The sequence below is a fragment of the Triticum dicoccoides genome, chromosome 2A, assembly GCF_002162155.2.
Source record: "Triticum dicoccoides isolate Atlit2015 ecotype Zavitan chromosome 2A, WEW_v2.0, whole genome shotgun sequence".
Lineage (NCBI taxonomy): Eukaryota > Viridiplantae > Streptophyta > Magnoliopsida > Poales > Poaceae > Triticum > Triticum dicoccoides.
This window is the reverse complement of record NC_041382.1, coordinates 164,693,884-164,765,972: the sequence shown is the minus strand read 5'-3', so window position 1 is coordinate 164,765,972 and position 72,089 is coordinate 164,693,884. Positions and strand designations below refer to the sequence as shown.

General features: G+C 46.3%; 1 protein-coding gene across 4 annotated transcripts; it reads left to right on the top strand.

Annotated features, from left to right (window-relative positions):
- The first annotated feature begins 35,510 nt into the window (after positions 1-35,510).
- Positions 35,511-40,394, top strand: LOC119354002 (heterogeneous nuclear ribonucleoprotein 1-like). Of its 4 annotated transcripts, XR_005170605.1 has the most exons (4): positions 36,369-36,626; positions 36,760-37,939; positions 38,668-38,738; positions 39,863-40,394. XR_005170605.1 is itself a non-coding variant. In XM_037620710.1 (3 exons), exons 2-3 carry the CDS (start codon positions 36,405-36,407, stop codon positions 37,978-37,980), a joined length of 1,443 nt encoding a protein of 480 aa, XP_037476607.1. In that variant the 5' UTR covers positions 35,511-36,071; positions 36,380-36,404; the 3' UTR covers positions 37,981-38,620. The 4 variants fall into 4 exon arrangements, 3 of the variants coding, with proteins under 3 accessions (XP_037476607.1, XP_037476608.1, XP_037476606.1); XM_037620710.1 differs by lacking the exons at positions 38,668-38,738; positions 39,863-40,394 and adding an exon at positions 35,511-36,071 and having other exon boundaries at positions 36,380-36,626; positions 36,760-38,620; XM_037620711.1 differs by lacking the exons at positions 38,668-38,738; positions 39,863-40,394 and adding an exon at positions 36,085-36,138 and having other exon boundaries at positions 36,380-36,626; positions 36,760-38,620.
- Positions 40,395-72,089: the final 31,695 nt, after the last annotated feature.

Genomic DNA, 72,089 nt, shown 5'->3' with positions numbered 1-72,089 from the left:
AACTATCAAGTAGTCATCATACGGAGCTTGCCAAACATTCATAATGTCTGCATCTGCTCCTGCAATAGGTCCGTCACCTAGCGATGCATCAAGGACATAATTCTTCTGTGCAGCAATGAGGATAATCCTCAGATCACGGAGCTAGTCCGCATCATTGCTACTAACATCTTTCAACATAGTTTTCTCTAGGAACATATCATAAATAAAACGGGGAATCTATACGCGAGCAATTGTCTACAACATAGATTTGCAAATACTATCGGGACTAAGTTCATGATAAATTTAAGTTCAATTAATCATATTAATTACTTAAGAACTCCCACTTAGATAGACATCTCTCTAATCATCTAAGTGATCATGTGATCCATATCAACTAAACTATGTCCGATCATCACGTGAGATGGAGTAGTTTTCAATGGTGAACATCACTATGTTGATCGTATATACTATATGATTCACGCTCAACCTTTCGGTCTTAGTGTTCCGAGGCCATATCTGCATATGCTAGGCTCGTCAAGTTTAACCCAAGTATTCTGCGTGTGCAAAACTGGCTTGCACCCTTTGTATGTGAACATAGAGCTTATCACACCCAATCATCACGTGGTGTCTCGGCACGACGAATTGTAGCAACGGTGCATACTCAGGGAGAACACTTATACCTTGAAATTTAGTGAGAGATCATCTTATAATGCTACCGCCGTACTAAGCAAAATAATATGCATAAAGAATAAACATCACATGCAATCAATATAAGTGATATGATATGGCCATCATTATCTTGTGCCTTTGATCTCCATCTCCAAAGCATCGTCATGATCACCATCGTCACCGGCTTGACACCTTGATCTCCATCATAGCATCGTTGTCGTCTCGCCAACTATTGCTTCTACGACTATCGCTACCGCTTAGTGATAAAGTAAAGCAATTACATGGCGATTGCATTTCATACAATAAAGCGGCAACCATATGGCTCCTGCCAGTTGCTGATAACTGTGTTACAAAACATGATCATCTCATACAACAATTTATATAATCGTGTCTTGACCATATCACATCACAACATGCCCTGCAAAAACAAGTTAGACGTCCTCTACTTTGTTGTTGCAAGTTTTACGTGGCTGCTACTGGCTTAGCAAGAACCATTCTTACCTACGCATCAAAAACCACAACGCGGTATAGTGATTGCTTTTTAATCTTCAGAAAGAACCCTGTTCATTGAATCCGATTCAACTAAAGTTGGAGGAACATACACCCACTAGCCACTTATGTGCGAAGCACGTCGGTAGAACCAGTCTCCCGTAAGCATACGCGTATTGTCGGTCTGAGCCACTTCATCCAACAATACCGCTGAATCAAGAATCAACTAGTGACGGCAAGCAATATGTATATACCCACACCCACAACTCCTTTGTGTTCTATTCATGCATATAACATCTACGCATAAACCTGACTCTGATAGCACTGTTGGGGAACGCAGTATTACAAAAAAATCCTACGATCATGCAAGATCTATCTAGGAGATGCATAGCAACAAGGGGGGAGAGTGTGTCCACGTACCCTCGTAGACCGAAAGCGGAAGTGTTAAGTAACGCGATTGATGTAGTCGAATGTCTTCGCGATCCAACCGATCAAGTACCGAACGCACGGCACCTCCGCGATCTGCATATGTTCAGCTCGGTGACGTCCCTCGTACTCTTGATCCAGTTGAGGCCGAGGGAGAGTTTCGTCAGCATGACGGCGTGATGACGGTGATGATGAAGTTACCGACGCAGGGCTTCGCCTAAGCACTACAATGATATGACCGAGGTGGAAATCTATGGAGGGGAGCACCGCACACGGCTAAGACAACTGTCAACTTGTGTGTCTATGGGGTGCCCCCTCCCCGTATATAAAGGAGTGGAGGAGGGGAGGGCCGACCCTCTCATGGCGCGCCCAAGGGGGGGAGTCCTACTCCTAGTAGGAGTAGGTTTCCCCCCTTCCCTAGTTGGAGTAGGAGAAGAAGGTAGGGGAGAGGGAGAGAAGGAAAGGGGAGGCCCCCTCCCAATTCGGATTGGGCTTGGGGGGGCGCCCCCACCTTGGACGCCTCCTTCTCTCTCCTACTAAGGCCCGATAAGGCCCACTGACTCCACGGGGGGTTCCGATAACCCCCCGGTACTCCCGTAAATGCCTGAACTCATCCGAAACCATTCTGATGTCCAAACATAGCCTTCCAGTATATCGATCTTTATGTCTCGACCATTTCGAGACTCCTCGTCATGTCCGTGATCACATCCGGGACTCCGAACTACCTTTGGTACATCAAAACAAAACTAATAATACCGATCATCGTCGAACGTTAAGCGTGCGGACCCCACGGGTTCGAGAACTATATAGACATGACCGAGACTCATCTCCGGTAAATAACCAATAGCGGAACCTGGATGCTCATATTGGTTCCTACATATTCTACAAAGATCTTTATCGGTCAAACCGCATAACAACATACGTTGTTCCCTTTGTCATCTGTATGTTACTTGCCCGAGATTCGATCGTCGGTATCTCAATACCTAGTTCAATCTCATTATCAGCAAGTCTCTTTACTCGTTCCGTAATGCAACATCCTGTAACTAACTCATTAGTCGCATTGCTTGCAAGGCTTATAGTGATGTGCATTACCGAGAGGGCCCAGAGATACCTCTCCGATACACGGAGTGACAAATCCTAATCTCGATCTATGCCAACTCAACAAACACCATCAGAGACACCTGTAGAGCATCTTTATAGTCACCCAGTTATGTTGTGACGTGTGATAGCACACTAAGTGTTCCTCCGGCATTCAGAAGTTGCATAATCTCATAGTCAAAGGAACATGAAGAAAGAAATAGCAATAAACTAAACGATCATAGTGCTAAGCTAACGGATGGGTCTAGTCCATCACATCATTCTCTAATGATGTGATCCCATTCATCAAATGACAACACATGTCCATGGCTAGAAAACTTAACCATCTTTGATTAACGAGCTAGTCAAGTAGAGGCATACTAGGGACACTCTGTTTGTCTATGTATTCACACATGTACTAAGTTTCCGGTTAATACAATTCTAGCATGAATAATAAACATTTATCATGATATAAGGAAATAAATAATAACTTTATTATTGCTTCTAGGGCATATTTCCTTCAGATTGTGCATGCAGCGTGGATGTTTAGCGCCCGATTTATTTCGGGGCATCAATATGACAACATGCGTGATAATGCACAACATGGTCATAGAGGATGGGTGGACCCCCAGGGAGACTTCTGTTGCGAGAATGAGGGTCACTATATGATTCACACTCGACCTTTCGGTCTCCAGTGTTCCGAGGCCATATCTGCATATGCTAGGCTCGTCAAGTTTAACACGAGTATTTTTGCATGTGCAAAACTGGCTTGCACCCGATCATCACGTGGTGTCTGGGCACGACGAACTTTGGCAACGGTGCATACTCAGGGAGAACACTTTTATCTTGAAATTTAGTGAGAGATCATCTTATAATGCTACCGTCATAACTAAGCAAAGTAAGATGTATAAAAGATAAACATCACATGCAATCAAAATATGTGACATGATATGGCCATCGTCATCTTGTGCCTTTGATCTCTATCTCCAAAGCATCGTCATGATCTCCATCGTCACCGGCATGACACCATGATCTCCATCATCTTGATCTATATCAATGTGTCGTCACATGGTCGTCTCGCCAACTATTGCTCTTGCAACAATTGCTATGGCATAGCGATAAAGTAAAGCAATTATTTGGCACTTGCATCTTATGCAATAAAGAGACAACCATAAGGTTTCTGCCAATTGCCGATAACTTCAACAAAACATGATCATCTCATACAACAACTTATATCTCATCACGTCTTGACCATATCACATCACAACATGCCCTGCAAAAACAAGTTAGACGTCCTCTACTTTGTTGTTGCAAGTTTTACGTGGCTGCTACGGGATGAGCAAGAACCGTTCTTACCTACGCATCAAAACCACAACGATAGTTCGTCAAGTTAGTGTTGTTTTAACCTTCTTAAGGACCGGGCATAGCCATACTCGGTTCAACTAAAGTTGGAGAAACTGACACCCGCCAGCCACCTGTGTGCAAAGCACGTCGGTAGAACCAGTCTCGCGTAAGCGTACGCATAATGTCGCTCCGGGCCGCTTCATCCAACAATACCACCGAACCAAAGTATGACATGCTGGTAAGCAGTATGACTTGTATCGCCCACAACTCACTTGTGTTCTACTCGTGCATATAACATCAACGCATAAAACCTGGCTCAGATGCCACTGTTGGGGAACGTAGTAATTTCAAAAAAATTCCTACGCACACGCAAGATCATGGTGATGCATAGCAACGAGAGGGAGAGTGTTGTCCACGTACCCTCGTAGACCAAAAGCAGAAGCGTTATCACAACGCGGTTGATGTAGTCGTACATCTTCATGATCCGACCGATCAAGTACTGAACGCACGGCACCTCCGAGTTCTGCACACGTTCAACTCGATGACGTCCCTCGAACTTCGATCCAGCCGAGTGTTGAGGGAGAGTTTCATCAGCACGACAGCGTGGTGACGATGATGATGTTCTACCGACGCAGGGCTTCACCTAAGCACCGCGACAGTATAATCGAGGTGGACTATGGTGGAGGGGGGCACCGCACATGGCTAAAAGATCAAACGATCAATTGTTGTGTCTATGGGGTGCCCCTAGCCACGTATATAAAGGAGTGGAGGAGGGGAGGGGCCGACCCTCTCTATGGTGCGCCCTAGGGGAGTCCTACTCCCACTGGGAGTAGGATTCCCCCTTTGCTAGTAGAACTAGGAACCCTTCCAAGTACTAGGAGTAGGAGAGAAGGAAAGGGAAAAGAGAAGAGAAGGAAGGAGGGGGCGCATTCCTTCCCCCTAGTCCAATTTGGACTAGGCCTGGGGGGCGCGGCCTGCCTCTCTCTCTTTCCCCTAAAGCCCAATAAGGCCCATACACTCCCCTGCGAATTCCCGTAACTCCCCGGTACTCCGATAAATACCAGAATCACTCGGAACCTTTCCGATGTCCGAATATAGTCGTCCAATATATCGGTCTTTACGTCTCGACCATTTCGAGACTCCTCGTCATGTCTTCGATCTCATCCGGGACTCCGAACTACCTTCGGTACATCAAAACTCATAAACTCATAATATAACCGTCATCGAACTTTAAGCGTGCGGACCCTACGGGTTCGAGAACTATGTAGACATGACCGAGATACGTCTCCGGTCAATAACCAATAGCGGAACCTAGATGCTCATATTGGCTCCTACATATTCTACGAATATCTTTATCGGTCAAACCGCATAACAACATACATTGTTCCTTTTGTCATCGGTATGTTACTTGCCCGAGATTCGACCGTCGGTATCTCAATACCTAATTCAATCTCGTTACCGACAAGTCTCTTTACTCATTCCGTAACACATCATCCCGCAACTAATTCATTAGTTGCAAGGCTTGCAAGGCTTAAGTGATGTGTATTACTGAGTGGTACCAGAGATACCTCTCCGACAATCGGAGTGACAAATCCTAATCTCGAAATACGCCAACCCAACAAGTACCTTCGGAGGCACCTGTAGAGCACCTTTATAATCACCCAGTTACGTTGGTGACGTTTGGTAGCACACAAAGTGTTCCTTCGGTAAACGGAAGTTGCATAATCTCATAGTCATAGGAACATGTATAAATCATGAAGAAAGCAATATCATCAAACTAAATGATCAAGTGCTAAGCTAACGGAATGGGTCAAGCCAATCACATCATTCTCCTAATGATGTGATCCTGTTAATCAAATGACAACTCATGTCTATGGTTAGGAAACATAACCATCTTTGATTAACGAGCTAGTCCAGTAGAGGCATACTAGTGACACTCTGTTTGTCTGTGTATTCACACATGTATTATGTTTCCGGTTAATACAATTCTAGCATGAATAATAAACATTTATCATGATATAAGGAAATAAATAATAACTTTATTATTGACTCTAGGGCATATTTCCTTCAGTCTCCCACTTGCACTAGAGTCAATAATCTAGTTCACATCGCCATGTGATTTAATACCAATAGTTCACATCACCATGTGATTAACACCCATAGTTCACATCGACATGTGACCAACATCCAAAGGGTTTACTAGAGTCAATAATCTAGTTCACATCGCTATGTGATTAACACCCAAAGAGTACTAAGGTGTGATCATGTTTTGCTTGTGAGAGAAGTTTAGTCAACAGGTCTGCCACATTCATATCCGTAAGTATTTTGCAAATTTCTATGTCAACAATGCTCTGCACGGAGCTACTCTAGCTAATTGCTCCCACTTTCAAAATGTATCCAGATTGAGACTTAGAGTCATCTGGATCAGTGTCAAAATTTGCATCGACGTAACCGAGGGAGTCCTGGATTAGGGGGTGTCCGGATGGCCAGACTATACCTTCAGCCAGACTCCTGGACTATGAAGATACAAGATTGAAGACTTCGTCCCATGTCCGGAAGGGACTTTCCTTGGCGTGGAAGGCAAGCTTGGCGATACGGATATGTAGATCTCCTACCATTGTAACCGACTTTGTGTAACCCTAACCCTCTCCGGTGTCTATATAAACCGGAGGGTTTTAGTCCGTAGGACAACATACAGAACAACAATCATACCATAGGCTAGCTTCTAGGGTTTAGCCTCTCCGATCTCATGGTAGATCTACTCTTGTACTACCCATATCATCAATATTAATCAAGCAGGACGTAGGGTTTTACCTCCATCAAGAGGGCCCAAACCTAGGTAAAACTTCGTGTCCCTTGCCTCCTATTACCATCCGGCCTAGACGCACAGTTCGGGACCCCCTACCCGAGATCCGCCGGTTTTGACACTGACATTGGTGCTTTCAATGAGAGTTCCTCTGTGTCATCGCCGTTAGGCTTGATGGCTCCTGCAATCATCCATAGCGATGCAGTCCAGGGAGAGACCTTCCTCCCCGGACAGATCTTCGTCTTCGGCGGCTTCACACTGCGGGCCAATTCACTTGGCCATCTGGAGCAGATCGAAAGCTATGCCCCTGGCCGTCAGGTCAGATTTGGAAGTTTAAACTACACGGCTGACATCAGCGGGGACTTGATCTTCGACGGATTCGAGCCACTGCCAAGTGCGCCGCACTGTCACGACGAGCATGATCTAGCTCTGCCGCCGAACAGTGCCCTGGAGGCCGCACCCGCATCGGCTTCGACCCTTAATTTGGAGCCAACTGCGCTGATCGAGGATGGGTGGTTGGACGCCGCCTCGGGGGCTGCGATCCCAACGGCGATCGAGACGAACACCAGCCCCGCACTCCGCGAGACTCATGACTCCAAGGAGCCGGAATCCTCTCTGGACTCCGAACCCTCCGCGCCCCTGCCGATCGAATATGATTGGGCGCCGATCATGGAGTTTACTGCCGCGGACATCTTTCAGCACTCGCCTTTCGGCGATATTCTGAAGACACTAAAGTCTCTCTCTTTATCAGGAGAGCCCTGGCCGGACTATGGTCAACAAGGTTGGGATACGGACGATGAAGAAATTCAAAGCCCACCCACCACCCACTTTGTAGCCACTGTCGACGATTTAACCGACATGCTCGACTTCGACTCTGAAGACATCGACGGTATGGACGCCGATGAAGGAGACGATGAAGAACCAGCGCCTATTGGGCCCTGGAAAGCCACCTCGTCATATGACGTATACATGGTGGACGCACCAAAAGAAGACGAGAGGAGCGGAAGGACGCACCGAAGGCTTGTTCCCTCGAGAAGTAGTCAAAGCGGCGACGCAAGCGCCGCCCCAAATCCCGCCTCAACAGAAATAACGATCACATAGACCCAGCGCTGGAGCAGGGCGAACCGCTGCCGGACAACGGCAATCCAGATAATCAAACCAAACAAACAAATTCTATCAACGATAATGGTCCGGACGACATAACGCCGGGCAGGCACCCGGAGCAGCAGAATGCCCGTAAAAGGCTTGTTGCCACCGCAAGGAGTCTTAAAAAGCAGAAGGAAAGGCTCAAGGCTGCGCAAGACACACTCCAAATCAGATGGAGTAAAATACTCAACACAGCAGCGAGGTACGGCGACAATCGCCCTCCAAGAGCTACCCAAAGCGGAAGTTGCTACCTGAATTCGATGAGGAGGCCTCAGACCCCCCACAACCAAATATCAAAGCAGCCACCTGGCCGGATAGACGACCCCTCTACCAACACAGAGCGGCATACAACGCCACTCACAATACAACACGCGACCCATGCGAGGGCTCGCACCCAAAGGACGGTGCAACAAGATCCATCTATGGACCACGCAAGCGCGCCCCAGCATACAATGCAACACAACAAACATCCGAACAACATGGTACACCCAGCTACAGGGGTGCCGCACACCCCCTATGTTTCACCGATGAGGTGCTGGACCATGAATTTCCAGAGGGATTCAAACCCGTAAACATAGAGACATATGACGGAACAACAGACCCTGGGGTCTGGATTGAGGACTACATCCTTCATATCCATATGGCTCGAGGAGATGATCTCCACGCCATCAAGTACTTACCCCTCAAGCTCAAAGGGCCAGCTCGTCACTGGCTTAAAGGCCTCCCCGAAAGCTCCATTCGAAGTTGGGAAGAGCTCGAAGACGCCTTTCGGGCAAATTTTCAAGGGACTTATGTCCGACCTCCAGATGCGGACGATTTGAGTCATATAACTCAATAGCCCGGAGAGTCAGCCCGAAAGCTTTGGAACATGCTTCTTACTAAAAAGAACCAGATTGTCGACTGTCCGGACGCTGAAGCCTTGGCAGCTTTTAAGCATAGCGTCCGTGACGAATGGCTCGCCAGACACCTCGGCCAAAATAAGCCAAGAACGATGGCCGCATTAACAAGCCTCATGACCCGCTTTTGCGCGGGTGAGGACAGCTGGCTAGCCAGATGCAGCACCAACGACCCCAGTACATCTGAAGTTAGAGATGGAAACAGGAAATCACGGCGCAACAGCAATAACAAACGCCGGAATAAAGAAGACAACATGAAGGGCACGGCAGTAAACGCCGGATTCAAAAGCTCTCGGCCAGGTCAGCAAAAGCCGCCCTCTAAAGGCACCAGGGATGAACTGTCCATCCTCAACAAAATTCTGAACCAAGTATGTCAGATACATAGTACCCCTGGTAAACCTGCTAATCATACCCACAAAGAATGTTGGGTCTTCAAGCAGTCCGGCAAGCTCAATGCCGTACACAAGGGGGAGGATACACCAAGTGAAGACAAGGACGAGCCTCCCAAGCAAGACACTGGGGAACAAAAGAAATTTCCACCAGAAGTCAAAACAGTAAACGTGTTACACGTGATCAAGGGAAAAAACAACGCGGCACTCCCAGGAAAATATACCCAAGTGCATGTCACCGCGAAGTCCTGCCACTGGTCGTCTCAACCGATCACTTTCGACCAACGCGATTACTCAGCAAGTATCTGACGCGCAGGATGGGCTGCCCTGGTATTAGACCCAGTAATTGGCGGATATCACTTCACACGAGTCTTGATGGACAGTGGCAGCAATCTAAACCTAATATATCAGGATACAATTCGCGGGATGGGGTTAGACCCAACAAAAATTCGCCATAGCAATACTACCTTTAAAGGAGTAACGCCAGGCCCAGGGGCTTGTTGTACGGGCTCCCTCTTACTACAAGTTATATTCGGCTCCCCCGGTAACTTCCGTCGCGAGCATTTAACCTTCCACATCGCTCCGTTCCAAAGTGGCTATCAAGCACTGCTCGGACGCGAAGCTTTCGCTCGCTTTAATGCAATACCACACTACGCCTCCCTCACACTCAAGATGCCCGGTCCACGTGGCATCATTTCAGTGAACGGAAATATCAAGCGATCTCTACGCGCCGAAGAGAGTGCAGCTGCCTTGGCAGCCGCACACTAAAGGCGCCCGGACCAGCGAAAGCATCCAATAGGTCATCAAGACCTCAGACACAACTAATCAAGTCCGGCGCCGCTATTTATACCGAATAAATGGTCACACCCCTATTTGTCAATACAAGGGGCTCAACGCGCGCAGACAAGTGGCAATTTTTTCTCATCTTGAATTATACATGGTTTCTTTAAAAACTATCTTTTTGCACGACAACTTTTTCACCTAAATTCCTCTCTTTTACAGACGATCATCGTGCTACACCCGTCCAGGATACGGCACAACGGAGACACAGGCGTAGACGTGCAGCAGGGACCCGCTCCAAGGATTCTTTTTAGATTAAGACCCTACGTAAACCCTTTTTACTGTCTCTTGTTGATACATATCCACCGTTGAGAAGGATGTTGACGTCTTGGCATGTGGCCATGCCAGAACAATGCACGTACCTGGACACAAGGGGCTTCTTACAAAGGCCATTATTTAGGCCCGTTTTATACCACAAAGACCGAATACCTTAGGGAATGTTCGGCGTCGCGAGTTTGGCCCTATATGCATCAGCTCCGAATTATTGTCTTTGGTCAAATGTTGGGTTTGCCCGGCTCCTGTGTTTTGGTGCCTTGCGTTCCGCTTTACCGGCTAAGGTAGCACCAGGAGAACTACTGCGATTGTGCCTTGGTTCATCCGGATGAGCACCTTAGTAGAGAAAGCCGAAAACTGACTGTCATGATATAGCGTGAGACTGGTCAACCACTCGATGACCTGTTGGAATGTTAGAATTCCTCCGCCTTAACGAAGGGTCCTTTCCCGGCCAGGCATGTACGCACCCCGGGATCGGGAGAGTGCAGAGCCACCAGGGGCTATCTAGTAGCCCCACTGTCAAACTCCTATGGCTAAGTGAAAGTGCTAAAGCATTATAGTCCGGTTGCCTCGCTCGCTCCGCTATCACCTCCTTAATAGGACCAAGATGTTGGGTTAAGTGTGAACGCGTGTTTTTGCGAGCACCTCCGCATTATATGCATGGGGGTTGAAGCCGACGGCTGCAATCTTTCAGGTTATACACATGTATACATAAACGGCCGCCCAGGAGGCATCATATTACTTACAGGAAAAAGTATAGAAATAGCCTTATAAAAATTTATAAAAGCATTTTGCTTACAATGAGATTACATATCACTCAAACATAATATTTTTTGAGCACTGGGTCTCTATCAAATGAGCACCCTTAAGAACTTCTTCAAAGTAGTGCTCAGCAGTCATTCGGCCTATGGCCGAATCCCGCGATGCAACAATGGTAGCATCCATCTCCGCCCAGTATGCTTTAACACGGGCAAAGGCCATCCATGAGCCCTCTATGCACGCCGACCTCTTCATCGCATTAATGCCCGACACCACGTCAAGGAACTGCTGCACCAAGCTGAAATAGTTGTTCGGTTTTGGCCTTTCCGGCCATAGCTGATCCACAACAGACCTCATGGCGAGTCCGGACAACCTATTCAGTTCGGCCCATTCGGCTAATTGGTCAGTCAATGAAAGCGGACGCTCGGGAGAATGGAATTGTCTCCAAAACAGCTGGTCCACTTCACGGTCCGTCTGACCCTGGAAGTACTTGGCCGCATCGGTAGCGCTCGCCGCCAAATCCATATACACATCCTCCGAACTCCACAGCCGATCTAGAGGGGCATACCGTGGATCTCCGAACTTCCTCCGCAACATAAAGGATTTCCCAGCTACAATATCCCCGGCTTCCCGCAGCTCCTCCTTCTTCGCCCTCATAGCAGAGCGGATGTCTTTTCTCGTCGCAGTAGCCTTCTCAAGGTCCGATGCCTTCGCTAGGTTTTCCTTTTCAAGAACCCGGCAACGGTCGGCGGCGGCTTTTAATTCTATGGCCATCTTGGCCATCTTATCTGGGCTCTCGCCATGCGCGGACTTCTCAGCTTTCAACTCTTCGGCCGCCTTCAAAGCAGCCGCATTACCAAACCTTGCTTGTTCCTTGGCTCGGGCAAGTTCTGCCCGCAAGGCTTCAACAGTGGCAGCTCCATCTGCAGTCACAACATATTAAAGATATTGGCATCATGCTGCTCTTACTATGTGGCGTTTACCAGATAATGACACTTACCCTGTGCCTCGTCAAGCCTTTTGTTAACAAGCTTGATGTCGGCGTTTGCCGCATCCAACTGCCATTTTAAATGGGCAAACTCGCTAGTCCGGCTAGCCACCGGAGCTTCCATCACCTGCACATAGAGGCAGTATGGTTATTACCTGGGAATATGATCCTCTGTTCGTCATCGTTTTCGACAACAACCAGAGTCTCAGGGGCTACTATCTACACAGGGCACACCTAGCATGTGCAGGACTATCATACATTATTTTACGTACCTCAAAGCCTATCAGTAGACTAATAAAAGCTTCATGCAATCCGCTTTCGGCGGACGAGATTCTCTCCATCACAGTATTCATCAGCACACGGTGTTCATCTGAGATGGCCGCTCGCCCCACCAACTCCCTCAGAGCATCCAATCGCACACCAGACGGTGCCAGACTCTTTTGTCCGCTCTCTTCGGGAGCCGGACACTGGGAGCTTCGGGGGTCAATGGGATTATCTTCTGGCCTCACCGGACTCGGAGAGGCCCTCCGCGATGACACTTCGGGGTCGCCCGCTTCCGGAGAGGAGGGATCTGGAGGAGGCGTTTCGCTCTCCATCATCTCTGGAAGAAGATCCCCCTAAGACGAGCTCATTTGAGAGGGGCTAAGGCCCGAACTGCAAAGATATATGCGGTGGTTATTTTCTCAGAAGAAAAAGATGGCATACCTGTACTATTAAAGTATTTCAGGTCACTTACGACTCGCTGGAGAATTGATCCCCCCGTGGACTTTGTGCGGCAAAAGCACCCCCCAAGGTAGGACCCTCTATGGGAGACTTCTTCTCCCATTTGGAAGCTTCGGCTTCCGAATCCCCGGGCGCAGTCCTTTTCCTCCTCCGGTCGTCTTCCTTCATGGAGACGCTCGCTCCCTCGGTTAGAATGGGCAGCGTTGGGGGCCCGCGTCTGCCTGTATTATCCTCCCCAATATCTTCCTTCAAGGGCTCCGGGCAAGGTGCGACCTGGAGCATCTTTTCCAATACCGGATTGTCCAAACCCTCAGGGAGGGGGGCCGAACACCGAATCAACTTCGCCTTTGTTAGCCAGTCCTGGTCGAAAAGCGAACTCTCAGAAATAACTTCGTAACAAAGACAGATAGTATGTTCGGCCGGAAGATTCCTTACCTATTCGGTGGTGCGATTACTGCTCAGGCCCACGTCCTCGGTGATTTCCAGACACTCTACCTAAGGTCCGAAGAATGACTTGTACATCTCCTCGTGCGTCAGGCCGAGGAAATTTTGAATGACATGCGGTCCCTCGGGATTGAACTCCCACAAGCGAAGGGGCCGGCGTTTGCAAGGCTGGACTTGACGAACCAGCATAACTTGTATTACCGCAACCAAACTAAAATCTCCATTGAAGAGATCTCGAATGCGGCTTTGCAGTATAGGCACGTCCTTAGCTTGACCCCAGCTCAGACCTCTGCTGATCCATGACATCAGTTGTGGTGGAGGGCCCGAGCGGAAAACAGGGGCGGCCGCCCACTTGGCACTTCTAGGAGCCGTGATGTAGAACAACTCCTGTTGCCACAATTCAGACACCTCTGGAATGGAACCTTTGGGCCATGGAGCTCCCGTCATCTTGCATATTGAGGCACCTCCACACGCTGCATGTTGCCCCTCGATCATCTTCGGCTTTACTTCAAAGGTCTTGAGCCACAGGCCAAAGTGAGGGGTAACCCGGAGGAAGGCCTCACACACGACAATAAAATGTTGTGATATGAAGAAAGGAGTCTGGAGCTAGATCATGGAAATCTAGCCCGTAATAAAACATCAAACCCCTGACGAAAGGATCCAGAGCAAGGCCTAGACCTCGGAGGAAGTGGGAGACGAACACGACGTTCTCGTTGGGTTCGGGGGAGGGGACGGCCTGCCCTCGGGCAGGCAGCCGATGCAAAACCTCGGCGGTCAGATATCTGGCCTCCCTCAACTTTTTGATGTCTTCTTCCGTGACGGAGGAAGGCACCCATCGGCCTTGAAGGCTAGATCCGGACATGATTGAAGGTTCGGAGCACCTGACTTGAACTTTGGGTGTTTGAGCTTGAGGTGGGGGAAGGATTCGATTGAGCATGGGAGGGAAAAAATAAAAGCCTTGTCCCTTTATAAAGAGGGTGAATATCAAGCGTCCTCTCCGTGGCCGTTTGGACTTGCCTATAGTCTAGGAGTCCTAGAAGCGGTTGGGTTACCCACGCCCGTATTGATGAGAATCCCGGAATAAGGGGACACGATCTCTGCTTCGACGAGACGTGCCAAGGAAACCGCCTCGCATGACACGCTGAGGTGGGACAATAAAATAATTCAAATAAAGGCTTGGCCATGGTGCGATGTCACACTACGGAATACGTCAGCAGATTAGATTTGTGTAAATATTATTCTCTCTATGGCAATATGTGGAAACTTATTTTGCAGAGCCGGACACTATCTTTGTGTTCAAAATCTTCTATGAAGTACTTGGAGGAGGAACCCTCCTTGCAATGCCGAAGACAATCTGCGCGCCGGACTCGTCGTCATTGAAGCCTGGTTCAGGGGCTACTGAGGGAGTCCTGGATTAGGGGGTGTCCGGATGGCCGGACTATACCTTCAGCCGGACTCCTGGACTATGAAGATACAAGATTGAAGACTTCGTCCCGTGTCCGAAAGGGACTTTCCTTGGCGTGGAAGGCAAGCTTGGCGATACGGATATGTAGATCTCCTACCATTGTAACCGACTTTGTGTAACCCTAACCCTCTCCGGTGTCTATATAAACCGGAGGGTTTTAGTCCGTAGGACAACATACAGAACAACAATCATACCATAGGCTAGCTTCTAGGGTTTAGCCTCTCCGATCTCGTGGTAGATCTACTCTTGTACTACCCATATCATCAATATTAATCAAGCAGGACGTAGGGTTTTACCTCCATCAAGAGGGCGCGAACCTAGGTAAAACTTTGTGTCCCTTGCCTCCTGTTACCATCCGGCCTAGACGCACAGTTCAGGACCCCCTACCCGAGAACCGCCGGTTTTGACACCGACAATAACCCTTTACGACGAACCTTTTGTAACCTCCATAATCGAAAAACATATCCTTATTCCACTAAGGATAATTTTGATCGCTGTCCAGTGATCTACTCCTATATCACTATTGTACTCCCTTGCCAAAAAAACAGTGTAGGGTATACAATAGATCTGGTACACAGCATGGCATACTTTATAGAACCTATGGCTGAGGCATAGAGAATGACTTTCATTCTCTTTCTATCTTCTGCCGTGGTTGGGCTTTGAGTATTACTCAATTTCACACCTTGTAACACAGGTAAGAACTCTTTCTTTGACTGTTCCATTTTGAACTACTTCAAAATCTTGTCAAGGTATGTACTCATTGAAAAAAAAACTTATCAAGCATCTTGATCTATCTCTATAGATCTTGATGCTCAATATGTAAGTAGCTTCACCGAGGTTTTTATTTGAAAAACTCCTTTCAAAAACTCCTTTATGCTTTCCAGAAAATTCTACATTATTTTCGACCAACAATATGTCATTCACATATATTTATCAGAAATGTTGTAGTGCTCCCACTCACTTTCTTGTAAATACAGGCTTCACCACAAGTCTATATAAAACTATATGCTTTGATCAACTTATCAAAGCGTATATTCCAACTCCGAGATGCTTGCACTAGTCCATAGATGGATCGCTGGAGCTTGCATATTTTGTTAGCACCTTTAGGATTGACAAAACCTTCTGGTTGCATCATATACAACTCTTTCTTTAATAAATCCTTTAAGGAATGCAGTTTTGTTTATCCATTTGCCAGATTTCATAAAATACGGCAATTTGCTAACATGATTCAAACAGACTTATGCATCGCTACGAGTGAGAAAATCTCATCATAGTCAACACCTTGAACTTTGTCAAAAATCTTTTTCGACAAGTCTAGCTTTGTAGATAGTAACACTACTATCAGCGTCCGTCTTCCTCTTGAAGATCCATTTATTTTCTATGGCTTGCCGATCAACGGGCAAGTCAACCAAAGTCCACACTTTGTTCTCATACATGGATCCCATCTTAGATTTCATGGCCTCAAGCCATTTCGCGGAATCTGGGCTCGTCATCGCTTCCTCATAGTTCGTAGGTTCGTCATGGTCAATTAACATGACCTCCAGAACAGGATTACCGTACCACACTGGTGCAGATCTCACTCTGGTTGACCTACGAAGTTCGGTAGTAACTTGATCTGAAGTTACATGATCATCATCATTAGCTTCCTCACTAATTTGTGTAGGAGTCACTGAAACAGATTTCTGTGATGAACTACTTTCCAATAAGGGAGAAGGTACAATTACCTCATCTAGTTCTACATTCCTCCCACTCACTTCTTTCGAGAGAAACTCCTTCTCTAGAAAGGATCCATTCTCAGCAATGAATATCTTGCCTTCGGATCTGTGATAGAAGGTGTACCCAACATTATCTTTCAGGTATCCTATGAAGACACACTTCTCCAATTTGGGTTTGAGCTTATCAGGTTGAAACTTTTTCACATAAGCATTGCAACCTCAAACTTTAAGAAACGACAGCTTAGGTTTCTTGCCAAACCATAGTTCATACAGTGTCGTCTCAACGGATTTAGATGGTGCCCTATTTAACGTGAATGTAGCTGTCTCTAATGCATAACCCCAAAACGATAGTGGTAAATTGGTAAGAGACATCATAGATCGCACCATATCTAATAAAGTACGGTTATGACGTTCGGACACACCATTACACTGTGGTGTTCCAGGTGGCGTGAGTAGTGAAACTATTTCACATTGTTTTAACTCAAGGCCAAACTCGTAACTCAAATATTTTACTTCTGCGATCATATCGTAGAAACTTTATTTTTGTTATGACGATTCTCCACTTCACTCTGAAATTCTTTGAACTTTTCAAATGTTTCAGACTTGTGTTTCATCAAGTAGATATACTTATATCTGCTCAAATCATTTGTGAAGATCAGAAAATAATGATACCTGCCGCGAGCCTCAATATTCATCGGACCGCATACATCAGTATGTATGATTTCCAACAAATCTGTTGCTCGCTCCATTGTTCCGAAGAACAGAGTCTTAGTCATCTTGCCCATGAGGCATGGTTCGCAAGCATCAACTGATTCATAATCAAGTGATTCCAAAAGCCCATCAACATGGATTTTCTTCATGCACTTTACACCAATATGACCTAAACGGCAGTGCCACAAATAAGTTGCACTATCATTATTAACTTTGCATCTTTTGGCTTCAATATTATGAAAATGTGTATCACCACGATCGAGATCCAACAAACCATTTTCATTGGGTGTATGACCATAGAAGGTTTTATTCATGTAAACAAAACAACAATTATTCTCTAACTTACATAAATAACCGTATTGCAATAAGCATGATTCAATCATATTCATGCTCAACGCAAACACTAAATAACATTTATTTTAGGTTTAAAACTAATCCCGAAAGTATAGGGAGTGTGCGATGATGATCATATCAATCTTGGAACCATTTCCAATACACATCGTCACTTCACCCTTAACTAGTCTCTGTTCATTCTGCAACTCCCGTTTCGAGTTACTATTCTTAGCAACTGAACTAGTATCAAATACTGAGGGGTTGCTATAAACACTAGTAAAGTACACATCAATAACATGTATATCAAATATACCTATGTTCACTTTGACATCCTTCTTATCCGCCAATTACTTGGGCTAGTTCCGCTTCCAGTGAGCAGTCCCTTTGCAGTAGAAGCACTCAGTTTTGGGCTTAGGTCCAGACTTGGGTTTTTTCACTTGAGCAGCAACTTGCTTGTCATTCTTCTTGAAGTTCCCCTTTCTTCCCTTTGTCCCTTTACTTGAAACTAGTGGTTTTGTTTACCATCAACACTTGATGCTTTTCTTGATTTCTACCTTCGTCGATTTCAGCATCACGAAGAGCTTGGGAATCGTTTCCGTTATCCCTTGCATATTATAGTTCATCACGAAGTTCTACTAACTTGGTGATGGTGACTAGAGAATTCTGTCAATCACTATTTTATCTAGAATATTAACTCCCACTTGATTCAAGCGATTGTAGTACTCAGACAATCTGAGCACATGCTCACTGCTTGAGCTATTCTCCTCCATCTTTTAGCTATAGAACTTGTTGGAGACTTCATATCTCTCAACTCGGGTATTTGCTTGGAATATTAACTTCAACTCCTGGAACATCTCATATGGTCCATGACGTTCAAAACGTCTTTGAAATCCTGATTCTAAGCTCTTAAGCATGGTGCACTAAACTATCAAGTAGTTATCATATTGAGCTAGCCAAACATTCATAACGTTTGCATCTGCTCCTGCAATAGGTCAGTCACCTAGCGGTGCATCAAGGACATAATTCTTATGTGCAGCAATGAGGACAAACCTCAGATCACGGACCCAGTCCGCATCATTGCTACTATCATGTTTCAACTTAGTTTTCTCTAGGAACACATATAAAACATAGGGAAGCCATAACGCAAGCTATTGATCTACAACATAGATATGCAAATACTATCATGACTAAGTTCATGATAAATTAAAGTTCAATTAATCATATTACTTAAGAACTCCCACTTAGATAGACATCTCTCTAATCATCTAAGTGATCACGTGATCCATATCAACTAAACCATAACCGATCATCACGTGAAATGGAGTAGTTTTCAATGGTGAACATCATTATGTTGATCATATCTACTATATGATTCATGCTCGACCTTTCGCTCTCCAGTGTTCCGAGGCCATATCTGCATATGCTAGGCTCGTCAAGTTTAACCCGAGTATTTCTGCGTGTGCAAAACTGGCTTGCACCCGTTGAAGATGGACATAGAGCTTATCACACCCGATCATCACGTGGTGTCTGGGCACGACGAACTTTGGCAATGGTGCATACTTAGGGAGAACACTTTTATCTTGAAATTTAGTGAGAGATCATCTTATAATGCTACCGTCATAACTAAGCAAAGTAAGATGTATAAAAGATAAATATCACATGCAATCAAAATATGTGACATGTGTTGACGCTCAAAAGTGGCACGATCATAAAGCAGCATGTCAGGGCGAAAACCTTGCCGGGGTAAAATCTTGCCGGTGTGAAAGCTTGCCGGTGTGAAGGCTTGCCGGCATGGAAAGCTTGCCGGCACAGAAAGATCGCCGGTGTGGAAGCTTGCCAGTGTGAAATCTTGCCAGGGGAGAAACCTTGTCAGGGAGGAACCCTTGCCAGAGTACAAACCTTGCCGGAGTGAAACCTTGCCGGTGTGGAAGCTTGCCGGTGTGAAATCTTGCCGGGGGAGAAACCTTGTCAGGGAGGAACCCTTGCCGGAGTACAAACCTTGCCGGAGAGAAACCTTGTCGGTGTGAAAGCTTGCCGGGTAGAAACATTGCCGGTGTGGAAAGCTTACTCGGATGGAAAACTTGCCGGGTTGGAGGCTGTGATAGTCAATCGAACGAGAAGTTGAAGATGGGCTCAAAAGGTTATTCAGATGATCTCGGATGGAAAAATGATCTACACGGGTTGTCTTCGTCTCGTCAAAACGATTGATTTTGATATAAAAATCGTTCAAATACGAGTTCGTATGCAAAATTTATAGCAATCGGAGTGCATCCCTGTCATGAGGCGAGATGTGGTGCGCCCCACCACACACATGTCTGACGGGTAGCGCGAGGAAATAGCCTGTGTTGCGAGACCGATCTAACCCTCAAGATGATCTCTGATCAAAAAACCTTCAACATGAAAGTTGTTCGTCTCGTTGAAACGGTCAAGATTGCTTTTGGGCTTGTTTTCTTCCGAGATTGTTTACCATCGCAAAAAAGACCCGCAAGGTGCAGCCAGTTTAAACCGAACAGTTTTGGAAAGTTGGGATAAACCAGTCCGAATTTGACTAGGGTTTTGGACGTGAATTGATGTAATTTTCTTGTAAGGAAAGCCTAGATAATTTCTTTGCTTGTATGGGAAGTCCAGCCGCCTCTTATATATGTTGGGGGTGACGGCCGATTGAAACAACACACAATCGGACAAACACATCTACTACTTTTCGTGTTCATCTACTTTTTATCTTTCCCTTGTATCTTTCTTCTCGTTCTTCGCTAGTTCTTCATGCTGGAGGGCTGCGGATCCACGAGGCTCTAGGGGCGAGCGAGTCGACCTAGGGCAGCCCATAGCCGCCACGAGCCCTGACGGGGTCCCTCCCGGGCAAACGGGGCTTCGGGTCTACAAAAGCATCTGCCGGCTGTCCTACGTATCGCGCTGCCGGCCAGATCTCCTTCAACGCGAGCTGCGGTGCATCACCCCCGGCGTCGAGGGTACACGGTGACGTGTTCGTGTGCGAACAACATGATAGGGCCATCATCATCTTGTGCCTTTGATCTCTATCTCCAAAGCATCGTCATGATCTCCATCGTCACCGGCATGACACCATGATCTCCATCATCTTGATCTATATCAATGTGTCGTCACATGGTCGTCTCGCCAACTATTGCTCTTGCAACTATTGCTATCGCATAGCGATAAAGTAAAGCAATTGTTTGGCACTTGCATCTTATGCAACAAAGAGACAACCATAAGGTTTCTGCCAATTGCCGATAACCTCAACAAAACATGATCATCTCATACAACAACTTATATCTCATCACGTCTTGACCATATCACATCACAACATGCCCTGCAAAAACAAGTTAGACATCCTCTACTTTGTTGTTGCAAGTTTTACATGGATTCTACGGGCTGAGCAAGAACTGTTCTTACCTACGCATCAAAACCACAATGATAATTCGTCAAGTTAGTACTGTTTAAACCTTCTCAAGGACCGGGCATATCCATACTCGGTTCAACTAAAGTTGGAGAAACTGACACCCGCCAGCCACCTGTGTGCAAAGCACGTCGGTAGAACCAGTCTCGTGTAAGCGTGTCGGTCCGGGCCGCTTCATCCAACAATACCGCCGAACCAAAGTATGACATGCTGGTAAGCAGTATGACTTGTATCGCCCACAACTCACTTGTGTTCTACTCGTGCATATAACATCAACGCATAAAACCTGGCTCGGATGCCACTGCTGGGGAACGTAATAATTTCAAAAAAAATTCCTACGCACACGCAAGATCATGGTTATGCATAGCAATGAGAGGGGAGAGTGTTGTCCATGTACCCTCGTAGACCAAAAGCGGAAGCGTTAGCACAACACGGTTGATGTAGTCGTACGTCTTCACGATCCGACCGATCAAGTACCGAACGCACGTCACCTCCGAGTTCTGCACACATTCAACTCGATGACGTCCCTCGAACTCCGATCCAGCTGAGTGTTGAGGGAGAGTTTTGTCAGCACGATGGCGTGGTGACGATGATGATGTTCTACCGACGCAGGGCTTCGCCTAAGCACCGCTACAGTATTATCAAGGTGGACTATGGTGGAGGGGGGCACCGCACACGGCTAAAAGATCAAACGATCAATTGTTGTGTCTATGGGGTGCCCCCTGGCCACGTATATAAAGGAGTGGAGGAGGGGAGGGGCCGGCCCTCTCTATGGCGCGTCCTAGGGGAGTCCTACTCCCACCGGGAGTAGGATTCCCCCTTTCCTAGTAGAACTAGGAGCCCTTCCAAGTAGTAGGAGTAGGAGAGAAGGAAAGGGAAAAGAGAAGAGAAGGAAGGAGGGGGCGCAACCCTTCCCCCTAGTCCAATTCGGACTAGGCCTTGGGGGGGCGTGGCCTGCCTCTCTCTCTTTCCCCTAAAGCCCAATAAGGCCCATACACTCCCCGGCGAATTCCCATAACTCCTTGGTACTCCGATAAATATCCGAATCACTCGGAACCTTTCCGATGTCCGAATATAGTCGTCCAATATATCGATCTTTACGTCTCGACCATTTCGAGACTCCTCGTCATGCCTCCGATCTCATCCGGGACTCCGAACTACCTTCGGTACATCAAAACTCATAAGCTCATAATATAACCGTCATCGAACTTTAAGCGTGCGGACCCTACGGGTTCGAGAACTATGTAGACATGACCGAGACACATCTCCGGTCAATAACCAATAGCGGAACCTGGATGCTCATATTGGCTCCTACATATTCTACGAAGATCTTTATCGGTCAAAGCGCATAACAACATACGTTGTTCTTTTGTCATCGGTATGTTACTTGCCCAAGATTCGATCGTCGGTATCTCAATACCTAGTTCAATCTCGTCACCGGCAAGTCTCTTTACTCGTTCCGTAACACATCATCCCGCAACTAACTCATTAGTTGCAATGCTTGCAAGGCTTAAGTGATGTGTATTACCGAGTGGGCCTAGAGATACCTCTCCGACAATCGGAGTGACAAATCCTAATCTCGAAATACGCCAACCCAACAAGTACCTTCGGAGGCACCTATAGAGCACCTTTATAATCACCCAGTTACTTGTGACGTTTGGTAGCACACAAAGTGTTCCTCTGGTAAACGGGAGTTGCATAATCTCATAGTCATAGGAACATGTATAAGTCATGAAGAAAGCAATAGCAACAAACTAAACGATCAAGTGCTAAGCTAACGGAATGGGTCAAGTCAATCACATCATTCTCCTAATGATGTGATCCCGCTAATCAAATGACAACTCATGTGTATGGTTAGGAAACATAACCATCTTTGATCAACGAGCTAGTCAAGTAGAGGCATACTAGTGACAGTCTGTTTGTCTATGTATTCACACATGTATTATGTTTCCGGTTAATATAATTCTAGCATGAATAATAAACATTTATCATGATATAAGGAAATAAATAATAACTTTATTATTGCCTCTAGGACATATTTCCTTCATACGATCCATTCGATGTAATCTTTTGAAATGCGTTTGTTGGTATCCGATGAATTGTGGGTTTATGATCAGATTATTCATTGATCTTTTATGATTCCTGAAGCCTACCTAACTGCATAATTTTATAGCTTTGTATTTCTCTTTGATCTATCAGTTTCCATTAGCCAATTTTGATTGATTTATCTTAATCAGGGGTGGTGCTTTGTAGTAGGTTCAATCTTGTGGTGACCTTGCTCTGTGACAAAGTAGGACCAAATATTGTATTGTTGCCACTAAGGATAAAATGATGTGGTTTAAAGAAGTACTTTGTCTACATTATGCATTATGTCATCTTGCTTACCACTTTACTCTGTTTATCATGAGCTTAATACTTTGAGATGCATGCTGAATAGCGGTCTTGGGTTAGAGTAATAATAGTAGACTTCGGTAAGTTTAACGTTCTTATCACAGACGTAATGCCTATGTAATGATTATGCCATAGATGATATTCATAACTATGCGTAATACTATCAATTGCCCAATAGTAATTTGCTTATCATTCACTATTCTGCTTTCGTGAGAGATGCCACTAGTGAAACTATGGTTCCCGGGTCCATTCTTAATTAATTTGCAAGTTCCTACAATTACTACTACTATTTTGCTATTTCTAGCATCATCCTACTTATCTTTACTATCATTACTATTATTTGCTTTTGACCTTGTGGCTAGCAAGAACAAGGGGAGTGACGACCCCCTTTGCCTTTGTTGGGTGCAAGCAATTATTTTATTCGTGTGTAGGTGTTGTTGAAGTTGATAGTTTGATGCCTCCTACTAGTTCGATAAATCTTGGTTCTTAACTGAGGGAAGTACTTCTGCTATCGTGCTGCATCACCCTTCCTCTTCAGGGAAATCCAACAACTCCTACGAGAGTAGCACGGGGCAGGAACAACTTCATGAGGACCTTGCTCAGCATCCGTGGGTGCTCCATGGGCAATAAACTTCTTCATGTTATCTTTACTTAATTGATTTAGACAATTGTCATGTTTACTTTGAACTAGTTGGACTATTTGTTATGTTCAAATCTGAATTTGAATTTCAAATCTAATTTCATAAATTGTGGATTTCAAATGTTGTTCAATTATATGTGTCTGAAATATAATTATTTTAACTATATGTTGGTATAATGGACATACATATGTAGTTTATATGCAAGATTGAAGAGAAATAGAAAAAAACAGATTATTGGGAAGAGCTTATTGGGATCTTGATAAAGCACTACACCTGCAAACCCCTTCTAAATTATTGGGACAACCCAATAACAATTTATTGTGGAACATTTTTTGATAACCTCATGGAAATGCTCTTAGTTTTTTTTGCGGGCATGTTTGTGTTTTCACATTTCTAAAAACTGAAGGAGATAATTTCCTGTTGAGTTACTGCTCCATATCACAATCATATGATACCCGTCTTTCTCGCAAGGCTTTGTATCAAAAGACTTTCAACCACGCCCCCTACCTTGTCCATTTGCGGAGACCATCCACATTTTGATACAATGATAAAGAAAAATCATATTAGATAAAGGACCTTTTGTTTGGGCTTATACTTCAGCTTTTGCGGTTTTTCCACTTTGGCCTTAGCCGCCTCTAAATCATGCATGTGGCATATTTGAATTATGTGAGATATTTTCTAGGCATGAGAGAGCATGTCATTTTCAAGCCATTTAATCCCCTTCAAGCATACATCGCTACATGCGCTACATGCATCCCGTAAATGATACTCCATTTCTCGCCTCCGCTAGTAGAAGAGTAGTACCACCATTTCAAAAGCTCGGAGCTTTCAGCGTACGAGAGGCGAATTTGAAACTCGTTCGGCTCTGGCTAGCATGCTGCAGGGCAGCGTCAGCTTGGTTCGTCTCCCTCCTCGCGGCGCACAAGCCCGACCCCGACTTATATAAGATATCGAGGCCCTAGGTTCACAAAAGTCAGAGTCCTTCACTGATCCGGCTTCTTGTCTTGAACAACAAGGCTTCCCGAATCTTTATTCTATAGGGCCCATGTGCCAGCATGATGGCCCAGGGCGGAAAACCGACCCTCGGGGTCCTCGGTTGACATACTTGGGCCGACAACCAGTAAGGTGAGGTATCCCATGGGCCATAACCATCAAACATCGTGTTGACCAGTAAACTGATGCAGCTGAGCCAACGAAACAGACCATTTTTGCAGCGCGCGAGCCTGGTTGGGCTTATTGGAGGATAAACACGCCCCTAGTTAGTACCTAGTTCTCGCTCGAGTTCCTCACTCACGCATCCTAATCAACAAATTGTTTATTATTTTTTATATTGATAATCTCCTATTCATTTTCTTTGCCTATTAAATTTGGATCTTTCATCCTTATTTATATTTTCCCCCTCCCAACCCAAAATCATTTTTTATACCAAATATTGCACATGTGTGTGTGTGCGTGTGCACATACTTTTTTTGCGGGGGGGTAAAAGGGTTGTATTAGTCAAGAGCATAGAAGTTCCTCCCTACACATGCTAGGGGTGTTAGCCGGGCCAGAGCGGAGCCAGGCCACCGTACGGTCCTCCATTCTACCGAAGTTTGCTAATACATGGCTTACATTATTTTGCTCTCTAGAGATATGAGTAACACTAGACTCCCTACTACCCAAAAGAAGTTTGACCTCTGAAACCACCATTGCATGTTCGGAGCGGTCTTGTCATGTCGCCTTGATCAATGATATTGCATGCAAACAATCGCATTCGAGGGTGATTGGCAGCTCAGTCCACTCTAAGGCCAGAGCGATTCCTTCCTAGCATCCTTCCAGCTCGGCATGTAGTGGGTTAGGGCACGAACGCAGGGCTCGACATGCAGAGAAGATGATGGTGCCATCATGACCACGCAGAACCATGCCGGTGCCCGCCCTACCATCCTCGTGGGCGAAGGACCCGTTGACATTCAGCTTGGCCCACCCATGCGGCGGTGGGTGCCATTTCCGAGTAAGCTTCGGTCCTGTCGACACATGAGAAGATGGTTGCTCCGCCCCTTCCGGCTGCAGAACCATCTTCCCCTTATCCCAGTCTCCTGTTGGGTATTGTTGTATACCTACAGCAGGGAGATATAGCTCTATAGGAAGCGTCGAGAAACCTCCAAAGGCGGTGGTCTCTTGTCATGTTGGATCTCATTACGTATGAACCAACACCTCCACATCACCATGATGACTCTGAGACGCTCTGTAGGAAGCGTCGAGAAACCTGCAAAGGCAGTGCACATATTTGTCTTTAGTACGCATTTATGTTCGTTTTTCACATTCCAGAATCATATTTCCATGTCACAATCATATGATGCAAGATAAGAAAAATTCTAACAGGATAAAGAGTATTTCAACCGGATAGCCCAATAATTGGAAAGTCTTCAATTTTGTATTTTGCTAAAATCCCAACGTTAGATTTTTAAGCATGGCCAATCGAACGTTTTTTTTACAAATTATATTTTGCGGTGGCTAGGGTTTGCCATGCTCGTTGAAGGGAATTTCCATGCAGTGACAACGCAATTTACCATAAAAATATTTGATTTGCCATGTTTAAAAATCCGACGTCAGATTTTTAACATTCTCGTAAAGTTTTGACCGCAGTACCGACAAAACATGAGTATATATGACCTCAAGTTTTTTTAGCCGCATCTGATCATGCATGTGCACATGTTCTAGCATGCGGCATGCTTGAATTACGTGAGATGTTTTTCGGGCATAAAAGAAAGAACGTCGTTTTCCCCGGCAAAGAAAGAAAGAACCTGTCATTTTGAAGCCATTTTATCCCCCGTCGACTGTACTCCATTTCTCATCTCCGCCGGTAAAAAAATTCCAACCACGTCTTCCTATCTTGCCCATTTGTGGAGACGATCCGCATTTCGATACAATGATAAGAAAAAAAATCAGATTGAATGAAGAGTATTTCAATTGGAAAGCCCAATAATTTGAAACAAATGCATCCCGGAGAAAAAGAATGAAATCCTTAAAGTTTCACCGTAGTAGTGTACAAAACATTGAGTATAACGTCATGGTTTTTAGCCGGCCGGAGGATATAATTCGTTTACCCCTTTCATGTTAACTTCTGCTATATGCGTAGTGGTATGAGTTTAATATTGGCCCTGTTTGGATCCATAGGTTAGAGTTAGTTTGGGTTAGATTGGACTCAACTAACTCAAAAATAGCCAAACAGGAGGGTTAGTTTTGGTTAGATGCATCTAACCCATCCAAAAAATCTAACCCATCCAAGAGGTGCTTATTTGAGTTAGTTCTTCTTGGGACCACTAAAAAACATTTTTTTCTCTTACTCTCGCCGCAGCAGATCCCTCCCCACTTCCTCGAAACTTCTCGTACTCTCCCTCCCTCCCTCTCGCACCGTCCGTGAAGGCGCCTCGCCGTATCCGTGCTCCATCTAACTCTGTCATCCAAACACCTCTTTGGTTAGAGTTAGTTCAGAGTTAGTTTAGGGTTAGAATCTAACTCTAACCTCTAACTAAGTTAGAGTATCCAAACATGGCCATTGTCAGTGTCATGTTCATAATTTATTTACGGATTAAATCAATCAAAAAATTGCTAATTTTATTCAACAATAACTTCATGGTTTTTTAGCCGCATGTGATGATGCATGCGGCATATTTGAATTACGTGAGATATTTTCTAGGCATGAGAGAGCATGTCACTTTCAAGCCATTTAATCCCCTTCAAGCATACATCGCTACATGCGCTACATGCATCCCGTAAATGACACTCCATTTCTCGCCTCCGCTAGTAGAAGAGTAGTACCACCATTTCAAAAGCTCGGAGCTTTCAGCGTACGAGAGGCGAATTTGAAACTCGTTCGGCTCTGGCTAGCATGCTGCAGGGCAGCGTCAGCTTGGTTCGTCTCCCTCCTCGCGGCGCACAAGCCCGACCCCGACTTATATAAGATATCGAGGCCCTAGGTTCACAAAAGTCAGAGTCCTTCACTGATCCGGCTTCTTGTCTTGAACAACAAGGCTTCCCGAATCTTTATTCTATAAGGCACATCTGCCAGCATGATGGCCCAGGGCAGAAAACCGACCCTCAGGGTCCTCGGTTGACATACTTGGGCCGACAACCAGTAAGGTGAGGTACCCCATGGGCCATAACCATCAAACATCGTGTTGACCAGTAAACTGATGCAGCTGAGCCAAAGAAACAGACCATTTTTGCAGCGCGCGAGCCTGGTTGGGCTTATTGGAGGATAAACAGCCCCTAGTTAGTACCTAGTTCTCGCTCGAGTTCCTCACTCACGCATCCTAATCAACAAATTGTTTATTGTTTTTTATATTGATAATCTCCTGTTCATTTTCTTTGCCTATTAAATTTGGACCTTTCATCCTTATTTATATTTTCCCCCTCCCAACCCAAAATCATTTTTTATACCAAATATTGCACATGTGTGTGTGCGTGTGTGCACATACTTTTTTTGCAGGGGGTAAAAGGGTTGTATTAGTCAAGAGCATAGAAGTTCCTCCCTACACATGCTAGGGGTGTTAGCCGGGCCAGAGCGGAGCCAGGCCACCGTACGGTCCTCCATTCTACCAAAGTTTGCTAATACATGGCTTACATTATTTTGCTCTCTAGAGATATGAGTAACACTAGACTCCCTACTACCCAAAAGAAGTTTGACCTCTGAAATCACCATTGCATGTTCGGAGCGGTCTTGTCATGTCGCCTTGATCAATGATATTGCATGTAAACAATCACATTCGAGGGTGATTGGCAGCTCAGTCCACTCTAAGGCCAGAGCGATTCCTTCCTAGCATCCTTCCAGCTCGGCGTGTAGTGGGTTAGGGCACGAACGCAAGGCTCGACATGCAGAGAAGATGATGGTGCCATCATGACCACGCAGAACCATGCCGGTGCCCGCCCTACCATCCTCGTGGGCGAAGGACCCGTCGACATTCAGCTTGGCCCACCCATGCGGCGGTGGGTGCCATTTCCGAGTAAGCTTCGGTCCTGTCGACACATGCGAAGATGGTTGCTCCGCCCCTTCCGGCTGCAGAACCATCTTCCCCTTATCCCAGTCTCCTGTTGGGTATTGTTGTATACCTACAGCAGGGAGACATAGCTCTGTAGGAAGCGTCGAGAAACCTCCAAAGGCGGTGGTCTCTTGTCATGTTGGATCTCATTACGTATGAACCAACACCTCCACATCACCATGATGACTCTGAGACGCTCTGTAGGAAGCGTCGAGAAACCTGCAAAGGCGGTGCACATACTTGTCTTTAGTACGCATTTATGTTCGTTTTTCACATTCCAGAATCATATTTCCATGTCACAATCATATGATGCAAGATAAGAAAAATTCTAACAGGATAAAGAGTATTTCAACCGGATAGCCCAATAATTGGAAAGTCTTCAATTTTGTATTTTGCTAAAATCCCAACGTTAGATTTTTAAGCATGGCCAATCGAACGTTTTTTTTACAAATTATATTTTGCGGTGGCTAGGGTTTGCCATGCTCGTTGAAGGGAATTTCCATGCAGTGACAACGCAATTTACCATAAAAATATTTGATTTGCCATGTTTAAAAATCCGACGTCAGATTTTTAACATTCTCGTAAAGTTTTGACCGCAGTACCGACAAAACATGAGTATATATGACCTCAAGTTTTTTTAGCCGCATCTGATCATGCATGTGCACATGTTCTAGCATGCGGCATACTTGAATTACGTGAGATGTTTTTCGGGCATAAAAGAAAGAACGTCGTTTTCCCCGGCAAAGAAAGAAAGAGCCTGTCATTTTGAAGCCATTTTATCCCCCGTCGACTGTACTCCATTTCTCATCTCCGCCGGTAAAAAAATTCCAACCACGTCTTCCTATCTTGCCCATTTGTGGAGACGATCCGCATTTCGATACAATGATAAGAAAAAAAAAATCAGATTGAATGAAGAGTATTTCAATTGGAAAGCCCAATAATTTGAAACAAATGCATCCCGGAGAAAAAGAATGAAATCCTTAAAGTTTCACCGTAGTAGTGTACAAAACATTGAGTATAACGTCATGGTTTTTAGCCGGCCGGAGGATATAATTCGTTTACCCCTTTCATGTTAACTTCTGCTATATGCGTAGTGGTATGAGTTTAATATTGGTCCTGTTTGGATCCATAGGTTAGAGTTAGTTTGGGTTAGATTGGACTCAACTAACTCAAAAATAGCCAAACAGGAGGGTTAGTTTTGGTTAGATGCATCTAACCCATCCAAAAAATCTAACCCATCCAAGAGGTGCTTATTTGAGTTAGTTCTTCTTGGGACCACTAAAAAACATTTTTTTCTCTTACTCTCGCCGCAGCAGATCCCTCCCCACTTCCTCAAAACTTCTCGTACTCTCCCTCCCTCCCTCTCGCACCGTCCGTGAAGGCGCCTCGCCGTATCCGTGCTCCATCTAACTCTGTCATCCAAACACCTCTTTGGTTAGAGTTAGTTCAGAGTTAGTTTAGGGTTAGAATCTAACTCTAACCTCTAACTAAGTTAGAGTATCCAAACATGGCCATTGTCAGTGTCATGTTTGTAAGACAATAAGTTTTGGGGAACCAGCCCAACCCTCTAAGGGTGGCTTATCTCATTATATATAATGGTTGTGTTACAATATGTACAATATACGTACATAGGTATAGAAGCTATACATAGTCTAACACCCTCTCTCAATCTTAGCCACTTTCTAAAGAACTGAGAAGGGTAAGATTGCGCCTACAAGCCTCAAACTGTGGCAGCGGTAAAGGCTTAGTGAAGATGTCTGCAAGTTGATCCTTAGATGAGATAAACTTGATCTGGAGTTGCTTATGTGATACACGTTCCCGTACAAAGTGATAGTCAACTTCAATGTGTTTCATTCGGGCATGAAATACTGGATTTGCAGAAAGGTATGTAGCACCGATGTTATCACACCAAAGAATAGGAGGCTGTGGTTGAGACAAACCCAACTCCTGAAGCAAAGACTGCACCCAAATAATCTCTGCAGTAGCATTAGCCACAGCCTTGTACTCAGCTTCAGTACTGCTACGTGACACAGTAGCCTGTTTCCGAGCACTCCAGGCGATCAAATTAGAGCCAAAGAATACTGCATAACCCCCCGTGGATTGCCTGTCATCTGGGCTACCAGCCCAATCTGCATCAGAGAAGGCCGAAAGGACCCGAGAGGAAGTCGGCCGAATATGCATACCAAATGTTAGGGTGAACTGAACATAACGAAGAATGCGTTTAACAGCAGCCCAATGAGTATCTCTGGGAGCCTGAAGATACTGACAAACCCTGTTAACAGCATAAGAGATATCTGGTCTCGTGATCGTCAAGTACTGAAGTCCACCAACAATGCTCCTGTACTCTGTGGCATCCGCAGGAGACAAAATCTCACCATCAACAACTGTTATCTTGTCGGTAGACGACATGGGTGTGGTGGTCGGTTTGCACTTCAGCATGCCAGCTCTTTGTAACAACTCCAAGGGGTACTTCTTCTGCGTAAGGACAAGACCAGTAGCACGAGAAGTGACCTCAACTCCAAGAAAGTAGTGAAGCTTCCCAAGATCTTTGACCGCAAAATCAGCACCAAGAGAGCAGACAAGAGCATCAGCAGCATACTGAGAAGAGCTGACAAGGATAATATCATCGACATATACCAAAAGATACATAGTGACTTCTGGCTTCTGTAGAAGAAATAATGAAGTGTCAGCAGTAGACGGCACAAACCCATGAGCACGAAGGGCGGAGGCAAGGCGGGCATGCCAGGCACGAGGAGCTTGCTTCAAACCATATAGTGCTTTGGAAAGACGACAGATATAGTCAGGACGATCAGGATCAGAGAAACCAGGCGGCTGTTTCATATAAACCTCTTCCTCCAAAAATCCATGTAGAAAAGCATTCTGCACATCAAGTTGACGAAGTGACCAACCACGAGAAACAACAATGGAGAGAAGAAGCCGAATAGTGGTAGGCTTGACGACAGGACTGAAGGTGTCCTCATAGTCAAGACCATGACGCTGCCGAAAACCGCGAGCAACAAGTCGCGCTTTGTAACGCTCAATAGATCCATCCGAATGCTTCTTCACTTTGAATACCCATTTTGAGTCAATAACATTTACCCGTGATGGTGGAGGAACGAGAGTCCATGTCTTGTTACGAAGAAGAGCATGAAACTCCTGCTCCATAGCCTCTCGCCAATGTGGAATGCGCAGGGCAGCCTGATATGAGCGAGGCTCAGAAGATGGATCCGCAACAGCAGCAGCCAAACAAGCAGCCAACCAAGCAACCGTACCATCCTTACGTTCCTTAGGTTTGAAAATGCCACTACGACTGCGTGTATGTGGTCAGGACACAGGAACCACCGAGGTCGACGGAGCAGCCTGCAACGGGCTGGAGGACGGCGACGTTGACGAGTCAGCCGGTGACGAGGAGCCAGTCACGGTAGCCTCGGACTCGGTTGGCGAAGAAGGCCGACCCACCGGCGAAACCGGCAGAGCAGACGAAGCAGCTGGCGACTCCGGCATCACAGACCGGGCCGAGGGCGAGCTCGGCATAGTGGGCCGTGGCGCGGCCGGTGTCGCGGGCCGATTCGCTGATGAAGGCGACGTGAGGACCCGAGCCGCGGGCGAAGACGGCGTGACGGGCCGAGCCGCAGGCGAAGACGGCGTGACGAGCCGAGCCGCGGGCGACTCGGCGGCCGCTGGCGAAACGGACCGAGCAGTGGAGATGCTCGGCGCGACGGGCTCGTCGGGTGACCATGCATGGGCACGCGAATCGATGCCATGCAACATAGGGCGATCGACGTGCCCACCAGAAGACAACGATGATGATGGTGAATCCTCCAACAGCTCCAAACGAGCTCCACGTCCGGTTCCTGCACCATGGTTAGGTAACAGCAAAGGAGAGTATGCAACATCATCAAATTGGTTAGAAGCAACAGAAGATGAATGCAGGGATGGTGGTTCGACAGTGAACACAGGAACGTTGGCAAAGGGAAAAACATGCTCATCAAACACGACGTCCCGAGATATATAGACACGATTAGTGGGAACATGAAGACATTTGTAACCTTTATGAAGAGAGCTATAGCCAAGAAAAACACACTTCTTAGAACGAAACTCAAGCTTGCGCTTGTTATATGGACGAAGATGCGGCCAGCAAGCACACCCAAATACCTTGAGAAAGGTATAATCAGGTTGTTCATTAAGGAGAACCTCAATGGGAGTCTTCATGTTTAAAACACGAGTAGGAGTACGGTTGATGAGAAAGCATGCAGTGGTGAAAGCATCACTCCAAAACCGAAACGGAACAGATGCATGGGCCAAAAGAGTAAGACCAGCTTCAACAATATGACGATGCTTACGTTCGACTGAACCATTCTGCTGATGTGTACGTGGACATGCTAAACGATGAGCTATCCCAAGCGACTGAAAGAAAGAGTTGAGGTTGCGATACTCGCCCCCCCAGTCTGACTGGACATGAACAATTTTGTGCTTGAGAAGACGTTCAACATGTTTTTGAAACTGAACAAAAATATCAAACACATCAGATTTGCGTTTAATAAGGTAAAGCCAGGTAAAGCGACTATAAGCATCAATGAAACTGATATAGTAATTATGACCACTGACAGAAGTCTGAGCAGGACCCCATACATCTGAAAACACAAGTTCTAAAGGATGTTTCACCTCACGACTGGACTCCGAAAAAAGAAGTTGATGACTCTTCCCCTGCTGACAAGCATCACACACTGCTACATCTTTATTACTAGACAAACTAGGAAGCTCATGACGACGCAAAATATGACGGACAATAGGTGTGGCCGGGTGACCAAGACGAGCATGCCACTGTGACGGAGAGACCCGAACTCCACTGAAAACACGAGCGACACCAGGATGCTCCAGACGGTAGAGGCCCTGGCACAACCGCCCACTAAGAAGAATGTCCCTCGTGCCCCGATCCTTAATAAAAAGATCAAAAGGGTGAAATTCACAAAGCACATTATTATCACGTGTGAGTTTAGGAACTGAAAGAAGATTACGGGTCACAGATGGAACTCGAAGAACATTGCGAAGCTGAAGACTCCTATTGGCATGTCTAGTGAGAAGAGATGCTTGACCAATATGAGAGATGTGCATACCTGCTCCATTGGCGGTGTGGATCTTGTCGGAGCCATGATAGGGTTCACGAGTGTGAAGCTTCCCCATCTCGCTGGTTAGATGCTCTGTCACCCCAGAGTCCATGTACAAGTGTGGATTAGAAGCGAAAGCGGTCGTAACCTAGCGTGATACCATGTAAGACAATAAGTTTTGGGGAACCAGCACAACCCTCTAGGGGTGGCTTATCTCATTATATATAATGGTTGTGTTACAATATGTACAATATACGTACATAGGTACAGAAGCTATACATAGTCTAACAATGTTCATAATTTATTTACGGATTAAATCAATCAAAAAATTGCTAATTTTATTCAACAATAACTTCATGGTTTTTTAGCCGCATGTGATGATGCATGCGGCATATTTGAATTACATGAGATATTTTCTGGGCATGAGAGAGCATGTCATTTTCAAGCCGGAGAGCTTGATGGTGATGAGATGACCGAAGTGAAACGGCGGCGGCGAAGACGATCCCATCGAGGAGGCTGCCTGGGGTGCAAACACCATGGAGGCAGCCGGAGGCACCGAAGCCGATGCGGGAGGAGGCGGGACCGCAGCCAGGGCGGGCGCCGCAAAGCTCGCGGCCGGTGCGGACGCCGCAAGGCCCGCGGCCGGGGCGGACGCCGCCAACCCCGCCAGCGGGGCAGTGTGATCCGCTTGCGGCAGGAGCGGCGGGACGACGCCTGCGGAGTCCGCAGCGGACGGCGGCGCCGCGGTGTGGACCACGAGGTCACGCCCAAGCGAGGGCGCCGGCGGCGTGGAGAAGACGGAGCCGATGCTCCTTGTCCCGATCGGAGCCGGAACAGAGACGGCATCGAGCGGGAGGTTGAGCAGAGCCGCAAGAGAGGCCGGGAGGAAGCCCGCAGCAGTGGAACCGGTGGTGGCGGCGCTCGACATGGCTGCGGCGCGATCGGTGGCGCGGCGGCGGCTGCGGCGGCGGTGCGGGTATTAGGGTTTAGAAGCGAAAGCGGTCGTAACCTAGCGTGATACCATGTAAGACAATAAGTTTTGGGGAACCAGCACAACCCTCTAGGGGTGGCTTATCTCATTATATATAATGGTTGTGTTACAATATGTACAATATACGTACATAGGTACAGAAGCTATACATAGTCTAACAATGTTCATAATTTATTTACGGATTAAATCAATCAAAAAATTGCTAATTTTATTCAACAATAACTTCATGGTTTTTTAGCCGCATGTGATGATGCATGCGGCATATTTGAATTACATGAGATATTTTCTGGGCATGAGAGAGCATGTCATTTTCAAGCCATTTACAATCGGAGTACATCGCTACATGCATTCCGTCAATGATGCTCCATTTCTCGTCTCCGTTAGTAGAAGAGCAGTACCACCATTTTAAAAGCTCGGAGCTTTCTTGGGTGCAAGAGAAAGAAGAGGATTTGAAACCGGGGCGGCTCCGGCTAGCACGCAGCAGGGAGGAGGGCAGCGTGAGCTGGGTTCGTCTTCCTCCTCGCGGCGCACCAGGCAAGCCCAGCTCAGGGTCCAGCGCGGCAGGGCAGGGCCGAGGGAGGGAGCGGGCGGCACGCACCAACCTGCCCCCGGGATAGTTTTATGCGATTATCCGCGTCACCCCACCGGCCCCCGCTGCTGCTTTCCCAATCGAGCCGAGCACCGCGATTCCAGGCCAGCGGAAACCGATTAAAAAAGGCAACCCCCGCTCCGTCCGCGCAAAAGTAAAAAACAACAACCGCATCGCGCAGCGCAGCGCAGCACCGAGCGAGCGAGCGAGCGGGCGGAGAGAGGGGGGAGCGAGCAAAGGTTCGATAAAAAGGAGAGGAGGAGACGAAGCGTCCAAGCCCAAGTAACATCCCCACATCCCCTTCCTCCCCTCCCTTTCCCATCGCCCCGGCCGCATCGAGATCTTGGCTGGCACCGCCGGAGATCGCGAGGAGCGGCCCCGCGGCTCCCCCGATCCCACCTCCTCCTCCGCCGCCGCCGACCGCCGCCGCCGACCGCCGATCGGTGAGTCGCCCGATCCGCCCCGCCCCGCCACGCCCTGCGCCGATCGCCGCCGGATCGGCCGGATCTGGTACGGATCTCGCGTAATTCCGCGGCCCTGTGAGGCGCGCTTGTCGTTTTGCTGCGTGGCCCGCGGGCGCGGCTCGATCGCCGCGTTGCTTTCAGCTCGGATCTAGCTAGCCCTCCCTGCGCGCGCGCGCGCGGGGCGTGTGCGCGTTTCGTTTTGTGGCTGCCCTTGTGGATAAGTCGGGGTTTTGTCCGCATTTGCTATGGCTGGCTGGTATGAATTCGCCCTGACTTGTGGATTGCAGGGGTAGGAGGGTAGGGGAGGACGCGATGGAGGCCGACTCCGGGAAGCTCTTCGTCGGCGGCATCTCCTGGGAGACGGACGAGGACCGCCTCCGCGACTACTTTGGCCGCTTCGGCGAGGTCACCGAGGCTGTCATCATGCGCGACCGCAACACCGGCCGCGCTCGCGGCTTCGGCTTCATAGTCTTTGCCGAGGCCGGCGTTGCTGAGCGAGTCACCATGGACAAGCACATGATCGATGGCCGCATGGTAATTACGTGATGCCATTCTTGCTCCTTCCTCTGCTAGTCTAGTCATGTGCATTTCGTTGGGAATTCTGCTTGTAATCCTGTCTGTGGTTCGACCAAGCTTGAGCTCAATTGTCTGCGCCAATTCAATTCAGGTCGAAGCCAAGAAAGCTGTTCCCAGGGACGACCAGAGCATTGCAAGCAAGAACAATGGCAGCAGCATAGGCTCGCCTGGGCCAGTCCGTACCAGAAAGATCTTTGTTGGGGGGCTGGCCTCCAATGTTACTGAGGTTGAATTCAGAAGGTATTTTGAGCAATTCGGCATGATAACAGATGTGGTTGTCATGTACGACCACAACACACAGAGGCCCAGGGGCTTTGGCTTCATCACCTATGATTCAGAAGATGCAGTGGATAAGGCGCTGCACAAGAACTTCCATGAGCTTAATGGCAAGATGGTTGAAGTCAAGAGAGCTGTCCCAAAGGAGCAGTCGCCTGGACCTGTCGCACGCTCACCTGCTGGAGGGCAGAACCTTGCTATCAGCAGGGTTCACAACTTCTTGAATGGCTTCAACCAGGGATATAGCCCAAACCCGATAGGAGGTTACGGCATGAGGGTGGATGGAAGGTTTGGCCTGCTTTCAGGTGCACGAAATGGGTTTTCTTCATTTGGCCCCAGTTATGGAATGGGCATGAATGTTGAAACTGGGATGAATGCAAATTTTGGTGCAAACTCTAGTTTCCTCAATAACTCAAATGGGCGGCAAATGGGTTCATACTACAATGGTGGTTCAAACAGACTAGGCAGCCCTATTGGGTACGTTGGTCTGAATGATGATTCAGGATCGATATTGAGTTCAATGGGAAGGAATGTTTGGGGTAATGGAAATGTCAACTACCAGAACAGCCCTACAAACATGAGTTCTTTTGTACCATCTGGAAGTGGGAGTCAAGTTGGTATTACTGGCGATGGTATAAATTGGGGAGGTCCTACTTCTGCCCATGGGATGGGAAGCATTTCAAGCCTTGGGTCTAACATTGGCCGTGGGGCTGGAGATAACTTTGGTTTGCCGTCTGGCGGCTATGGAAGGAGCAACCCAACTGGCACCATTGGTGAACCTTTTTCTGCGTCAGCCAATGCATATGAAATGAACAACATAGATACATATGGCAACAACTCTATTTATGGTGACTCAACCTGGAGGTTCACGTCATCTGAGATCGATATTCCTCCTTTTGATAATGATCTTGGAAATATCGATCCAGATATCAAATCGAACATGCCAGCAAGTTACATGGGCAACTATACTGTTAATAATAATCAGACAAGCAGAGGTCAGTACCCGCTTCAGCATTTTGCTATTAGCTACACATGAATTTCCCATCTTTTTTTGAAAATTAAAGGTGCTGCATAACTCAGTTATTCAAAAAATAGAATGAATATTTAAATAGAGCAATTGATCTACCCTTCATAGTTTATTAGAACCATTACATCTGCATGTCTATGTTTTTGGAAAGGAAAAATGTTGCATAATTGCATGCCATATGCTTAATCAGTTGATGCTAGAGCATAATCAATAGACCTTTCTTGGGGCTTACATCAGATTTGACTGGTAGATCAGTGGATTGAACTTGTAGGAATTGTGTTGTAATTATATTGTGGTAGTATACGTATCACATTTAACTGACACAACATTGGGTGCTGTCTGACTGCTTTTGCTGTAATGAAAGCACTATCAAGAGCAACAACTTTTGGACGCATCAGCTTTGACTGATAATGAATAGATCAAATAGGGAGCACTGCCTTCATCCATTCCATTGACCTGGGATATGCTTCCATGTAATGCCTGACAAACATAATGGATTAGGGACCAATGATTTGTTTTGCAATTTTAGTTGTGTCAAGTAAATCGATGCAAATGATTGGTGTAGGATGTATTCACTAACCTGGTTTGTTTAGTTCCTGTATCTACTCTATGATCTTTGACATAATTCTAGGTCAAATTTTGTGACCAGCTCTTTCATAAGTAAAATTGAGATTTGCTACAACCTTGTTATTGTAGTGCCATCCTGAAGTTGAGGGTAAATGATAGCATTGGAGATGTGTAATGCATGTGCCTGAACAACATAAAGGGTAAGAAATGAGAAAACAATATATTTTAAATATAAATAAAATTGAAAAAGAGGGTGAGCCAAGCAATTATGAGAATATTTTGTATGCATGTGGCTGCTGTCATTGGCTGAGCAAATCACTTGTCTAAATACGTTTAGAATCAGTTTGGAACTCGCATTAAGTGAAGTATGTATTGACTCATGTCTGTGGAGGATGGACATGTGTTCTTCCTTTCATCTGACGAATTATTATAGTTCTAAATTACCATTTTCTGTCAGGACTGTTATCGGTGGTTTTATTTCCAAAGCTACTGTCATTTGTTTCCGTGCTTGATTGATAGTTTAGTTACACATGAATGAGTGTGCATTTTTAGAAACTAGCTAAGATAACCCATTGAATGACACTTTATTATTATTATTGCCAATTTGTGATAAATTCTCCCTCTCTGTGTGTGTATGTGTTTAGAATTCTGGCAACAGGTTAATCCTATTTTCTCAAATAATTGAATGCACTACAACGAAGTTTGATAGTGATTCTAACTATTTTGTAATTACAGAATATTTAACCAGTTGCAATTGAAAATGAAAAAAGTATTGTTGTAGTTAATATTTTGCTTTCGTGAAAATGCGCCGAGTCAGAATTGTTACATAAGTTAGTGTTGATCTTTATACTTTGATGCACCAAGGACTGGGTCATTTTTGCTCAACTGGTGTTGTAGAGATGTAAATTTCTTCTTTAATTTGGACAACCGTGCTTGTTGCTTGCCCCATTTCCTGTGTAGATCATAGTTAAATGTGGTGTAAGGGCTCCTTGTCTCGAGGACATGAGCTATACTCTGTCATGGATATTTACTTTTGCTATCTGATCAGGCATGCGTGACAAGAAGTCGCTCACATGTATTTTGTTACAACTTAAACTGTATAATATGTTTGGGAATGAAAATGGTTAAGTTTTTTTTTGGTAACTTGATACTAAGTTTCTAACTAGTCAACACATGATCTGAGGTGCATCGTACATGCAGTAATCAGTAATCGAGTCTGTTTGTTGTCAATGCCCACTTTATTATATTCTTGAAATTTATACTGTGAAGAGAAACTATACTAGAATGTTTGTATCTGATCAAGATTTGTTGCACCGTTTTGCAGGTATCACTTCCTAGGCGAGAATATTATTATAGTCATATATATGACTTGGGATAGGCAAGACACCCATTATATCAGGTATTCACGTGCAGTACTGTGAATTGGTGATATCAGATTAATATACAGGTTAGTTAATTGTTTCTAGCTAACCAGAGGTGTGGTTTACGGACACCAACCAACATGCTAGAGGAGCGGGATACAAACATTTTGTGAAGGTTTCAGATTTTAGTTTAATTTTCTACGTGTATTAGGTCTTTTGGTTTTCCAATGAGATGTGCAGTGGTGATTGCGGCACACACTTAGAAGGTGTTCCAACATAAGCTGGAATTCTGTCATACGGACGACAAACTTGTATACCAGGGATGCTGTATTATCTTGCCCATTTATGGCAACATTAGCTTGCGTGTTTTTCCTCTTCTCCTTTTTTAACCATTTCATTTGTTACTAGAGGATTTGGTCGGCTTTACTAGTAAAAACTATTTGGGGGTGCCAATGCCATACTGGTCCCCATTAATAAAGTCACCCAAAGTACATACAATGTTGCTTCTTCTTCTTCTGTGTCTATTTGTATGCCGTTGCATGTTTATTCTTTGGGAAAAATACAAGTTTCGATCTGGTCATGCATATTTGCACACTGTGTTTGATTGTTTTAAAGCGAGCCTATCAGCCGGTAGGTAGGTACTCACATACGCAAGCTTTTCATAGCTCAGGATGGCATGCATGTGCTCGTGTCTTCCATTTCCATCTTTTCGAAAGTAGCTTTAGATCTCATGTGGATGGGTACTGCATTGGCCTTGCCTTTTAGGTAGTTGAAGTACACCAGGCTGTGTGTACTTTCCCTCCCCCTATAAATAGCTCGCTATTTTCTGCTTCCATATATATCTTGATTTGCTTCCTTCCTTCCTCATCACGGCCTTCACCGTTTCATGTTACCCCGTCGCTTTCAGCCACCTACTTGTAGAGTGCTTCACCTAACGGTTTTCCATGTCTGGTGGTTGCCGATGCTTCGGTCCATGTTTGGACTGGCATTTCACTCCACATTTCCAGAAATTCAAACAACCATAGAGAGCGTGCAAAAGTGCAAAGTTTTATTTCTTTTTGACACCGAAGTGTAGGAGGGACCCTACACAAAAGTGTAGGAGGGCGGTGCTAACTCTCTCCTACTGCGATTTGCGAACCCAATGGCGTCTGCTCCATGGCGGCAGGGCGAAGCTCCTTTCCCTGTGGTAGTCTTGTTAGCTGCAGTCCCAAGCTTCCCATCTCCTCCAAGACCTATGTTGACAATGACCTTGCCCTGATGCCCTGCCAACCTAACCTTCCTCGGTGGAAGGAAGCCTTGTTGTGCGGTACCCTCCACCAGCCATCCGTCGTGCTGGTTGGTGCCTTCCAGGCATCCCCAACGCCTAGCCAAGCGCGTAGCGAACCTGATGGAGAACAGACGGCCTGGAATCGTATAACTATCAAAAGCAAAAGCGAGTGACTGTTCATCGATACTGTTATGGTCCGACTACTCATAAGGTTTGGTCTGCAAACATTGTGTGGCACCTCGACCCACTCCAAATCTTGGGTTCAGCCCATGGCTCTGAGCTTGGGAGCACCTCCACCGGGTAGTCAAGTGAAAGCACCCAGACTCTTGCAGGTTCTGACAATCGCGGCTGATGAAGAGGACGAAAGCACAAACGGGTAGCTATGCTACGTATGGATGTGAGATTTAGGAGAAACCCGAGACCTTAGAGTGCTACTCCCTCCGTTCCAAAATAGATGACCCAACTTTATACTACCTCTCCGTTCCAAAATAGATGACCCAACTTTATACTACCTCACCGTTCTAAAATACCTTTAGTACAAAGATAATATAAAGTTGGGTTATCTATTTTGAAACGGAGGGAGTACAACTTATTAGTGATAGATCTGTGGATCGGGTAGGGTAGATTAATCCGGTGAACCTACCTTCTCCTTGTGGCTCGAGGAGCTCCAGTTGCCGGCCATGGTGGATGGCGACGGTGGTGGCAGAGAGTAGTGGTGGCGGAGCTTCCCATCAGCATTGCACTAACCCTAGATCGGTAGGGGATTACGTGGGGTGTGCGGCGCTGGACGAACCTTGTAATGCGAGCCGCCGACTCCCGCCTCTTTATATAGTGCAGGTGACAGGGGCCCGTCACCCATAGTGGGTTGAGCGCCCCCGATCAGGGCGCGGATCTAAGGGCCCGGTGGGCCGTTGGGCCCACACGGTGGAGATCATCCTAACATTCTCCTCCTTGATCTCAATTTTTACTTTTGACCTTATACTTTTACTTTACTCGTTTCATAACAGATCAATACATAGAACATGTTTCATCGTCACAACTCAATTGCCGATAGAATCAGACAGCCACAATGTACCACTCTGTTTTGAAACAAATTCTTTAACCTTGGGCCCTTTTATTGTCTGGAAATGTTAGACTATACCATAAAACCCATGTCGACTGTGTGTTCTCCGAACACACTGGGCGGTAAGCCTTTAATAAGCAGATCTGCAAACACTTGTCTGTTGCTTTTATGCTTCAAGCATTCCTACATAATTCCGGACTTTCTCCTTTACAACGCATACTCTGTGTCAGTGTGTTCAACACTTGACTCGTTGTTATAGGAGCGAAAGACTTAAAATAGTTATCGCTGTTGTCAACCATTATCAACTCCGAGTACAGGTCTTCATAACCATTTTGCCTGTCCCTCATCCTCATATCAAGCTATAAAATATCTTTGCATCACATTCATGATAATTGTTTCATTCTTTGGAGCTTTTCCATACAAAAACCTCCAAGTATGAAAGTTAGCGACAATTGTGGATTTCGCTATACATTTCACAAGTCATGTCTTTGTACTCACAATCTTTTGAGAGCACTTATTTCTTTAAGCTTGAGGCCGATATCTTTGACTCCATTCCAGTGATCTATATATGGACTGGACATTGCCAAAACAACCCGGATATGTGAACTGTGTCAGGGTAATGTATTGAGCTTCCAACAACTGAAGCATATGGTACCATATCCGTTTTTCAATCTTTTCTCATCAACTCTTGGAACATCATAGTTTCCAGTTCCATTACCCTTAACTATAAGAACAGGCGTAGGTTTTCTCGTATGCATACTTTAGAGACCTTTCTTAGCATGTCCATTCGACATTCCTAATACCCCCTTTTATTCTTTTATTTGTGAATCTCGATACTTATAACGAGAGACACTCTACCGAGAACATTCTTTTAAACTTTGAGGATAAGAACTTCTTTTCTCCTCCTGCAGTAGGTTGACATCACCACTAGCAAGTAGGATGTCATCCGCATGCACAGGATTAGGAAATGAATTTCCCATTCTATAACTTTGCACGAATACAATTGTCCTCTCATTTTCTTTAACCCCAAACAACATTTGATTGCTTTAGTTCATAAAAGACTTCTTCAGGCAGTATCCCCTGTGTTCTTACTTTCATCTGATGTAACTCAGATCATGATGTGCCACCAACACTCATTGTAATCTATTTAGTGCAAAACGCGCAAAAACCTTTCGATTTAAGTCGTGTTTTACATATTTACATATTTCCTTTGGAGTCACATTAATCTTGTAGACCCTTTACAGCCTACTGTTTATGCTCCATTGGAAATTACTTATGAGTCCCAAACATCGTTGGGATTCACCAATTTTATTTCATCTCACATAGTCTCTTATCATTTAGATAAGAAGACACTTCTCAAAGCTCGAATGAGCGCTTTAAATAAGGTGGGATCAACCTCCATTTGAATTTCACTAACATAGACTTTATAGTAATCAGAAGTATTTGATTTTCTCATTTCTTGAGACCATCAGTGTCTTAGGTACTGGCACTTCTTTCATATGGGGATGTTGTTGCTCCGTCATTGCAAGAGGCAAACTAATTCTATAGTCTTTCATTTCCAAGAGGCAATAGGTTTTACAGGGACCTGTATCACAAGATCTATGTTTACTCATTCATCATTTATAGAGCTAACAACATGTGTTGTATAGGTCATACAACATGCTCCCCCAGATTACTCCATCTTCACTAAAAATGGCGTATCTTTAAACTTTATAATTTGGATTTATTCTGTTAAAACTTTCTTCTTTATGGCACTTTAAGCACCGTCTTAGTATTCCTTACTCTGCTTTCGGAACTGTAAAAGATCCAGAAATACAACTATTTCTTTTCTTTAGGGGTATTAATATGACCGTCATACTCCCCCAGACGATCACATTCTTCATCACATTATCTAAAGTATAGGGGAGTTTCATCATTCTTAATTTATCTCATATATCTTTCTCCCCCTCGAAATGTGGCAAGAACTTTTCTGCCACAATTTTGAAAACCATTGATAACTCTTTTGAATTGAGGAAACTTTGATTATCTACTTCATTCATCAGATTACTTCATACAAAATGAAGTTATCTCTTCATACAAAGTGAAGTTATCTTTTAAGTAGTATGGGAGTACTCTTTCCTCATTCCATTTCAGAAACTCAACAGAGTTCTTTATCATTAGTATTTTTGCAAGTCACACTTGCATATCATTCTTATCTTTAGGTTCGTCTGTAACTTTTATTCTCTTTGGATTTATTGAGTGCTTAATGACCGTTACACATAAGATGTACGGTCGATACTAGGAAAGCATAATAGCTACTCCATACTTTTCTTCCAGAGTGGGACATATTAAAAGCACATGAGTCATCATGTCTTTCTCCTGTTATACAGGATAAGTCTGAGAAAATTTCTGCCGCCATACGGGTTACGCAGGGATTTTCCCAGACTTATCCTGCCATGCGGGTTTTGTCATAATCATCTTTTCCCGCCATGCGGGTAATTCCCTGCAAGGGACATAAATGCCAGAATTGGCTCTTTTGACTGCATATTCAATCATCAAATTTATAAATAAATCTGAATGCTCTTTGACACACATGCTTGATCCGACTTTAGTCAAATTAAACACACATGTTGCTTGTTTTATCTCAAATCATAGAGAGTACATGAAAGACATTCATCAACCAAGACTCTCAATGATCTATCTCTTTTCTTTTGAAACCATTCTTTAGAGAAAACATACTATCTCACGTTATGACCTTTCTTGGTCATCTTTCGGGTCACAAGTACCCAACCATTCGCTTTCATGAATGAAAGCATGGAAAACTTTTGGTATGAGAAAACTTAGCCAATAATCAACAATAATGAGCATAAAAATAACCCTACGTTGGTCTGGTTAAAAAATGTGCACAATAAAATTTTGCAAAACTTCTTTTTTATACTCTAAATCATCGATCTGGTAGAATTAGAATAAAACTCATTCTTCTACATTAATTCCATATCACCGTTGGGCGGAAATGGAAATAATGCATATAACTCATGAATAATGTGATGATAGTATTTCTATTAAATAACTTTGCTCAGAAATGATAATCATGATGATGAAATTTCTATTAAGCGACTTTGCTAAGAAAATAATCATCATTATCAACTTTATTGCAGCGGAAAACTTTTAATATACATTTCTCAACCTTTATCAAATGCTCTGAAAATTGGTCACTTTGATACAAAAATTATCAGAGACTTGAACTTTTAACTATAAGACTCATTGAATTATAATATTGTCATCATCAACGTTGGTCAGAAAATAACAATACCATAATTAAACTTTAATCAAATATCTTTCTACTGTTATGGCAGAAGCTATCTGAATCTGATTTCACCCACAAGTGAAAAAACTTCTCTCAAAAAAACTGTTCATCCAATTAAATTTTCCCGTTGGTTCCAATTTAATTGAAGGATAATACTTTTTCTATTTTGCAGCGGAAACTTTACAATATTCTATACAGAAACAATTCTGTACTCTTTTACTCTCTAAGCAATTTTAACCGGTTGATTCAAAATTGCATTAGAGAATAACAATATAAACTTTTACTTTATTTCTATTCGCTTTTAAAAGAGCACTTTTATTTTTATTTGCAGCGGAAAACATGAATTAAAAAAAAACATGAACTTTATTCTTTTCATAAACTTTTCTTTCACTTTCTATATTCTAAACAAAACTTTCATTGGAAAAAGAATGTATAGAAAAACTGTTTGAAAAACAGCAAGCTTCAGCCGGCCTCGGCCTGGCGCGGGAGGCCCAAAAGCAACCCACAGCCTACTCCCCTGCGCGGTCGCGCGAGCCGGGCCTGGACTCAGCGCTGCCACTTCTCCTTTCGGCCCAAAAGGCCCAGCGTGCCAGCTAGGGTTTACATCTTGACCATCCACTGAAATCCGACGGCCACCCAATCCTTTCACTGGGTCAAAACCAGCCTCGATCGATCCGTCCCGAAAACCCTAGCGCCCAGTCGCTAGCCTCGATCTATTTCTCCCTCTATCTCGGAACGACTGCAACGGCGAAAAAGGGGGGCAGCGCCCCGGTCGCCCGCGCCGGCCGCCGTCGACGGCGTCGACCGGCCACCGCGCCATGCTGGCCGCCCTCTCCTTTTCCCTTTCACTTTCTTCATCCGCGCCGCTTGCTCCTCTCTCTGCTGCAACCGGGGCTCGAGGCCACCGGCGAGTTTTCTCTGGCTGCCGGCGACGACGACTATAGTAACCGCGCCGCGCGCCCCAACCTCTCCTCCCCCGCTCTCTTTCTGCTTCCTTTTCTCCCCTTATCCCACCGAATCCAGTGGCAAAGAGAGATAAGAGCTGGGCTCTCCTTTGTACAGAGAGGGACGCGGCTGCGCTCCTGCCACCGGCGACAGCGGCGAGCCGCGCCAGCGCGAGCCCCCCTTTCCCTTTCCCGTTTTCTGTCTCACCACCCGCACCCCCTTTTTTTTTATCTTTGACGACGGCGGAGCACAAGACGGCGGGTTGCAGCGGCGCCATGGCCATCCCCCTCGCCGGATGCGCGTCCCCCTTGCGGTGAGCGCGCCGCCGTCGAGCGGTTTGGCTGCTGTGTACTTTGCCCCTCGCGGGGTTGTTCTTCGTCCGAACGGCTCAGCTTGCCGATGCCCGTTCGGATCGAGAGGAACCGGCGCGGCCTTGCGGCGGCGCATCTTTGCCGGCGAGCCCAAGGCCCGTCTCCGGTGATTCCTTCTCTGCCCTGTTCTAGGGTTCTTTGGGGAGGGGATTTCTTTTGCTTTGATTTCTTTGTTTCTTTTCAACCAAAAAAATCTAACCCAATCTGGCTGATACCATTGATAGATCTGTGGATCGGGTAGGGTAGATTAATCCGGTGAACCTACCTTCTCCTTGTGGCTCGAGGAGCTCCAGTTGCCGGCCATGATGGATGGCGGCAGTGGTGGCAGAGAGTAGTGGTGGCGGAGCTTCCCATCAGCACTGTACTAACCCGAGATCGATAGGGGATTAGGTGGGGTGTGCGGCGTTGGACGAACCTCGTAATGCGAGCCGCCGACTCCCACCTCTTTATATAGTGCAGGTGACAGCGGCCCGTCACCCATAGTGGGTTGAGCGCCCCCGATCAGGGCACGGATCTAAGGGCTCGATGGGCCGTTGGGCCCACACGGTGGAGATCATCCTAACAATTAGAGCATCTCCAATAGCTAGCCTAAAAATGAAACCCAAGGAAAAAAATACCTTAACAAGACTATTATCTACGCGCTATAGCGTGCTATTAGCGCGCTGTTTTCTCCAATGCGCAGAACTGAAAATTTAGGCTTTTTGGTCCCCAAAGGAGCTTCAATAGCAAAACCTAAACGTTTATGAACTGAAATTTTAGGCCTTTTGGTCCAAAAAAGAGCTTCAATAGCTAAAATATATGTTTATGAACTGCTAATATTTTTAGGATATTAGCCTACACTAGCACATATGCCCGTGCATTCCAACGGGAGAGTTAATTGGTGTGTTCACTGAAATAACCATCAACACAGCGGAAGAACATCCGAATGGTGCCAGCAGAAATTCATATAAGTTGTACTACATTAAGAAGCATGCTACACATACAATACTTTCGTATGATTTTCATACGACGATTCTGATCTTAAAGGGCCTCATACCATGGCATTACTTTTATGTTGAAACAATGCTTGAAATTTGCACCAGGTCGTGAAAAAATCTTATAAAAAGGGTTCTGTTAAACGCGTTTTACACCATCTCTTTATATGTTTGAAGATCAATAAAGTAATGTTCACGTCTGAGCGAAACAACCCTAATTCGTTGCATGCAACTCAACGCTTACATAGTGCCTCTCACCTTTCTGATTGCATTATTTTTGTTGCACATTACGGTCCCACACTAAGCCTTCATTTTTAATAGATAACCCAGCTCAATTGGTTGCAACCTACTAAACGGTGGTTGAGATCTCAGGTTCGAGCTCACAGGAATAAATTAAATTTTTCTATGGCATAATTCTTTATCGCATAATGACCATGGACGGCCCCTGCAGGGAAATACTCAATTGCACTGGGGTGGAGGGCCGGGCCCATTGCCTATGTGCAAGACGTGCGACCGATGAGTCAAATAAATCGAAGCCGAATGATGGACGATTTTTTTTATTTTCTATTTTTTATGTATGAAAAAATAGGAGTAAGAAACTGTTGAGGAACGCAGTATTTCAAATTTACCTACGCTCACGCAAGATCTATCTAGGAGATGCATAGCAATGAGAGGGGGAGAGTGTGTCTACGTATCCTCATAGACCGAAAGCGGAAGCGTTTAGTAACGAGTTTGATGTAGTCGAACGTCTTCGCGATCCAACCGATCCAAGTATCGAACGTACGACACCTTCGCGATCTGCACATGTTCAATTCGGTGACGTCACTCGAACTCTTGATCCAATTGAGGCTGAGGGAGAGTTCAGTCAGCACAATGGCATGGTGACGGTGATGATGAAGTTACCGGCGCAGGGCTTCGCCTAAACACTACGACGATATGACCGAGGTGTGTAACTGTGGAGGGGGGCACCGCACACGGCTAAAAGATCAACTTGTATGTATTTGGGGTGCCCCCTGCCTTCGTATATAAAGGAGGGAGAGGGAGAGGCAGCCGGCCCTAGGGGGCGTGCCAAGGTGTGGAGTCCTACCAGGACTCCCTAGTCCTAGTAGGATTCCACCTCCCACACGGAGTAGGAAAGGGGGAAGGGAGAATGAGAAGGCCTCCTTCTCTTAGTCCTAATCGACCTCCTGCCCAAGGGGGGCGCACCAGCCCCTTGTGGGCTGGTGTGCTTGTCGGTGTCAAAACCGATGAATCTTGGGTAGGGGGTCCCGAACTATGCGTCTAAGGTTGATGGTAATAGGAGGCAGGGGACGCAATGTTTTACCCAGGTTCGGGCTCTCTTGATGGAGGTAATACCATACGTTCTGCTTGATTGATATTGATGAGTATAAGGATTACAAGAGTTGATTTACCACAAGATCGTAATGGCTAAAACCCTAGAAGTCTAGCTTGTATGATTATGATTATGATTATCTCTACGGACTAAATCCTCCGGTTTATATAGACACCGGAGGGGGCTCGGGTTGTACAAAGTCGGTTACAGAGAAAATAATCTTCATATCCGAACGCGAGGCTTGCCATCCATGCCAAGGAGAGTCCCATCCGGACACGGGAGAGAGTCTTCTATCTTGTATCTTCACGGCCCATCAGTCCGGCCCATGTCCAACAGGTCGGACGCCCGAGGACCCCTTAGTCTAGGACTCCCTCAGTAGCCCCTGAATCAGGCTTCAATGACGAGGTGTCCGACACGCAGATTGTCTTCGACATTGCAAGGCGGGTTCCTCCTCTAAATACTCCAAAACAGCTCTCGAACACAGAGAACATGTCCGGCTCTGTAAAACAAACACCATGCATATCCGCAGAGAGCATAAATATTTTATGAGTCCAATCCACTGACAACTTTCGTAGCGTGACATCACGTCACAGTCCGGTCATTATTTCGAACCGTTTTAGCCTCCCGCTCCATGTTTCAAGATGCGATTTTATTGGCATGTCTTGTCAAAGCACATATCGTGTCCCCTTATTGTGGGATTCTCATCAATACAGGCGTAATCCAACCGCGCCATCTGCACGACCCTTGGGGAATAGGCGAGTTTTAAGGCGAGTGGGGAGGCTTGATATTCACTGCCTTTATAAAGGGATAAGGATTCACCATTTTCACCCACGCCTTCCTTCTCTATGCCCATCCATTCCCGAGCTCCAGCGCCCAAGCTTCCATCCTTTCCACCTCAAGAAAAGCACTCCAGCCATGTCCGGATCCAGAGCGCAAGGCAAGTGGATGGTTTCCTCCGTCAAGGAGAAGGACATCACCAAGCTCCGGGAGGCCGGGTACTTGGCCAAGGAAATTGCCCACCGGCTTCCGGCCAAGGGACAGATCGTCCCTATCCCGGAGCCCCATGAGAGGGTTGTGTTCATCCCCCACTTCGTCCGCGGGTTGGGATTTCCTCTCCACCCATTCGTTCGCGGACTCATGTTCTACTACGGGCTGGGTTTCCATGATCTGCCCCCAAGTCCTTCCTCAATATCTCGGCATTTATTGTTGTGTGCGAGGCCTTCCTCCGCATCCCACCCCACTTCGGACTGTGGTTGAAGATCTTCAACGTGAAGCCGAAGGTGGTGGATGGCCAACATGTAGAGTGCGGAGGCGCCATGGTGAGCAAGCTGCCCAACGTCACATGGCCCAAAGGTACCTTCATGGAGACTGTTAAATGGTGGCAACAACAGTGGTTCTATGTCACAAAGCCTCGCGACACCACTTGGGCCGCGGCTCCTGAATTCTAGTCCGGCGCCCCGATGCGGCTCACCTCCTGGCTAAATAAGGGCCTGGACTGGTCTTTGTCGGACGAGCTGACAGCGCTTCAGACGCGCATCAGGAGTATGGTGGACAAGAATGTCAAGCTTGTCAATGTGATCCAGGTGATGCTCGCTTGCCGGATCCTTCCATGCCAAAGCCGAACTTGCCATTTGTAGGAGTTCGATCCGGCCAAGCACCAGACCTTGCAACAGTTCTTCGGCACTATGCAAGAAGACATCTGGAAGGTGCTCTTCAAGGCCAACGAGACGTGGCCGGCGGTGACCGAGGACCGCGGGCATGACCTGGCCCATCCCGCTAGTGCGGTAAGTTTTCCGTATTTCAAGGCATATCCTTTACTTGCATATTCAAGGAAGACGTCTGAGCTTCCCCATTCATTCCTTCAGGGTTGGACAAAGAAGGCGGAGCGGATCCAGTGTCCGGCTCCGCTGCCCGAAGACCCAGCAATCCCTCTTCTGACGAAGATGCTGGTTCCGGCGCCCTACCAAGCGTTGGAGAAGAAGGCCAAGAAGAAAGCCAAGGAGATCAGGAGTGGTCTCCGTCACAAGGGCACTTCGAATGTGACGTCCGAAGACGCCGAGACCCACTCCTCCCACACCGACGACGATGACGACGAGGAGGAAAGCGATTCTCCCCCGGAGGGGGGAGGGAAGAAAAGGGCGGCCTCCACGCATCTGGAGGCAGAAGCGTCCAAGAAGGGGAAGGCCTCCGCCGCGGACAACTCCGCGTGGGAGATTGATAGCAGCTCCGAGTGGCGCCCAGGGATAAGCCCTGGCCGAATCATAAGTACTCAAAGACGTACTTCATAATTTTAACATGTTCCGGATCATTCCGACCTCGAGCGGTCCTCATCTTCGGGAAATTCGCTGGATCCGAAGGTGATGGATAGTGGGTCCCTTCCGGCGGCCTCCTCTCCCAAGACTACGGAGGATGCTGAAGTGTTGTCCCGAAGGACCCTCCAGGCTCAGGGGGAGGCACATGAGGCAGTCGCGGCGACACAAGAGGAGGATGCCTCGGCCGCCGGACACATGGGGGAGAAGATCCCCACGGAGACTGGCGATGGGGGCCATATCCAATTCGGCCCCTAGCCGAATACGACCCCGGAGACCTATACGGCTCCGGAATCCGGTAAGCAGCCTCCTTTGAAAGAAGGAGGTGCACCGATTCCACCGGTGACCTATGTCCATCCAGAGGCACTGGGTACTCTACTGGAAGCGCTGCAAAGCGCTTCCATTATTGAGGAACACCGTGCCCTCATGGGTACGGTGGTTGAGAGGGTTCGGTCCGTTAACAGCGGACTGAACGAAGCCTGCACCAGCCTCCTAACAGGCTTTGAGGTAAGCGATGCAACTGTATAAAAAGAATGTCATAGTATAGACAGTAGCCCCTGGAACTTTGTCCGGTGTTCGAAAAGAAAAGCCGGATAGAGGATCAAGTAATTTTCGCAGGAGACTAACCAAATATGTCTTATGTGAATAAGCAGGCGTTGTTGCTGGCTGCAACCTCTCATGCTGCTGAGGTCTCCGGACTAAAGCAAAGTCTGGAGCGGGCCGAGGAAGAGCTCGGCCGTGTAAAAAAGCAGCTCGAAGACAAGCAAGGTATGCAATGACCTTTTGTATATCCGAAAAGGATGAATATTTTATGCTGACCATAGTGCCATGATATTTGTTAGGAGCGGCGACCAAGGTGGAGGCCCTCAAGAAGGCGCTGGCCGAGGCCAAAAAGAAAGCGGCAGAGGAGCAAGCCGCCTGTGAAAAACACGAGGCCAGAGTTGGTGAGGTCCATTAGGAGCTCCATTACGCCGTGAAGAAATACGAGTCCTTGGAGCGCCACGCTGCGGATCAAGAGTCCAAGCTCGTCAAGGCCCGCCAAAGCGCACAAGATGCCCGGGTCGAAGCCCAGGGCGCCCTCCAGGAGATCTAAGAGGCCAGAAAAACCGCGGCGGGTAAGGCCTTCATTATGCAGAGCAAATATGTGAGGAAGAGGTATCTCTTACTAACCCGGATTTGGAGTTCTCCAGGAGCGTTTGCGGATTTACCGTGCAGTGTTGCCGACGCTGCGGAGTAGCTGTTCTGAGCCGAAGAGGGGAGCTCAACGGAGAAGAGGGGAGCTCAACGGAGAAGCTGTTCTGGTCGCAATACCTTGCGCCAGAACATCCGGTGCCCTTTAGCGATCAGCTAAAACAGCTGGTCGAACTGCATAGGGTGGCCGAACTAGCCATGAAGGATTTAATAATCCGGCTATGGCCTGCTGAAGTCATACCCAGTAGCTACTTCAGGCTCTTGAAGCGGCTGGTCAATGCCTGTCCCGGGCTTGACGTCATCAAGCGGTCAGTTTGTATTGAGGGTGCGCGGATGGCCTTCGCCCGTGTCAAGGTATAGTGGGCGAAGATGGATGCCGTCAAGCTCGCAACCGAGGGACCGCCCGCTGGCAAGGAGCACCACACGCCGGAGTGATATTTTGACAATGTCCTCAAGGGGTCCCGCATTGTAGAGGGCCAGTGCTCAAAAGACATTATCTTCGAATGAATACATTCGTGTTATCTTGTCTTGTATGATGAAACAAAGTCGTTATGTAATATAATGCTTGTTTATTTTAAAAAAATTCCTCCTGTGCGGCCATTTTTATTAAATCTGAGAGTTGGCCAGTTGTCGGCTTCAGCCCCCACATAGGTAGTACAGGAGTGTTCGGGATGGAATCTAAACACTCTTGATCCAAGAATTTGGTCCTTGAAGGAGGTGTTTAGCGCAAGGAACTAGGCAATCGGACTATGTGGCTTTATCACCCTCACTTAGCCATAAGAGTTTGACAATAAAAATGTAGGTGCAACCCCTAGTTAGCAGACTAGGGTGCTGTAAACACTGATCGGATGAAGGGCGATTCATCGCATAATGCGGAAAAAAATTGCAAAAGATTTTAACCTTTGAAGAGCTGACCGGCTCACGCCGCATCATGACAGTCAGTTTTTGGCTTTCTCTAATGAGGTGCTCATCCGGATAAACCATGACACAATCACAGTAGTTCTCCCTTTACTACCCTAGCCGATAGAGCGGAACGTAAGGTAGTAAGCACAGGAGCCGGGCAACCCAACTATTGACCAAAGACATCATTCGGAGCTGATGCATATAATGCTAAATTCGGGGCCGAACTATACTGTAAAAGTGTTCGGACTTGTTGCCTTAGTATGAAGCGCAATAAAGCCCCTAGCGAATTACGACATACCAAAGTGTACAGGTGCAATCGATAAGAATAGCGAAATAAAATGAAGTAAAAAGCCAGTGCCACATGAGTTGGGCCGCAAACTATGTTCATTATAATTTTGATTAATACGTTAAAGCATGTTTGTACAAATAGTGCGATAAGCAACATGGCTATTTAACATGCCAAGACCAAGGGGGAGCTGCGTACGGGTCCTGAAAACAGCTAGAATGATCGTCAAGAAGAACATCTAGAGATTCCCCCATACGTATGTGCTGCTTGCCGCCTTGGTATATCCGTCCTTCGAAGGGCCGATGATCAGGCCGTCGAGAGGGTCCTGTAGAAAAGAGACCAAAAAATGGTAAAAAGGAAAAGGAAAAGTATGTGTGGAAGCCGTATGATGGACCACAATCAAGTTACGCCTCCGTCTATGCCCATGGTATTTTGAGTGCGTAGTTATGTATGCGCGGTACATATGCCGCCATTTGGTCGGGACTGAGATGGAGGCCGAATTGCTAGTCAAGCTCCTGACGAGCTGGACTGTCCTGCTGCAGAGTAGTCCTGACTCGTTTGACAGTGTCCGGGAGCTTGGCTGCTGAATTAAAGTTTTGCCTTAAAAGGCCACTCTGTACTTCCGTTGCCAGGGCCGCGGTGTGTTCCTCGGTACGGAGGGAGCGCTCCGTGTTTCCATTGACTGTTATGACACCGCGTGGCCCAGGCATCTTGAGCTTGAGATAAGCATAGTGTGGCACCGCGTTGAATCGAGCAAACACGCTTCGTCCGAGCAGTGCGTGATAGCCACTACGGAAGATTACGATATCGAAGATTAACTCTTCGCTTCGGAAGTTGTCCGGAGATCTGAAGACAACCTCCAATGTGATTGATCCCGTGCAACGGGCCTCTACACCTGATATAACTCCTTTAAAGGTAGTTTTGGTGGGCTTGATACTTGATGGATCGAAGCCCATTTTGTGCATAGTATCCTGATAGAGCAGGTTGAGGCTGCTGCCACCGTCCATGAGGACAAGTGTGAGGTGGAATCCATCAATTATTGGGTTGAGAACCAGTGCGTCTGAACCACCATGACAGATATTGGTCGGATGGTCCCTACGATCAAAGGTGATCGGGCAGGACGACCATGGGTTGAATTTTGGGGCGACTAGCTCTATCGGATAGACGTCCCTGAGTGCGCGTTTGCGCTTCCTCTTGGGGATATGAGTAGCATATATCATGTTCACTGTTTTAACCTGGGGGGACTTCTTCTGTCCCCCTATGTTCGACGGACGAGTCTCCTCGTCGTCATTCTCGCTTTGCGACTCCTTCTCCTTGTCTTCGGTATTTAACTTGTCGGCCTGTTTAAAGACCCAACAACTTCGATGGATATGATTGGATGGTTTATCAAGGGTGCCGTGGATCTGACATGGACAATCTGGTATGCATTCCAAGCTGGAAGGGCCCTGATTATTCTTTTTATATGGCTTCTTCCGCTGACCGAATTTGGATCCATTGAATCCGGCGTTGACCGCCGTGTCACCAGTATTGTCACCATTGTTTTGACGCTTGTGTTTGTTGCGCCGGGGCTTGCCATTGCTATTTCTGGCTTCAGAGGTGCTAGGTTCACTTGGATTGTTATTGCTACGGGCTAGCCAACTATCTTCGCCCGCGCAAAAGCGGGTCATGAGTGCCGTGAGGGCTGCCATGGACTTCGGCTTTTCTTGGCCGAGGTGGCGGGCGATCCATTAGTCGCAGATGCTATGCTTAAAGGCCGCTAGGGCTTCGGCATCCGGGCATTTGACGATCTGGTTCTTTTTAGTTAAGAACCTGGTCCAGAATTTCTTGGCTGACTCTCCGGGCTGTTGAACTATGTGACTTAAGTCATCGGCATCCGGAGGTCTGACATATGTGCCTCGGAAGTTGTCGCGCAATGCGTCTTCTAGGTCTTCCCAGCTGCCAATAGAACTTTCAGGCAGGCTGTTCAGCTAGTGCCAGGCCGGTCCCTTGAGTTTTACGGGGAGGTATTTGATGGCATGAAGATCATCACCGTGGGCCATATGAATATGGAGAATGAAGTCTTCAATCCATACCGCGGGATCTGTTGTTCCATCATATGATTCGATATTCACGGGTTTGAACCCTTTTGGGAATTCATGTTCCATTACTTCATCAGTGAAGCAGAGGGGGTGTGCGGCGCCTCTATATCGGGCCAGGTTGCGACGTAGTTCGGATGGAGTCCGTCTGCGGTTTTCGGCCCAGGCGTGATTGTGCTTGTCATGTTCGGCTTGATAGCCGTCGTCGCACGTTGAGGCACGCCCCCGCGATCCGTAGATCGATCTGGCCGGACCTGCTTTATTCTTCAGGTCCTGCCGCAGGTCATATGTATGTCCCCGAGCTGTTTTATCTCTGCCCTTAAGGCGAGGTAGGAATTCTACCTCTTGAGCACTGTGTTGGTTTTCCTTTGAAGAGGAAAGGGTGGTGTAGTAAAGCAGCGTAAGTATTTCCCTTAGTTTTTGAGAACCACGGTATCAATCCAGTAGGAGACCACACGTGAGTCACCTCGTACCTACACAAACAAATAAGAACCTCGCAACCAACGCGATAAAGGGGTTGTCAATCCCTTCACGACCACTTGCAAGAGTGAGATCTGATAGAGTGACAATAATAAGATAAGTATTTTTGGTATTTTTATGATATAGATTGAAAGTAAAGATTCCAAAATAAAATAGATTGGAAACTTGTATAATGGAAAATAGACCCGGAGGCCATAGGTTTCACTAGTGGCTTCTCTGAAGATAGCATAAGTATTACGGTGGGTGAACAAATTACTGTCGAGCAATTGATAGAAAAGCGAATAATTATGAGAATATCTAGGCATGATCATGTATATAGGCATCACGTCCGTGACAAGTAGACCAACTCCTGCCTGCATCTACTACTATTACTCCACACATCGACCGCTATCCAGCATGCATCTAGAGTATTAAGTTCATAAGAACAGAGTAACACCTTAAGCAAGATGACATGATGTAGAGGGATAAACTCATGCAATATGATGTAAACCCCATCTTTTTATCCTCGATGGCAACAATACAATATGTGTCGTTTCCCTTTCTGTCACTGGGATCGAGCACCGCAAGATTGAACCCAAAGCTAAGCACTTCTCCCATTGCAAGAAAGATCAATCTAGTAGGCCAAACCAAACTGATAATTCGAAGAGACCTGCAAATATAAACCAATCATACATAAAAGAACTCAGAGAAGATTCAAATATTGTTCATAGATAAACTTGATCATAAACCCACAATTCACCGGTCTCGACAAACACACCGCAAAAGAAGATTACATCAAATAGATCTCCAAGAGAATCGAGGAGAACTTTGTATTGAGATCCAAAGAGAGAGAAGAAGCCATCTAGCTACTAGCTATGGACCCGAAGGTCTGAGGTAAACTACTCACACATCATCGGAGGGGCCATGGAGTTGATGTAGAGGCCCTCCGTGATCGATGCCCCCTCCGGCGGAGCTCCGGAAAAGGCCCCAAGATGGGATCTCTTGGGTACAGAAGGTTGCGGCGGTGGAAATAGGGTTTCGTGGTGTTCCTGGATGTTTGCAGGGTATGTGAACATATATAGGAGGAAGAAGTAGGTCGGTGGAGCAACGAGGGACCCACGAGGAGGGGAGGGCGCGCCCAGGAGGGCAGGCGCGCCCCCTGCCTCGCGGCCGCCTCGTTGATTGCTTGATGTCCACTCCAAGTCCTCTGGATCACGTTTGTTCCAAAAATCACGTTCCCGAAGGTTTCATTCCATTTGGACTCCGTTTGATATTCCTTTTCTACGAAACACTGAAATAGGCAAAAACAACAATTTGGGCTGGGCCTCCGGTTAATAGGTTAGTCCCAAAATTAATATAAAAGTGTAAAATAAAGCCCATTAACATCCAAAACAGATAATATAATAGCATGGAACAATAAAAAATTATAGATACGTTGGAGACGTATCAAGATCCTCAAGCTTAATTCCTGCTCGTCCTCGAGTAGGTAAATGATAAAAACAGAATTTTTGATGTGGAATGCTTTCTAGAATATTCTTCAATGTATTTTTATCTATTGTGGCATGAATGTTCATATCCGAAAGATTCAAGATTATCGTTGACATAAAAATAGTAATACTCCAAGTATGCTAATCAAGCAATTATGTCTTATCAAAATACCATAGCCAAAGAAAACTTATCCCTACAAAGTCATATAGTTTGGCCATGCTTCATTTTCGTCACACAAAATGCTCTCATCATGCACAACCCCGATGACCGTTGGAAATATGCCCTAGAGGCAATAATAAATTGGTTATTATTATATTTCCTTGTTCATGATAATCGTTATTATCCATGCTAGAATTGTATTGATAGGAAACTCAGATACATGTGTGGATACATAGACAACACCATGTCCCTAGTAAGCCTCTAGTTGACTAGCTCGTTGATCAATAGATGGTTACGGTTTCCTGACCATGGACATTGGATGTCGTTGATAACGGGATCGCATCATTAGGAGAATGATGTGATGGACAAGACCCAATCCTAAGCCTAGCACAAAGATCATGTAGTTCATATGCTAAAGCTTTTCTAATGTCAAGTATCATTTCCTTAGACCATGAGATTGTGCAACTCCCGGATACCGTAGGAGTGCTTTGGGTGTACCAAATGTCACAACGTAACTGGGTGGCTATAAAGGTTCACTATAGGTATCTCCGAAAGTGTCTGTTGGGTTGGCACGAATCGAGACTGGGATTTGTCACTCCGTGTAAACGGAGAGGTATCTCTAGGCCCACTCGGTAGGACATCATCATAATGTGCACAATGTGACCAAGGAGTTGATCATGGGATGATGTGTTACGGAACGAGTAAAGAGACTTGTCGGTAACGAGATTGAACAAGGTATCGGGATACCGACGATCGAATCTCGGGCAAGTATTGTACCGCTAGACAAAAGGAATTGAATACGAGATTGATTGAATCCTCGACATCGTGGTTCATCCAATGAGATCATCATGGAACATGTGGGAGCCAACATGGGTATCCAGATCCCGCTGTTGGTTATTGGCCGGAGAGTTGTCTCGGTCATGTCTGCATGGTTCCCGAACCCGTAGGGTCTACACACTTAAGGTTCGATGACGCTAGGGTTATTAGGAAGACTTGTATGTGATTATCGAATGTTGTTCGGAGTCCCAGATGAGATCCTGGACGTCACGAGGAGTTCCGGAATGGTCTGGAGGTAAAGATTTATATATGGAAAGTTGTTGTTCGGGTTCCGGGAAAAGTTTGGTTTTTTTCGGTATTGTACCGGGAAGCTTCCGAAGGATTTCGGAGGGGTCCGGAGGTCCGAAAAATGTTCCACCACGTCCAATACAGCAGCATGGGCTGTAAGGGGGCGCCCTAACCTTAATGGGCCAAGGGCACCAGCCCCCCCAAGGCCCATGCGCATGGGAGAGGGGAAACCCTAAGGGGGAGGGCCTCCACTTGACTTGGGAGGCACTCCTCCCCCCTTGGCCGCCGCCCCCAACCCTAGATGGGATCTAAGGGGGGCCGGCCTCCTCTCTCCCCACCTATAAATAGTGGAGGGGTGGGAGGGCAGCCACACCCTTGAACCTGCGGCAGCCCCTCCCCTCCAATACCTCTCCTCCTTCGCGTGAGCTTGGCGAAGCCCTGCCGGAGAACTGCCACTCCATCACCACCACGACGTCGTGCTGCTGTTAGACTCTCTTCCTCAACCTCTCCCTCCTCCTTGCTGGATCAAGGCGTGGGAGATGTCTCCGTTTCGTACGTGTGTTGAACGTGGAGGTGCCGTCCGTTCGGCGCTAGGATCATCGGTGATTTGGATCACGACGAGTACGACTCCATCAACCCCGTTCACTTGAACGCTTCCGCTTAGCGATCTACAAGGGTATGTAGATGCACTCTCCTTCCCTCGTTTCTAGATTACTCTATAAATTGATCTTGGTGATGCGTAGAAAATTTTAAATTTCTGCTACGATCCCCAACAATGACAAGCCAAGCAATTGTTTCATACTTAGCCTTTTCAAACTCTTTCAACTTTTACACAATATATGAGCGCGAGCCATGGACATAGCACTATGGGTGGAATAGAATATGATGATTGAGGTTGTGTGAGAAGATAAAAAAAGGAGAAAGTCTCACATTGACGTGGATAATCAATGGGCTATGGAGATGCCCACCTATTGATGTCAATGCAAGGAGTAGGGATTGCCATGCAATGGATGCACTAGAGCTATAAATATACGAAAGGTCATCAAAGAAACTAAGTGGGTGTGCATCCAACTCGCTTGCTCACGAAGACCTAGGGCATTTGAGGAAACCCATCATTGGAATATACAAGCCAAGTTCTATAATGAAAAATTCCCACTAGTATATGAAAGTGACAAAATAAGAGACTCTCTATCATGAAGATCATGGTGCTACTTTGAAGCACAAGTGTGGAAAAAGGATAGTAACATTGTCCCTTCTCTCTTTTTCTCTCATTTATTTATTATTATTTTTCTTTTTTTATTTGGGCCTTCTTTTTCTTTTCTTTTTTTGGCCTATTTTTTTTTGCCTGGAGTCTCATCCCGACTTGTGGGGGAATCATAGTCTCCATCATCCTTTCCTCACATGGGACAATACTCTAATGATGATCATCACACTTTTATTTTGTTACAACTCAAGAATTACAACTCGATACTTAGAACAAAATATGACTATGTGAATGCCTCCGGCGGTGTACCGGGATTGCGATGAATCAAGAGTGACATGTATGAAAAAATTATGAATGGTGGCTTTGCCACAAATACGATGTCAACTACATGATCATGCAAAGTAATATGATAATGATGATGCGTGTCATAATAAATGGAATGGTGGAAAGTTGCATGGCAATATATCTCGGAATGGCTACGGAAATGCCATAATAGGTAGGTATGGTGGTTGTTTTGAGGAAGATATAATAAGGAGGCTTATGTGTGATAGAGCGTATCATATCACGGGGTTTGGATGCACTAGTGAAGTTTGCACCAACTCTCAAGGTGAGAAAGGACAATGCACGGTACCGAAGAGGCTAGTAATGATGGAAGGGTGAGAGTGCGTATAATCCATGGACTCAACATTAGTCATAAAGAACTCACATACTTATTGCAAAAATCTACAAGTCATCAAAACCAAGCACTACGTGCATGATCCTAGGGGGATAGATTGGTAGGAAAAGACCATCGCTCGTCCCCGACCACCACTCATAAGGAAAGCAATCAAAGAACACTCCATGCTTCAAATTTGTCACATAACGTTCACCATACGTGCATGCTACGGGACTTGCCAACTTCAACACAAGTATTCATCAATTTCACAATTACTCAACTAGCACACTTCTAATATTACCACCTTTATATCTCAAAACCATCTATCAAGCATCCAACTTCTCTTAGCATTTAAAATTTATAACAAAAGTGAATTACCTTGCTATTCTAAAGGACTGTCAAAATGATATAAGCATGAGAGATCAATTATTTCTATAAAATAAAACCACCGCCGTGCTCTAAAAGATATATATGCGAAGCACTAGAGCAAAAAACTATATAGCTCAAAAGATATAAGTGAAGCACATAGAGTATTCTAATAAATTCCAATTCATGTGTGTCTCTCCCAAAAGGTGTGTACAGAAAGGATGATTGTGGTAAACTAAAAAGCAAAGACTCAAATCATACAAGACGCTCCAAGCAAAACACATATCATGTGGCGAATAAAAATATAGCTCCAAGTAAAGTTACCGATAGACGAAGACGAAAGAGGGGATGCCTTCCGGGGCATCCCCACTTAGGCTTTTTGGTGTCCTTGGATTTTACCTTGGGGTGCCTTGGGCATCCCCAAGCTTAGGCTCTTGTCACTCCTTGTTCCATAATCCATCAAATCCTTACCCAAAACTTGAAAACTTCACAACACAAAACTTAAAAGAAAATCTTCGTGAGCTTCATTAGTAAAAGAAAACAAACCACCACTTCAAGTTACTGTAATGAACTCATTCTTGATTTATATTGGTGTTAAACCTACTGTATTCCAACTTTTCTATGGTTCATAAACTCTATTACTAGCCATAGATTCATCAAAATAAGCAAACAACACGCGAAAAACAGAATCTGTCAAAAACAGAACAGTCTGTAGTAATCTGTAGGTTTCGACCACTTCTGGAACCCCAAAAATTCTAAAATAAATTTCTGGACGTGAGGAATTTATCTATTAATAATCTGCAAAAATAATTAACTAAATAGCACTATCCAATAAAAAATGGCAGCAATTCTCGTGAGCGCTAAAGTTTTTGTTTTTACAGCAAGATCAAAAAGACTTTCCCTATGTCTTCCCAACGGTTCTACTTGGCACAAACACTAATTAAAGAAAAAAACACAAACAAAACAGAGGATAGATAAGTTATTTATTACTAAACAGGAGCAAAAAGCAAGGAATAAAAATAAAATTGAGTTGCCTCCCAACAAGCGCTATTCTTTAAAGCCCCTAGCTAGGCATTAATAGTTTTAATGATGCTCACATGAAAGACAAGAATTGAAGCACAAAAGAGAGCATCATAAAACACGTGACAAACACATCTAAGTCTAACATACTTCCTATGCATAGGCATCTTATAGGCAAACAAATTATCATAGCAAGCAAAAACTAGCATATGCAAGGAAGCCGAAAGAAACAATAGCAATCTCAACATAACGAGAGATAATTTAGTAACATGAAAATTTCTACAATCATATTTTCCTCTCTCATAATAATTACATGTGGGGTCATAAGAAAATTCAACAAAATAGCTATCACATAAAATATTTTCAACACGATCCACATGCATGCAAAGTTGACCATCTTCCAAAATAGTGGGATTAACATTAACTAAAGTCATGACCTCTCCAAACCCACTTTTATCAAAAATTTCATAAGATTGAAAATTCTCCAAATATGTGGGATCTAAAGTTGACACTCTTTCAAACCCACTTTCAATAGTATTGCAAACACTATTATCAATCTCATATTCATCATGGGGTTTAAATAAATTTTCAAGATCATAAGAAGAATCACCCCAATCATGATCATTGCAACAAGTAGAGGACATAGCAAAACTAGCATCCCCAAGCTTAGGGTTTTGCATATTATTAGCACAATTTACATTAATAGAATTTATAATAACATCATTGCAATCATGCTTTTCATCGAAGGAACTATCAAGTATGGGTGCAATAGCAACGATCTCATGTTTAACATAAGGAACTATAGCAAATTCATATTCATAAATATTGGCATCATGGCCACAAGAATAGCAAGCATCATGTTCATCAAGGGATATTTCAATCAAATCACCGGAATCATAATTATCTATAGATTCATGCATATCATTATTTTATTCCAAAGCAACGGTCATTCTCTCAATAAATTCCTTAACATAGGCATTGTGAGCATAATTTTCATAGCAATATTAAGTATGTCAAGATTTACAGATTCGTAGAGAGTAATATCATACATTTCAATCAAAGAAGCAACTTCATAAGCACCCTTAAAAGCAACAAATTCTTCAATTTGTTCGATATCGTAGTAACTATAAACACCCTTTGCATAAGAAGATAAGATTTCATTTTCATTAAACTCACATAGGTAGGGAAGGTGTTTTTAGGGTTCTTAGAGCAACAAGTAAAATCACAAATTTCATAAAGATTCCAAGCATAACACAGCAATATATTTATTTGATCCCATAAAAAGTCTCCCTTTTTCACACAAACGGTGACGCACAAAATGAGCATGCTCATCTAAAGATTTCCCATCAACTAGGCTAGTTGGGGTTTCAGCACGAGCGCATAAGGATCGAAGATGATCCAAGTAGAACACTTTAAGTGGATCCATATCAATAGATTTTTAGCAAGCAAAGATGCAAGCAAATAGAAGGCACATGGAAACACAAACAAAGATACATACGTGAAGAAAGCGAATAAAAGGCAAAGGTGAACCGGGAGAGAGGAAAACGAGAGGCAAATGGCAAATAATGTAATGCGAAGGATAAGAGTTGTAATGGGTACTTGGTATGTCTTGACTTGGCATAGATCTCCCTGGTAACAGCGCCAGAAATCCTTCTTGCTACCGCACTGCGTTGGTTTTCCCTTGAAGAGGAAAGGGTGGTGCAGTAAAGTAGCGTAAGTATTTCCTTCAGTTTTTGAGAACCAAGGTATCAATCTAGTAGGAGACCACACGCGATTCACCTTGTACCTACACAAACAAATAAGAACCACGCAACCAACGTGATAAAAGGGTTGTCAATCCCTTCATGGCCACTTGCAAGAGTGAGATCTGATGGAGATGATAATAATAAGATAAGTATTTTTGGTATTTTTATGATATAGATTGAAAGTAAAGATTGCAAAATAAAATAGATTGGAAACTTGTATGATGAAAAATAGACCCGGGGGCCATAGATTTCACTAGTGGCTTCTCTCATGATAGCATAAGTATTACGGTGGGTGAACAAATTACTGTCGAGCAATTGATAGAAAAGCGAATAATTATGAGAATACTAGGCATGATCATGTATATAGGCATCATGTCCGTGACAAGTAGACCGACTCCTGCCTGCATCTACTACTATTACTCCACACGTCGACCGCTATCCAGCATGCATCTAGAGTATTAAGTTCATAAGAACAGAGTAACACCTTAAGCAAGATGACATGATGTAGAGGGATAAACTCATGCAATATGATGTAAACCCCATCTTTTTATCCTTGATGGCAACAATTATACCTGGCCATGGGCCGGCTCGGGCCGGGCCTAAAAAAGCCCACGCCACAAAACTAAGGCCCAGGCCCTCCCAAGCCCTACCAACGGGCCTACTTTTCAAGCCCAAGACCGGCCCATCTGGTAAAAAGCCCTGAAAAGCCCTTAGGGCTTAGGGTCGTGGGTCAGGCCTCTTCCTTAAAATGCCAATATGCCAAGCCCAAGCCCATCCAGGCCCTGTTGGTGGGCTCAAAACTCAAGCCCAAGCCCGGCCCACGGGCAAGCCCATCGGGCCTAGGCCCTAGATTTTAGGGCCGGGCCTGGGTGGGCCGACAGGGACGGACCGGAGATGGCCAGGACTAGCAACAATACAATACGTGTCGTTTCCCTTTCTGTCACTGGGATCGAGCACCGCAAGATTGAACCCAAAGCTAAGCACTTCTCCCATTGCAAGAAAGATCAATCTAGTAGGCCAAACCAAACTGATAATTCGAAGAGACTTGCAAAGATAAACCAATCATACATAAAAGAATTCAGAGAAGATTCAAATATTGTTCATAGACAAACTTGATCATAAACCCACAATTCATCGGATCTCGACAAACACACCGCAAAAGAAGATTACATCGAATAGATCTCCAAGAGAATCGAGGAGAACTTTGTATTGAGATCCAAAGAGAGAGAAGAAGCCATCTAGCTACTAGCTATGGACCCGAAGGTCTGAGGTAAACTACTCACACATCATCGGAGGGGCCATAGATTTGATGTAGAGGCCCTCCGTGATCGATGCCCCGTCCGGCGGAGCTCCGGAAAAGGCCCCAAGATGGGATCTCTTGGGTACAGAAGGTTGCGGCGGTGGAAATAGGGTTTCGTGGTGCTCCTGGATGTTTGCGGGGTATGTGAACATATATAGGAGGAAGAAGTAGGTTGGTGGAGCAACAAGGGGCCCACGAGGGGGGAGGGCGTGCCCAGGGGGGTAGGCGCGCCCCCTGCCTCGTGGCCGCCTCGTTGATTGCTTGACGTCCACTCCAAGTCCTCTGGATCACGTTTGTTCCAAAAATCACGTCCCCGAAGGTTTCATTCCGTTTAGACTCCATTTGATATTCCTTTTCTATGAAACACTGAAATAGGCAAAAAACAACAATTTGGGCTGGGCCTCCGGTTAATAGGTTAGTCCCAAAAATAATATAAAAGTGTAAAATAAAGCCCATTAACATCCAAAACAGATAATATAATAGCATGGAACAATAAAAAATTATAGATACGTTGGAGACGTATCAAGGACGGGCTGGTGTTCGACTTGAGTTGCCGCTGGTCGATCAGCCGCGTTATGCACTGATGGTACGAGCTCAAGTGCCTCGTCATCGAATTGAGGTAACAATTTGTACTTCGGGTAACTTTTGGTTGGGCGCTCGAGGCCGTATTCCTCTGCTGCCAGGACATTAGTCCATCTATTATTGAGTAGATCTTGATCAGTTTGAAGCTGCTGCCGTTTCTTTTTCAGGCTCCTTGCAGTGGCTATTAGCTATTGCTTAAAGCGCACCTGCTCGAGAGGTTCCTCAGGTATGATAAAGTCTTCATCGCCAAGGCTCACCTCATCCTCGGAGGGTGGAAGGTAATTACTGTCTTCCGAGTCTTCGTTTGCAGCCTGTTCATCAGGGCTAGCTTGCCCATCCTCCCGATCATCTTGTTCAGAGTTTTGCTCGACGGGGTTTTCTTGGTCTTCGGCATCATCCGGAGTATTGTTGTCTCTCATACCGGTATTGTTGTCTTTGCTGCGGCGTGATTTAGAGCGGCGCCGTCGGCGCTTTGGTTGTATCTCAGGAGGTTTACCCTTGACCGGGTCTTCTTTGTCGTCACCGTTAGCTTCCTTGGGTGTATCCACCATGTATACGTCATACGAGGAGGTGGCCGTCCAGCGTCCGGTATACGACGGGTTTTGAGCCTCCTCTTCTCCGGCATCGTCGTCCATACCGTCGATGTTTTCGGAGTCGTAATCGAGCATGTCTGTTAAGTCCTCGACAATGGCTATAAAGTGGGTGGTGGGTGGGACGTAAAATTCCCTGCTCTCAGCCCCTAGTTTGGGCTGGGCATACTTCGGACATTGCTCCTGTGTAATGACAAGGGATCACATTAAGTCCAGGCACTACAAAAAAAAGACACATCCGTGACATTTTGGGCCGAATGAATTTTTTTTCTGTCATACATATGACACTTCTATGATGATAATTGTGACAAAACCCGGTATCATCATAGATGTGGTAGGCTCCTACTTCTATGACAAAAAATCATGACAGAAAATGGGCTTTTCGTCCTGGGCGGGCCAGAGACGCAGCTGCATGACATTCTTTGGGCCGTCCATGATAGAAAAACCCGTGGTAGAAGCGAGGGCGAGGAAAATTTCAGGGAGTTCCCGGTTACGGTGGGAGATCGGGGGCCGAGCGATGCGCGTTTCTCTCGTACACGTACGCACGTATGTGTGACGCGTTGGCTCTAACTAAACCCGAGCGAGGCGTTGGGCTCTAACTGAACCCGAGCGATTGCACTGCAGGCTACGCGTTACTGAACCCGAGCGATCGATCGATGGCTGTTAACTGAACCCGATCGAGCGATTCCTTCGCTACTGCTGCTAACTAAAGCCGATCGATGCTGCCTCTGGATGAATAGTGAGCGTTGCGGGGGCGGGGGGGAGGGGGGTTGGATGAATAGTTCCCGGTGGGGGTGGATGAACAGGACCCCGTGGTGTTGCCTCTGGATGAACAGGACCCCGATCGATCGAGCCGGTTGGGGCTGGATGAACAGGACCCCGTGGAGGGCTGGATGAATAGGACCACCTCGTGAAGGGCAGGATGAACAGTAGACGGTGGAGGGCAGGATGAACAGTAGCCCATGGAGGGGTGGTTGAACAGGAGCCCGTGGAGAGGGTTGGTTGAACAGTAGCCGGTGGAGTAGCGCGAAGTGAAGGCTGGATGAATAGGAGCCCGTGGATGAACAGTCGCAGGTGGAGGCTGGAGGAGGTCGACGGTGGATGAACAGTAGCTCGTGGAGGCTAGAGGGGGTCGATGGTGGAGATGAATAGTATCCCGCGGAGTCCCGTTTTGCGGTACGCCACACCCCTCCCGATGAACAGGACCCCCGTTTCGACCGTAGCGCTCCAACACAAGTCCGTTTCCTCCGTTTTGCGGTACGCCACACCCCTCCCGATGAATAGGACCCCTGTTTCGACTGTAGGAGGTCCGTTTCGTCCGTTTTGCGGTACGCCACACCCCTCCCGATCAACAGGACCCCCGTTTTGACCGTAGGAGGTCCGTTTCCTCCATTTTGCGGTACGCCAGACCCCTCCCGATGAACAAGATCCCGTTTCGAACATGGCCGGTCGAACACAAGGCCGTTTCCTCCGTTCTGCGGTACGCCAGGCCTCGTTTCCATCGCCTGTTCCGTCCAAGCCCTCCCAATGAACACGACACATTTCGTTGCCTCCCCATGAACACGACGCATTCCGTTGCCTCCCCATGAACACGACGCATTCTGTTGCCTCCCCATGAACACGACAATGACGCTGTTTCTCCGTTCCGACCCAGCCATGTACACGAGCCCTGGCCGTACGTATGCGCGAGTAGGCGTTCAAGACCCCGCCCGTGTGTACACATATGTGGCCGTATTTTCTTTCTTGCACCCTGGCCGCTGTACATACGTGTACATGCTACGTGCGCGCCTCTACTACGACACGTGCACGCCTCTACTACGACACATGCACGCCTCTACATCGACCAGTATGTACGTACACGTTCGCGACCAGAATGGCAATGCTACGTACGCTTCGACCAGGTGGGTCCCGACTGTTAGGCACTTCCTTGCCTCCGAAGATGTAGCTGGTGGGTCCCAGCAGTCAGGGGGCGAATCGTTTTTTTGCCCGGACGCACTTCCTTGCGTGCGAAGATGTAGCTGGTGGGTCCCAGCAGTCAGGGGAAACATTTTTTTCATGAAATATAGTGGCCCGTCCGGTGGGTCCCAGCTGTCAGGTGGAGGAATCATTATTTTCCGCGTAATAAGGAGGCACTTCCTTGCTGCGGCCATGGACCCAGCTGTCAGCCTCTCCACGTACAGTCCATGTCCGATGGAAGTCATTCCTTGACCACGTTGACCACGTCGCGCCGAGAGCACCAGGGTGGTGGACGACGGCAAGGCCTAGGAAGGGGACGACACAGAGGCAGGGAAGACTCGACAATTGTTTCCCACGCGAAGGGGAGTACGACTGTACGAGGGTTTACTGGTTCGTCTGCCATCGCCGGAGAATAACAACAGGTGTGGGCGAGTAGAGGGATGGCTAGGCCAGCGATGGGAGTACGGTCGAGCGGTGAGGCATGGGCGGCAGCACAACCGGCCGCGAGGAGGAGGGAACAGGCAGTCCCGCCGGCGCTTGTTTGAGCGGCTGGAGCAGGAAGAGCAGAGATTGAAGAAGCACGACGGCCATTGGATGGACATCCAACAGTCAGTGCTTGTGCGTCAATCTTTTTTTAGGAAAGCCTCAAATCTGGGGAAAACAGCATACATCCCATCTGCCATTATTTCTAATAATTTACAGCCCATTTGCTAATTCTTAAGGTTTTTTTGGGAGCCCATATTCTTTTTGTTAGCATTACAGCCCATATTGTGGCAACGGTTAAAAAATTATACGAAATTTTGCATATTTCGGTGCGGTCTGAACTGTTTTAATCCCGAAATTTCGACTCACATTCAAACTGAGTTTAAAAATAAATGTATATCAATATAAAATCCAACAAATTCTCCATGCATAAAAATTAATGTAATTTAAAATCTTGAAATGAAAAAAAGATATTTGAAACTAATTGCCGGTTTGATGTGTTTTAAAAATGTACAACCCATTTCTCATTACTGATGGGCCATTTTCTCGGCCAGCCAAATGAAAGCTCTCCTCGTCTTGAAAGATTTGCAGCCCAACAGGCCTGACAAAGCGACTTACTTGGAAAATCACAAAAAAACTGGGCTGTGGCCGTGGACCCAGCTGTCAGCCTCTCCATGTACAGTACTCTTCCGATGGAAGTCGTTCCTTGACCATGTTGACCATGCCGCGCGGAGAGCACCACAACGGTGGACGACGGCGAGGCCTAGGAAGGGGACGACACGACAGTGGAAGCCCGTGCGGAGAGGACTACGAGGGTTCACTGGTTCGGCTGAGGTGTGAGGCTGCCGTCGCCGCAGGGCCTGGCCAGCGGTGGGGATAGTAGGGGGCGGTGAGACCTCTGCTGCAGCACAGCCGGCCACGGGAGGCAGGAGCATGCGGCACGACCGGCGCTACTTTGGGCGGTTGGAGCAAGAAGACCAGAGGTTGAAGAAGCACTACGGCCGTTGGATGGACATCGTACAGTCACTGGAGCTAGAATCGTTCATATTGACTAAGTTGACAAAGCCATTCGTCCCCGTCAACTTAGTAGGCCCACAAGTCAGCCTCCCAGCAAGGTGGGTCCCAGCTAGCCGGGGAAGTATTCATTTTTTGTGCGTAATAAGGAGGCACTTCCGGTGGGTCCGAGCTGACAGCGGGGGGAATGTTTTTTTCGCGAAATATGGTGGCCCGTCCAGTGGGTCCCAGCAGTCAGGGGGAAATGATTTTTTTCGCAAAATACTGGTGGCCCGTACGGTGGGTCCCCGCTGTCAGGTGGAGGAATAATTATTTTCCACGTAATAAGGAGGCACTTCCTTGCGGCTGCCGTAGACCCAACTGTCAGGCTCTCCACGTACAGTACTCTTCCGATGGAATTCGGTCGTTGACCACATTGACCACGCCGCGCCGAGAGCACCACGACGGTGGACGACGGCGAGGCCTAGGAAGGGGACGACGCGGAGCCGTGCAAGATGCGGCAGTGGATGCCCACGCGGAGAGGAGTATGAGCGTTCACTGGTTCGGCTGTGGTGTGAGGCTGCCGTCGCCGCAGAATAACAGGGGGTGTGGGTGAGTGGAGGGGTGGCCTGGCCAGTGGTGGGAGTAGTATGGGGGTGGTGAGGCCTCCGCGGTAGCACAACCGGCCACGGGAGGCAGGAGCAGGCGGCACGACCGGCGCTGCTTTGGGCGGCTGGAGCAAGAAGACCACAGGTTGAAGAAGCACTATGGTCGTTGGATGGACATCATACGGTCACTGGAGTATTGACTAAGTTGACAAAGCTCTCCGTCCCAGTCAACTTAGTAGGCCCACAAGTCAGCCCAACAATATGGTGGGTCCCAGCTAGCAGGGGGTATTCATTTTTTTGGGCATAATAAGGAGGCACTTCCTCGCGTGCGAAGATATAGCTGGTGGGTCCGACCTGTCAGCAGGGGGAACATTTTTTTCACGAAATACAGAGGCCCTTCCTGTGGGTCCTAGCTGTCAGGTGGAGGAATCATTATTTTGCGCGTAATAAGGAGGCATTTCCTTGCGTGCGGCCGTGGACCCAGCTGTCAGCCTCTCCACGTACAGTCCACTTCCGATGGATGTCGTTCATTGACAACGTTGACCAGGCCGCGCAGAGAGCACCAGGGCGGTGGACGACGGCGAGGCCTAGGAAGGGAACGACACGGAGCCAGGGAATACTCGGCAGTTGTTTCCCACGCGGAGGAGTATGAGGGTTTACTGGTTCATCTGCCATCGCCGGAGAATAACAGCATGTGTGGGTGAGTAGAGGGATGGCTAGGCCAGCGATGGGAGTACGGTGGGGCCGTGAGGCCTGCACGGCAACATAGCCGGCCGCGGGAGGAGGGAGCAGGCAGTCCCGCCGGCGCTTGTTTGAGCGGCTTGAGCATGAAGAGCAGAGATTGAAGAAGCACGACAGCCGTTGGATGGACATCCAACATTCATTGCTCTTGTGTGTTGACTAAGTTGACAGGGCGTTGCGTGTGCGTCAACCTTTTTTTTATGAAAGCATACGCGTCAACCTGTGGTAGGCGCACAAGTCAGCCTCAAATCTGTGGAAAATAGCATACAACCCATCTGCCATTATTTCTAATAATGTACAACCCATTTGCTAATTCTTAAGAATTTTTTTGGAGCCCATCTTCTTTTTGTTAGTATCACACCCCATATTGTGGCCACGGTTAAAAAGTATACGAAATTTTGCATATTTCGGTGCGGTCAATTGTTTTTAATCCAGAAATATTGATTCACATTCAAACTATTTTGAAAAATAATTTATATAAATATAAAATCCAAATAATTGTCCACGCATAAAAATCAATGGAATTTAAGATCTTGTAATGAAAAAAAATTGAAACTAATTCCCGGTTTGATGTGTTTTAAAAATGTACAACCCATTTCTGGGCAAACCAAATGAAACTCTCCTCGTCTTGAAAGATTTGCAGCCCAGCAGGGCCGATAAAGCTAGTAGGCCTTGTTTGGGTATTTCTTTAAAAAAATAAGAACTGGGCTAGCCATTTTCAGCAAGAAAAAAACACAACTGGGCACATGATGTGGTAAACATAAATAAAACCC

Bases quoted from the DNA above. Each gene is read 5' to 3' on its own strand.
- LOC119354002 (XM_037620710.1), top strand. From the start codon at position 36,405: ATGGAGGCCGACTCCGGGAAGCTCTTCGTCGGCGGCATCTCCTGGGAG. The intron at 36,627-36,759 runs GTAATTACGTGA...AATTCAATTCAG, and splicing joins ACATGATCGATGGCCGCATG to GTCGAAGCCAAGAAAGCTGT.